This window comes from Morus notabilis, unplaced genomic scaffold (assembly GCF_000414095.1).
Source record: "Morus notabilis unplaced genomic scaffold, ASM41409v2 Scaffold397, whole genome shotgun sequence".
In the NCBI taxonomy this organism is placed as follows: domain Eukaryota; kingdom Viridiplantae; phylum Streptophyta; class Magnoliopsida; order Rosales; family Moraceae; genus Morus; species Morus notabilis.
This window is the reverse complement of record NW_010363944.1, coordinates 108,288-180,376: the sequence shown is the minus strand read 5'-3', so window position 1 is coordinate 180,376 and position 72,089 is coordinate 108,288. Positions and strand designations below refer to the sequence as shown.

Genomic DNA, 72,089 nt, shown 5'->3' with positions numbered 1-72,089 from the left:
TCACGTTTTATTATTCAAAACTCTTCGTTTACTTATTTTGTCTTACTTCCTTTCTTGTATTGTTAAAATTTGTCGATCCTTTTCTAAGGAGGGAATCAACGAAAAGTTTTGTGCGCGAGTAGGAACTTGCATGTTTAAAAGCCTCCTTTTTGGGTTTTGGTCGTTTGTGGGTTTTTTCTTGTTAAAAAGCGCTCTTCTTCTCTTTTTTAGGGTTTTCGATCATTTCTTCCATTGTCATTTCCTCTTTGATGTAGGTAAAATAAATAAATAGAAATGCCTATCTTTTTTTGGGGTTTGGTCATTTGTGGTTATTTTTTTTGTTGCCTTTGATGCAGGTTATTAGTCATTCTTCATTTGGGTGATTCTCTATGCTGGACGATCTTTTTTTTTTGTTGCCTTTGATGCAGGTTTGGATAAATTGTATGGTCTGTCGTTGTTATTGTTGTTGTTGCTGTTGTTTTTTTTTTTTTTTTGTGTTTTTTTAATAGACGATCATGAGTTTTTGATAAAGGTTGTTCCTTTGAAAGTTCGTATGAAGGATTCATCATAAGCTTATGATAATCCTACCATTTGTTCACTTTTCTTGGAAAAGGTTTTCTTTTCATCTCTTTACTCTTACAAAACCTTGTTTTTATTTTATATGCATGTGACAAATTCTAAGCTTTGAAGTAGTTAATTTTGTTTTTGTGTTTTAATTATGTGAAATTATGAGGTTATCACGGCTGGCTCTTGGTATTTTTGCCTAAAAACTCTATGATTCGCTTGTACAACTACTTATGGCAGTTGACTAGATGAAAATGCATGTCACATTCTTCATTTGTGATATTGAGGTATTTGGTAATCTTTTTGTGATGGAATTCCATGCCTTTTTCAAATACATTAATTCTGACAAGATTTTTATAAGAATATACATCTTGGTAAGTTATCCAATACCCCGTAATCTAGATTTTCTTGAAAAATTTGACCATTACTTGACAACATATAATCTATGATAGAGTAGGTGATTTTTGAGTTGCTAAGCAGTTGGCTTTAGATTATCTTAGTTTGTTTATTAGTAGTTTCATTTACAAGTTTCTTAGCCTTTTAAAGATTTGATTTGATTTGTTTATTAGATTTTTTTCCATTTATTCAAATTGTTTGTATAATTTAACTCTTTTAAGGTTTCTAATTGTATGTCGTTGATGCAATTATCCCATTTGACATTTCTTTCTTCTAAAAATCTTTAGAATCCAAAAAGGATATTTAGGTTCTACAAAGAAAAATGTGTTGAATTTTGTGTTGCTAAGGAAAATGAGTTTTATTAAGGAAAGTTATCATATTTTCCTGTAAATAGCTATATGGTCAGCTTCTAAAGTTTTTTCCCCAAATTCTAAACTTATTGAAGTTTCACATTTGTGTCTTTTCTTTTCCTTGCATGTTCAATCTCAGAATCTTCATTATTACTAAAATTCCTAATCCTATTATGGGATTTTAGGTAGTAGTGTGAATGAGGCCACCGCGCAAATACAGGGATGAAGAAGAAATTAGGTCAGAAAATTTCCAATTTATTTGACAATCAATGGGCTAACTTTCACATTCGATTCAATTATAGACACAGAAGCAACACAGGTAAGGTCTTCATGACGAAGTGAGTTTCACCAGATTCTTAAATGAAAATTATTCATTAGATGACTGGGTTTGTTCAACTTTCTATTGCAGCTTGATATTTTCCAGTTTGTGGGAGCACCTTTTGTTGAAAATTGTATGGCAGGTTTCAACAGTTCCGTTTTGTTGAAAATTGTATGACTTTTCTTCTTTCTTCTCTCCTTATCTTATGATTTCTTTTCTAATTTGGGGTTTTGTTTATTTTGGTTGAAAAAATGAAAAGCCTCTTCTTGCCTTCTCGACCAAAGAGTCGTCCTCATTCTTGCTTTCTTCATTTCTTCATTTCTTCATTTTTTTTTAATTTCTTCACCGATATCCTCGTTTCTTTCTTCTCGCTCGCTCTCTGTTTCCCATTTCTATGTTACTTTAACTCTCTGTAAAATTATCAATCATCAAAAAGTGAAGATACAATCACTATATGTCTATTTGTAGTTAACTATTTCTTTCATTCAATAATAAATTAATTGATATATCTTGGTGACTCATAAATTGAGGGGCATGTGATAGATCTATCGTTAATTGTTGGTGGCATTCTCTAATAATTGTTCGTGCATACAACTTATAGATATGTTGTCATCGTTACACCTATAATCAATTAATTTTGTTCTTTGGAGGACATTTTGCACTTTGCAGGTGGTTTTGTATTTTACTTGTTATGTTCCATGTTTATGTATGCAACTAATATAGTTGTTGTCGTTGTTGTTCTTGGGTTTCCCCCACGAATCAAGTTTTCTTCTTTCGAGGTCATCTTGTTGGTTGTTTCCTAATTTAATTTGGTTTAATTTGTTGTCAAAAATTGGCCTCCAAGGAGAGTCTTATGTGTATAGGTATACTTAGAATTTGATGTTGAATCTTTGATTTTAGATAACTAATACAGAGATAGAATTATGCATAAACTGGCAAGAGAGCAAAAGCAAGCGCCAAATCCACACAAGAAAGCATGCACCAGCTGTAATATAGTTTTTCTTTGAGGTTCTCCTATTAATGTTAAAGCTGTAATATATATTTTCTTTGTTTATTTAGGATGCCTCTGTTTCCTTGGTTTGATGGAGGTATTGGTTGTGAAATTAATTAAAAAAGGAAGTGCGAAAGGAAAAAGGAACTACTTCTCTCATTAGATTTTTCTGATTTTGATTATTATTACTTTGACCAATTCGCATTTTTGGTTCCTTCTTCCTTAGCTTCAACTTTTTAGATTTGGATTAGCTACTACAGAACATTTTGCCATCAAAGACAAACTTGGGCGAGGAGATTTTCATTCTGTCTACGAGATAATATCTCTATGCTCTTTTTGTTTGTTTGTTTTGTTTTTGTTCCCTTTTTTTTAATTCTAATGACAACTGAAGACTATAAATAAAGCTCCATCGAAGTTTTTCTGCCCATTTGTTTTAAACTAACTACTTCTTTCTTTTTCTTTTTGTTTTCGTCAATTATTTTCCTTATGTTTATCATGATGAGCTGAGGAAAAGGGATGATGTAGTCTTAATTTTCTTATGCATTCTTGAAAGTATTCTCACATGGGATTGATATTTATTTTTCTATGATTAATTGTGTTTTTAAGGAAGTTCATTTATTTTTTGGCTAATAAGTCATTGACCTTTGGATAGATGCGTATGGGGCATTTGATGTCAAAACTGCTCAGACAATTACACTTAAAGCCGTATTTATACAGGGTTCATGAAGGGTGAGTTCTTGTGTTTTCTCCCCTGTCTTTCTAAAGCCTATCAAAATGGATAAGGGATATGCAGAAAAAAGAAGATAAAAAGATATAGCTCTTAATATGAAAAACATTGGTACTGATTTCTAAAGCCTATCAAAATGGATAAGGGATATGCAGAAAAAAGAAGATAAATGATATAGCTCCCAATGTGAAAAACATTGGTACTGATTTGAATATTGATAATCCAAGAGAGTGCAGAGCGATACATAAAAGAAAAATAGAAATGAGAGAGGAGGGTGGGAGGGACGAGTAGAAAAGGTAAGAAGAACAAATGTTGGTCTAGCTGTAGCTTCTAAAGTTGCTGAGATGAAGAGAGAAATTGGTAGATCTATAATAATAATCTATCTATCACTATATTAGAAGGCACACTTTGTTTACTGTAGCTCATCTCAAGTTTTACTATTCAAACTCTTCGTTTACTTATATTGTCTTCCATTCTTCTGTCTTTGTTACGAAAAGTTTTACACTTTGAGTAGGAATTTGCAAAACATTTTGTTGGCGTTTCACGGCCTTTTTTTGTTTGCTTTTTCTTTGTTTTTCTCTCTCTTCCGATGTTTATTTTTGTCTTTCTTTTTGTCGTTCCTTTTCTTCTTCCTCTCTATCTGCCTCATCCTCTTAGAATTTGTAGGAAAGCCTGATGTGGGTTTGTGACAAGAAGCCTTTAATGAAGGAAAATTGTTGGGGATGTGAGTCTTTGGTCACCTATGACTTTATTTTTTTTAATATGAGGCAGATCATAATCTCTCTGGCTTTTTTATTTTTATTATTTATTTATTTTTGCCCCCTTGCTAATAGCAAGTCATAATTGTTTCACGTGTATATGGATGAGAGCTTCTGAGAGGAGGCCATTAACTTAAGAAATTGTTGTGAGTCTTTGCGCCCCCCATAAAAGCGCATTTCTTCTCTTTTCTGGGTTTTCAATCATTTCTTACATTTTCATTTCCTCTTTGTTGTAGGTAAAATAAAGAAAAAAAAATGCCTCTTTTTTTCTTTTTGAGTTTCGGTCATTTTTGGTTTTTTTTTTGTTGCCTTTGATGCAGGTTAAAAAGCGCTCTTCTTCTCTTTTTTAGAGTTCTTGCTCATTTCTTCCATTTTCATTTCTCCTTGATGTAGGTAAAATAAAGAAGAAAATGCCTTTATTTTTTTTGGATTTCAGTCATTTGTGGGGTTTTTTTTTTTGTTGTTGCCTTTGATGCAGGTTATTAGTTCTTCATTTGGGTGAGTCTCTTTGCTGGACAATCTTTTTTTTTTTCCTTGTTGCCTTTGGTGCATGTTTTGATAAATTGTATGGCCTGTCGTTGTTATTGTTGTTGTTGCTGGTGTTTTTTTTTTTTTTTTTTTGCTTTTGATAGACAATCATGAGTTTTTGCCAAAGTTTTTTCCTTTGGAAGTTCGTATGAGGTATTCATCTTCTTCGCCAGAAGTTTTTTTCTAATATTATTTGCTTTCAAAACTCTACGATTCACTTGTACAACTACTTATGGCAGTTGACTAGATGAAAATTCATGTCACATTCTTCATTTGTGATATTGAGGTAATTGGTAATCTCTTTGTGATGGAATTCCATGACTTTTTCAAATACAACAATTCTGACAAGATTTTTGTAAGAATATACATCCTGGTAAGTTGTCTAATAACCCTTAATCTATATTTTCTTGAAAAAATGACCATTACGTGACAACAGATGATCTATGACAGAGTAGGTGATTTTTGAGTTGTTAAGAAGTTAGCTTTAGATTATATTAGTTTGTCTGTTAGTAGTTTCATTTACAAGTTTTTTAGCCTTTTAAAGTTTTGATTTGTTTCATCTTTCATGTGGTGGGACACTGTATATGTGCCTTTTAAAGTTTTGATGATTCTTCGTAACCGGTAGTGAAATGACAGTTCCTATCGTCGAAATTTCTGTCGGTACTTTTTTCCTGATTTATTTCAACTTTACTTTAGAATGCAATACTTCTGGTTGTGCTGTAAACCATTATGAGCCTATGCCTCTTCACAGTTTCCTATGTACATAAATACGTGAAAAGAAATCCTAGAAAAGAAAGCTCATTGTTAAACTTGTCTTTCTCCCTCTCTGTTTTTAGCTCTTATTAGAGCATCTCCACTAAATTGCTAAATGAACGTGTAATGTTAAATTTTAGCATTTGAATAGAAAAATTACTCTTTAATAGAATGTTATTGTTAGTGTTAAATTTAACGTAGAGGTGAAAGTTTAGACCGAACTAAACGGGTTAGTCCAGAACTTATGTTTTTGGGTCTTACCTAAAAACCTCAAGCTAGGTTGGGTTTAGATTTTTAGATTGGACTAGTTGGTTCGTATTTTTAAAAATGATCCAAATAGAGATGTTTTTTTTTTTTTTTTGCATTTTTATCCCATTTTAGTCTATTGTAAATCAAAGTGAGCTTATTTTTTTTTCAATAAAGTTACAAAACAATAGTTTTGTATGACTGTTTACAATTCATTACTAATATTTTATATATAGTAATATATTAAGTGCTGGCTCTCAATAGGCCCTGTTCATTTCGCTAATTCGAGTTTAGAATTCAAGTTTTGCTACAGTCAAAAGTTCTCACAAACAATCACATCTAACTTTTTTGCTACAGTAAAAAACTCACATAAAATCACATCTCAACTCAAATTAAAAACTCGAATCAGCGAACTAAACGGGCCCACTCAACTCAAGAGTTGCTCAATAGCTTTGGCAACCAATTTACAGAACCAAACATTAGGATTGTAGTGTTGTGTATTAATTATTCTCTTATTGCTCACTTAGTATTTTTCATTCTTTTTTATAAAAATTTATTTCGGATGCTTTTTTTATTTTTGCTTTCTCTCCCATTAAGTTCTCCATTCCTCCCATTCTAGGAATAATGCTCAATCGAGGTAAATTCACTTGTCTTCTTTTCATCTTCTGCGAAGTTGTTTATATTTGTTGGATTACGGGATTCCATGCAATTAGTTGAATGTTTCTAAATTTTATGTAGTCATGCATTTTAGTTCCCATGATGTATTTTTGCTAAGTAGTAATTCTTCATTAGATGTTAAATGGCCTCTGCTTATATTATTGTTGTGTGAGAATGTACTGGTGGGTTGCTCTTTGAACAGATCCCAAATGTTTCATACCTATGGTTGCTCTTTAGTTTTCTTATATAAGTGACTTTGTATAACAGTCCATTCATGCATCTTTCTCCATCTTCATCTTTACAACTTTCATCCCATCTTATGATCTTATTGTATTTTTTCGTTTAGGGAAAGCAAAGAGTTCTTTTCCCCCTTTTCTATTGCAAGAGGAAAACCTAGGTAGGTTCTATATTTACTCTAGCTGTCCTTTCACTATTGGGTTCTCAGATTATACCTCAATCTCTCACTATCTTCTCTGCTAATTGTGGAACCAAAAAGATTGGTATTTGATCTTTAGTTTTGTTTTCCTCTTTTAGATGAATGTTGACTTTTATTTCTAATGATTTTTTTATGATTCTATTTTGTTATTATAAGATTTTCGTCTTCGAGAAACTTACATTATTTTTCCTATCTGTGGACCTCTGTTTATTGTTGCTGCTATAGAAAACAATATTTTAACTTCGACCTTCCTTCACATTTTCTAAAAAATTTGTTCTTCTTTTGTCTTTTTATTGTTCTTCTTTGGAGAACATATATAACTTATCTCATTAAGCTCCATATTAGTGTCTCTACCATCCACTCTCAAACCCGTATTCCCACCTTACTTATGATGTTTGTGGTCAATACTTTGTCGATGTGACTGTACTATAATAAAGGGAAGGAGAAAAGACGGCTTCTATAAAATTTGGCAGCTTAAAATAAAATTATAGCTTGACCAGTTTTATTCATCGGCATCTATTATAATAGTTATACATTCAGGTGGAAGAAAAAAAGAATTACCACCACCAAATCGTCACTTTCTTCTCAAGTGTCATCTTTTTTTTAAGGCAAATGTCAATTTTATTAGGTCAAATCGGCACAAATAAACGGAACTACAAATTTAGGAATAGCCTCATTACTAACAAATCCAACAGGAGAGTGAATAGAAAAAGGAGCTAGAGAATGTCAAGTGTCATCTTTTGACACTCCTTTTTCTTTTTTTACCTTCTCTTTTTTTGGGAAAAAAAGGATTTTCCTTCATAATTCTCCGTCTTTGAAATAATATAATCTTATTGTTGATGGCTGAACATGTCACATGGATTTTCGTATGTTTTAGTTAATTATTTTTATCTTTTATCTTTCTGAATCTATTCTCCTTGTTTTAACCAAACTTATAGCGCTAGACCTTTTTTCATCTAAAATAACCAGTTCTACGATTTTCAACTCCATGTGTTTACATATATGTTCTTACACACACAGATGTATATGTTCTTACATATAAAACCACATTGCTATTATTGTTACTCGTCTATTTTTTGCAACTTGATATACTGCATAATCCTCTTTATATGACTCGGGTGAGTTGTATGTTAAGTGGTCAGGTAGTGTTTGTTGTTGTTCTGTTATAGCAATGGTACAATTGACTTAGAAGGTATGAAGAATATGTCTTTCTCAATTAACAAATGAATGAGTACAAGGTTCCTTTTAAGAAGAGGAATTACACTAAAAAAAAGAAAATAATAAAACAGGATATTGACACTGCCTATTTCTTACAGCATTGACTATCTATATTTACATTAGACACAAATCCTAGCATATCTCTAGGATCACGGCTGAATCAAGGCCAAATCCCTAATTGACTGATCTTCGACACTGCCTCTCAAGCTGGTTTGAAGTTGTCTTCCATACCCAGCTTGCCAATTAGTTTATCAAATTGCTTCTTGTGTAGTCCCTTAGTTAGCACGTCAGGAATTTGTTCTGTTGTTGAAACATATGGCATTCATATTATATTGCAGCATCGAGCTTCTTCTTGATTAAATGTTTATCCACTTCTATATGTTTTGTTCGATCATGTAGAACTGGATTATAAGCTATAGATATAGCAGCCTTGTTGCCACAATAGACCTTTATAGGTGCCAAATGATAAAACTTCAGCTCCTTAAGTATCCTTTTGATCCACACTGCCTCATAGATTCCATGGGCAACAACTTTGAATTCTGCTTATGTACTACTTCTGGCCACCACATTTTATTTTTTACTCCGCCAAGTAACTAAGTTTCCCCCAACAAAAGAACAATAGCCTGAAGTAGATCTTTTATTTGCAACACTTCCTGCCCAGTCTGCATCAATGTAGATTTCAATTTGTAGGTGACCATGTTTCTTGAACAGTAGGGCTCTCCCTGTAGTTCCTTTCAGATATCTTAGGATCCTATTGACAGCCTCAAAATGCTTTGGTCCTGGTGAGTGCATGAACTGACTGCAAAAGCAATACCAGGGCACGTATGAAATAAGTAGATTAACCTGCCTACGAGTCTCTAATATTGTTCCCTATCCTTCACTTCTTCAACCAATTAGGCTCAATAGGAGTTAGCCACCCAGCCACCGAGTAAGCCTTAAGCCTGTTTCTCCAAGTAGGTCAAGTACATATTTCCTCTAGTTGACAAAAATACTTTCTTTGGATCTTGCAAACTCCATTCCAAGGAAGTATTTTAGATTTCCCAGGTCCTTAATTTGGAACTCCTTTGCAAGTCTTTTCTTGAGAGCATCTAATTCTATTTCATCATTAGTTAGGATAATATCATCAACATAAACAACTTTACCAATTTTTGAGTGTTTATAAAATATAGTGTGATCCGCCTGACTTTGAAGGAAGTCATAACTAGTAACAGCCTTTCTAAAGCGTTCAAACCACGCTCTTGGTGACTGTTTAAGTCCATACAGGGACTTCTTTAATCTACAGACTTTAGCATTCTCAAATTTCTTTTCAAATCCCGATGGCAGACTCATGAACACCTCCTCTATAAGGTCACCATTGAAAAAAGCATTCTTGATATCAAGTTGGTGCAGAGGCTAATCGGATATCACTGCAAGAGACAACAAAACTCTGATAGAGTTTATCCTTAGCAACATGAGCAAAGGTTTCCTGGTAATCAATCCCATAAGTCTGGGTAAAGCGTTTAGCCACTAGTCTGGCTTTGTACCTCTCAACACTCCCATCGACTTTACACTTTATAGTAAACATCCATTTACACCCCACTGTTTTCTTATTTCTGGGCAGATCAACTATCTCCCATGTACCACTTCTCCTTAGAGCATTCATCTCCTCCATTAGGGTTGGTTCCAGAGAATTTTGGTGGTTTTGTGATAATTTTTTAATTTGAGGTGATTTAGTGATATTAATTTATTTTAAAGAGATTAACAGGTATTTTAAACTTTGGGAAGTCTTAAAAATGAAGGAGAAACCATGGCAAAATTTTTTAGGGAGTTTGGAATTCATTTGGGGCCAAGAAAGGGCCTTTTGGCCAACTAGGGACATCTGGCACCCGGCCTGTGCTCACATGTGGCGCAGCCTGCACACAGGTTAGACACATGGCGTGTGAGTAGAATTTCACTTGCATCACCATAATTACTGTGTAAACGAAATGTGAATTGATGTGGAAATTTTTTATATTGTATTACATGTTGCACATTTTATGATTATGATCACTTGCAAGCATGTAAAAAAGATATGACAAGTATGAAATTGATTATATTGGTGACCAGTGATGGGATTTTAAGCGTCTAGATGCAAATTGTGAAAGATTAAGTGCTTGGGACACAAAATAGGCATCTAGGATGCCATATGTTTCATTAAACATTTGGGATGCACTATTAGGCATCTGGAAGGCCATGTGACATATAAAGTGTTTGGGACGCCAATTGATTAAGCATATGGAATGCACATTTACCCCATCTAGTAAACTTTAAATAGTGTGCACACTATGTTAAAAATTTGAAGAAGTAAAAAAAAAAGTGAAATAATGAGATGAAAAGTTAAAAGATGAAAAATATGTCAAATAAGCTCGTACATTCATATGCTATTCATGCTAGCATTATTCTACTTATTGGACTTTAGCTCACTCATTTTACGGTGATATAGATGAGGGCATTTTCCAGCACTAGTTGAGGAATGGATGGTTGGTTGGTGTACTTTTGATGCTTGTGGACTTGTGTATATGGACCAGCTGACCTCTCATTTTAAGGCCCTAATATTTCTATAGTTTTGAGAGCTAGTAGTGGCTACGTTTAGTACTCGGCTACATCCATTTTGAGATATATATTATATTATATATATTTGGCCAGTCAAATGGGTTTTATGAGACATGCTATTCAAAAGTTTAAATTTGCCCTCATTTTTATACTTAAGTTAGATAACTAATTAAGAGTAATATATATAGATTTTATCATAAAATTCTCACATAAATATAGTTCAATTTATCAATAGTGACTATCATTACTAATTATATCATTTTATATTGTAAGAATCACAATTGTGTCATCAATCAAGGATTAAAGTGACATTGATCCTTTTTAACCCGCTAGGTATGTATCTCTCTAATTAACCTGTAAATCAATGCAATACGATAATCATGGACATACAACATTATCACACGTGCATATACCCACTAACTATTAAATTGACCATATGCTAAAACGCAATGTTTTATTGTAAAGAAGGATATTATTGGAATATAAAAGTTCAAGTGAACAAATATTAAGGGGCCAAATCCTCTACGGCAGTGCTCACCTCGTTTGGATCTTAACTACCATCACTTTCGTCATGATCGCCATACATTTGATCAAGAATAAGCACCAAACTCATCGCAAACGCACAATCAAACGCGGGCCTAACAACGAGCGAGAAAACGTCTTTTCCAAGCATCACGTGGGTGGTGGGGTCAACCTTTCGCTTGATTCCCGCCGTCGATTCTCTTGACGAGCTCTCTCGTAATGACTTGTAAAATGTACAACATTGTTGGGGGTACGAGCCTTGGATATGGTACTCATCAGTTTCGCCACTATAGACCTCCACAAGCACTTCTGATCGTCCAATTATGGATGATCTATGTGTAAGGAACAATGGTTCTTGATCTTCCTTTTTCTCGCCTAAATAGCCTTCCCACCGTTGATGAAGACTTGGACGCGTTTGGAACTCGTTTTAAAATGATTTTATTTTTTATATGCAAATAAAAATGAAAACGCTTTTAATCTCATACATAAATTATTTTTTAAAATAGTTTAATCACTAGATTATTTTCATTATAAAAACACATTAATGTCTCTCTCTCTTTGGTCGAGAGAGGAGAAAACGAAAATAAAAAATGAAAAACGACTAAAAGTCATTTTTCATTTCTCTCTCGTTTTACACTAAATCAAAAAATCGTTTTCATTTCATTTTTTGTTTTTATTGCGGCAAACACCGTTTTGAAAATATCACATCTAATTTTTTATGCTACAATTAAAAATTTTTAAAAAATGTTACATCTCAACTCGAATTAAAAACTTAAATCCGCGAAGAGGCCAAAATATCTCTTAGGGATAACGCACGATTGTAACTTTGAAATTTGAAAAAGCGTTTTTTCTTTTTCTTTTCTTCTTTTTTTTTTCCTTATTTTCTTCTTCTTCCTTCTACCCTTTCTCTGCTTCGATTTTTCATTTATGCTTCCTTCGTCCTTATATCTTCTTCGATTTTTCAACTTCCTTTCCTTCTAATTTTTGATATTTCCACTTCTTCCTACAGATCTCTTTTCAATAGTTCTTTCAACGAGTTGTTGAAAGTTTACTTATATTTTGTTTTGGTAGTTTCCTTTCATAAGATCAGTTAACAATCAACCACCCATTGCAACACCTAATAGAAATTGATCTTGAATAAAATTGAATTACCGAATCAACACCTTTATCCTAAAGAGAGAAGGCAACAACTTTCGAGAGAGAAAGTGATTATGGAGATCTCCGTCAGTTAACTTTTTCTTTTTCTCTATTTTAGCCGATCAAGACCCAGAGTTTATTGAGCTCTTACATTTTACACTCCGTTTGGTAGAAGAGAAACAAAAGAGAATGTAAAAAAAACACATAAAAAAATGTGAAGTAAAAGAATGAAGTTAATGTGAAGTAAAAGAATGAAGTTTATTTTTTTTATAGTGTTTGGTATAATGAGAGAAAAAAATGTAATAACGTAAATGACTATTTTATTAATTATTTAATATTAATTTAAATTTTAAAATAAAGACACAAAAATAAATTTAGAGCCTGTTTAGTTCATGGATTAGAACTATGATATTAGAATTATTTTCGATTTACATGTGTTTTTTATGAGAGAAAATACTGTAGCGAATCATGAACTATGATTCGAATCAGAGAACGAATTCTCCAACCAAACGGGCTCTTAGCTATCAAGGAGTGGATTTGAGTTTTCCTTCTAATATTGACGAGATAAAAAATAATAGTCCTACTACAATTTTTTTCATCATATTTTCTTTTCTCTCCTCTCTTTCTGTTATTTTTCATCCAATAATCTCTCTACGTACTTCTTTCCTTCCACTTTTTCATCATACCAAACACTCTTAGGGATTGGAGTTTGGGAGGATAACCCATGATCCACATTTGCGACCATAAATTGATACAGAAGAGGAAAGAAAGAAAGATTGTCAATAACGATATGTTTTTATACATCAAAATCACCACTGAAAATCCCAGCAAACCCATATTCGGGACTACTACTACTACAAAGTGGAAAAAGAAATGCTCAGTAAACGAATTGTTCGTTAAGCCATTTAGTTCACTAGTGAAAAAACGTGACTTATTTAAAAAAGAAAACACACGCAACGAAATGGCCATTGAAAAAACATATTCTTTCTTCTAAGGAGAGATGAGCGCGTTTAGAACTCATTTTAAAATAATTTTATTTTTTGTATGAAAATAAAAATATTTTTAATCTCAAATAGAAATTATTTTTGAAAATGCATTTGGTAGTTTTATCAAAAGATTGTTTTTAGTATAAAAAAACTCATTAATGTTTCTATCTCTTTCTCTGCTCAAGAGAGGAGAAAACGAAAATAAAAAATGAAAAGTAACTTTCATTTTTCTCTCATTTTACACTAAACTAAAAAATCATTTTCATTTCCTTTTTTGTTTTTATTGCGCCAAATGCCGTTTTGAAAACGTTTTTATTTTTTTTCTTGAAAAACATGAAAAAGAAAAACGATCAATTCTAAATACAGCCAATGATTTCACAAACATATGTTAGCTAGAAATGTACATAACGAGTAACCTAATTAACAAATGTTTTTATTTGAAATATAAGATAATTTATTCATATGTACATAGGAAGTACTCTCAATCCTGCCTCTGCCTCTATATTAATGTGCAACCATGCAATAAAAATTGAAACTATGTAAGAAAAGATCATTTACGTTTATATTTTGATGTTTTTAAATATTTTTCGCTTATATATTAGTTATTATTTTTGTATTTAGTTTGCAATATATTAAGAATTTAGTTTTTATTATGAAACTTTTGATTTTACTCTAAATTTATAATGAATTTCTACTCTATTTTTAGTTTAAGTTATTATAATTTTAAAATACATAATCATATATGATAAGGAATAGAACGAGTATGAAGAAGGCTCCTCCAATAGAAAATTTCTGACAACGATCCCGCCCTTCTTTAAGCGGGGATGAAGACAGAGATAAAGATGGTTTAGGATAACGAGGATAGGGATGGAAAATCATCATCCACCTAGTGCTGAAACTTTGGACGGGCCGCCCGTGACCACCAAAAATTCTGAAATTTTACCTAATGACAGAGCCTGCCCTGCCCAAATTTTTCGGCTGCCCAATCCGACCCGAATAACTACTTGGATGAGCTTCGGGCCGCCTTTGGCTGCCCGTGTCCGGTTGGGCTGTCCGAGCCCGACTAAGTTGCCCGAATTTTTAAATATTTTTTATATTATATATTTATATATTATTATTATTATATATATATATATTATAATTTGAAATTTAAAATGAACACATGAACTATATAAAAAAATTATTTATTTATTAATTTTAAATTTGTAATTCATAATTGTCTTGTTAAAAACCTTACTAAGAAAACCCAAGTGGGATAAAAACTTGGTAAGGAAAAAGAGTACAATCATTGTGGGACAAATTGCAAATTTGACGAACTTACAAAGTCTATACAAGATTACAGTAACACTATACAAAGTAAATAAATATTTACAAATTATAATAATAGAATTTAATTTGAAGCAGAATGATCGTCTTGAAAATTAAAATTTAGTCTATTAAATTCATCGATTCATTCTTGGCTTGCAGGTGAAATTGTATCGTGTAAACGTTGGTTGGAACGATCCCAATCCTTAAGGCACACCAAAGCTTCAACAATGTCCTATTGCAATGCGTTTCTCCATTCTTCAAGTATTCGGCCGGTTGTACTGAATGCTTATTTGGTTGCAACAGTGGAGACTGGGATCGAAAAAATATCCATTGCTAGTCGAGTTAGGATCGGCCAAGTTAATGCTCGTGCCCTCCACCACTGAACCAAATCAAACATTTCACTATTGTCTACAACTAAGCCCTCACTTAGGTACGCCATTAACTCGTTGAAGCCGCTGTTGTTGCCACCACCCCTTGATGAAGATCCACTCCCAGATTCTTCTTGACCTTGAGTTGTCGTCGTCTTCTTCTTCTTCTCCTTAGACAACCCGAAAATATTCAAGAATGAATGCGGATTGTCGTCTTATTGTTGCGGTTGTTCTACACGAGGTGTGTTTCTAAACCTACTTTCATAAGAGCTATAGAGAGATAATATTTTTTCCTTTATAATAGGAAATTGGTCAGTAGTATCGATATCTAAAAAGTCACCTAAGTTATCTAATCCACTTTCTAAACCATCTAATTTTAATCTATAGTAAAAAATAACACCGACCATACAACATTGGTAATTTAGACCAATATTTTTTAAACTCCTTTTCCATAGAAGCGATAGGAACTCCTAAAACCTCATGTGTTCTAAATTCACTAAATAAAATAGACATTCTTAAAAGTTTTCCTAACGCTAGTGGTGACGTTGGGTAATAAGTTCCACTAAGCTTTAAAGTAACTTCGTGAAATCTACCTAAAAAGTTAAACAAAAGTTCGGCAATTTACCAATCAGTTTCATCTATAAATCATGACCCTAATTTTGCACTAGCATAGTTTGTTATAACATCTTTATAGAAGATGCATTGTTCAAGCATTATATAAGTGGAGTTCTATCTTATGGGCATATCTAATGCTAATGCTTTAGGATTTTGATTACATACTTATAGAAACCTAAGCCAATCTTGTATTCTTTGATTACTACCTTGAATCCAAACAATGTTATCTCTAATTCTTTTAATATGACATGACATTGATTTTAAATCAGATTTTACTATTAAATTAATTATATGACATGCACAACGTTGGTGAAATATATCATTATTACCGAATAAACTTAAATAATTTTTAAAAAGTTCTATTACTTTAGTATTTGCAGTAGCATTATCTAATGTTATGACCATTACTCTATCCCTTAAACTATATTCATCAATGGCAGATAAAATTGTATTATATATTAAATTGGCGGTATGTGATCTTACAACACATTTAAAACCTAATATTCTCTTATCTAAATCAAAACATTTATAATAATGTTCAGTTATAACTAAATAATCTTTGTTGGCAACGGCGGACTAAATATCAGCCGTTAACGTAACGCAACCACTAGTAGAGTGTAAAAGATTGATTAATGCTTCATTTTCTTGTTTATATAATTTTAATGCATCTTTCCTAAGAGTAGTTTTTGAAAAAAATTATGCATTAGGATTATGTACAATTTTAATATAATGCTGCAAATTTCTTTGTTCGGTAAAACTAAGTGGTTGATCTAATGTGGCTACTAATGGTGCCATTTCCATACGATCAACTTGCGGATCGTATTTCCAAGTGGTTAGACTGCCGGTTTGGCAGTCAAACGATAATTGTGTTTGGCAGAGATCAGGTCCGCCTCCTTGCTTTTGAAGACACTTTTCAGAGTGTTTTCTCAAGTGTGTAGTGTCGTGAATAGTGTTACCTTGTAATTTATCACCACAATATTTGCATTGAGCTATGTATTTAATGTTACCGTTATTGTTGACCTCATCGAATGTGTTGAAGTGCTCCCAAACTGTTGAGGTGCGCTTGCATTTCTTCTTAGAACTTGCAACACTTGCACTAGTACTTCCGCTTGCCTCTCCTCCACGCCCACCACCATTACGTCCATGACCTCTAGTACGTCCACCAGGGCTCGGAATTGTAGTTTCCTCAGCAACTCTTTCTGTAATTTGCGATTCCTGCGTTTGAAAAATATTAAGAAATTGCCATTTTTTTGATGTTAAATTGGGCATCAATAGGAATATCACCACCATAACCAGAAGAAGCCATTATGAAAAATAAGAGAGATTGAGAGCGCTTTGAGAGAGATTAAGAGAGACCGAGAGAGATTGAAGCGAGATTAAGAGAGATTTGAGTGATATTAAGAGAGATTTGAGAGAGGATTAGAGTTTTTGGGTGAGAAAAATGGTTGGGGGAGGGAGAGTATTTATAGAAAATTTTTTTGGCTCAAAAAACAAATTTTTTTCCCTCAAAAATTTGGTTCCAACGGTAACACACACTTTCGCCCGGTCGGGTCGGGTTCGGGCAAATTGGGCAACGGTAAGAAAAAGAGCCGTTGGGGTTGGGCAAATCGGGCAACGGTAAGAAAAAAGCCGTTGGGGTCGGGGCGGTGGTCGGGTCGGACAAAAAAGAGCCGTTGTGTTCAAAATTCGAGCAAAAATTGGGCTAATGGTAAAAAAAATTCGGGCACACTCAGGCAAAATTCGGGTAAAATTAGGTTACGCGGGAAAATTCAAAAAAAAAACCGACGGACGGCGGTGTTGACTTCTCTACTAGCGGCGGGCTACCGGGAATGGTGTTTTCTCAGGCTGCCCGAGCCTGAGCCTGGATAAAATGGTTGGACGGACGGTGAATGGTACCTGCCTGCCGTGTCTAAAAATTTTTGGGGTTCGGGCATACCCACCACCCGAAGTTTCAACACTAATCCACCCTCACCCCACTCCATTGTCATTCCTAATCGGCCACAATGGAAGATTCTATTAACCATCTGACAGAAACACGTTCCTAAATCTTAAGGGACTTTCTTTTCTTTACCTCGCTCTAAATTTTCTTTTCTCTTTTGTTTTTTAATGAGCCAAGGTCCATATAAATCCCAACAAAGAGTTTTGCTTACGCTAAAGCAGGTTATACGTTAGTTGGTGAAATTTTCCTTTTCAGACTGTAAGATCTAAATCCAACAATTAAAATTTCATACGTTATTGCGGTATTCTAGTTATGTCCTGAATTAAAATAAACTTTTATTGTAAATAAAATTCTACTCTTGAAAAACTAATAAATAATTTTTGATGAACTTTTCATTCTTAGATTAAGTAGATGTTTGGTTCATGGATTAAAATCATGTGATTAGAATTATTTTTAATTTACGTGTAATTTTTATGAGAGAAAATACTGTAATGAATCATAAATTATAATTCAAATAATGATTTGAATCCTCTAACCAAATATTTCTTAACTTATTAAAAAGGAAAATTAAAAATTTTCAGGTGGTGAAGTGACCACTTTTATCAGTTTCGTAGGTAAGAAGTGAACACGCCTTTGAACATTGAAGAGTTTGTCAAAAGGGGAAAAAAGAAATTAAAAGACGATGAACTACGAAGATTCAAGTTTAGACACTTAAGACAAGTCACGAAAGGACGTTTCCACTCCCACATCTCTATTGCCCGCGATTAAAAACCCAAAATGACTAGCCCGAGACCGGCAGCGGCGGCCATGGTCGTGGCGGCGCCGCCGTTGCCACAAGATTCCTGGGACAGCATGCTGCCGGGCCCACCGAGCCGGAGCAACTTCGGATCGGCCGACCTCAGCCCCTCCGGCCTCCTGGCCTTTGCCTCCGGCAGCTCCATCTCCGTCGTCGATTCCCGCTCAATGCAGCTCGTCTCCACCGTCCCCATGCCTCCTCCCACCACCTCCAATTCCTCCTCTTCTCTCTCCCCCTTCGTCACCGCCCTCCGCTGGACCCCACTCCCCCTCCGCCGCGATCTCCTCTCCACCGAGCCCTCCACCTCCCACCTCCTCCTCGCCGCCGCCGACCGCCAGGGCCGCATCGCCCTCGTCGACTTCCGCCTCCGCTCCCCTGTCCTCTGGCTCGAGTCCGATCCCGTTCGGTTAGGGATTCAGGACCTCTGCTGGGTCCAGGCAAGGTCCGACTCCTTCCTCCTCGCCGCGATCGCCGGTCCGTCTTCTCTCTCTCTTTTCAACACCTCCACCGGCCGATGCTTCTGGAAGTACGACGCCGGACCGGAGTTCCTCTCCTGCATTCGCCGGGATCCCTTCGATTCGCGCCATTTCTGCGTGATCGGACTCAAAGGATTTCTATTGTCCGTCAAGGTGTTGGGGGAGACCGAGAACGACGTCGTTATTAAGGAGTTACAGATTCGGACCGATTGCGCCGAGTTGCTGAAGCTGGAAAGGGACGCGGCGAATGGAGGATCTTCGTCTTCTTCTTCTTCTTCTTCATCATCGTCGCCGGCGTCGGCGGTTTTTCCGCTTTACATTGTGAAATTTGCGTTTTCGCCGCGGTGGAGGCATATCCTGTTCGTGACGTTTCCGAAGGAGCTGGTGGTGTTTGATTTGCGGTACGAAACGGTGCTCTTCTCCACTGCCTTGCCTCGCGGCTGCGGGAAGTTTCTCGACGTGTTGCCGGATCCGAACAATGAGTTTCTCTATTGTGCTCATCTGGACGGGAAGCTCAGTACATGGCGGCGAAAAGAGTAAGCATTCGTTGCATTATGAATGTAGTTAACGTAGTATTGAAGTATAGGAAATGCCGAACTGAATCATTTCACTTACCAAATTTTGCTGATCCAATTGTGAAAACATCGCCTGGTGGAAATCAATTATTTTGGTTCGTTGCTCAGGTGTATGTCTGGCAGTAAAATGTCTCGTGTTTCTGATTCTTAACCTTAAAAATAAAAAAAGTCATAACTAAACTGTTAAACTGGATTTAACATGTAGAGATTCTTTGAAATTAAGGCTCCTGAAAGAAACAAATTGTTAAATTTGAATGTAGGATGGGGATTATTTCTTGGCGGGTATGTTGTATTCGCTAGTTTAATGATGGTTGTTTATGCGATTGGGTTGTTGTACTTGAACCTTTTCTTTTTGAAGAATATGATTCAAGTTGCATATTTTATAGGGGAGAGCAGGCACACATAATGTGTTCGATGGAAGAGTTGATGCCCTCATTAGGCACATCTGTGCCTTCTCCTTCAGTTCTTGCTGCCGTAATCTGCCAGTCGGATTCCCCCTTGGAAAATGTTGGCAAGATTTATTCCAATGTACCTAATTCGCCTTTCCCGGTTGAGGATTTTGATAGTCCTTTTGATTTCTATGATGAGCCACTTCTCGTTTCCAAGACACACTTGATCTCCATTTCTGACGATGGGAAAATATGGAACTGGCTCTTGACCGCTGAAGGGGACGAAGATACTCAGAAGGAAGATATTAGCGTGGGAATGGTTGCTGATGCTAGTGAAATGCCTGTCTCAGGGGCAAATACTGATGGTACAAGCTCTTCAACAGAAGGACTTGCAACGGAAGCAGGCAAGAAGAGAGAGCATGTGACTGGTTGCAGAATTAGTGGTGCAAACTCCACCAGCAAGCAAGCAGATATGTCATTTAAGGTATGCCTGAAAATTACTCTTCATTTTTTTTTTTTTTTCAAATTTGGTTTTCATATGGCTTTGGTTTCTTGTGGGTTTCCTGATGAATATTCGTAGAAAATAGCCCTGAAGTCAATATACATATCTTCTTCAATGTAGAGTGATTGGTTGTTTGTTGTGGTTACATAGAACGTTTTTTAATTCGTACCTGGTTACAGTTTATACTAGAATGATTTGCTTGTCTTTTATTTTATTTTTTAAATGTTTATGTCTAACATCCAGCCGTGGTTTCCTTTGCTTACCTTTTCTTTTTCTCCAGTTTAGGCACTAGAAATGTAAAAACAGTAGATACGATGTCTTCTTTTATTAACTTGTTTGCTCTTGAGCAGAGATACTTTCTAACTATTCATTTTTTCAAAGAAATGATGGTATCTTTCATTAATACTAAATATATATATATATATATATATTGGTGATTTATGTTTGGATAGGGAGACAAACATTTTGTGAATTTTAATATCTGTCTTCATATTTATGTATCTTTAGGTTATTTATGTATGCTTACATGCCAAATAACTGATGCAGATTAGCTTAGTTGGGCAGCTTCAGCTTCTTTCATCACAAGTGACTATGCTAGCTGTACCATCACCTTCTTTAACAGCTACCTTGGCCCGTTAGTTCATCTTCTTGCTAATCTAAAAAATCTATTATCTACTATAGTCCATACATGTTGAATTCTCTTCTTTTTCCTGGGTTGAGTAACAGGATTTTCATATAATTTTGCTGTAAATTGTAATGATATGTTTGTGGAAATTTTCTGGAAGCTGTAATGCTGTGCAACTTGATTAATATAAAGGTGGGGGAAATCATCCCGCTACAGCTGTTCCATTGGTTGCTTTGGGAACTCAAAGCGGTATGATTGATATTGTTGATGTTTCGGCCAATGCCGTTGCTGCAAGTTTCTCTGTTCACAGTGGTATGGTTAGGGGATTACGATGGCTTGGAAATTCGAGGGTAGTTTCATTTTCGTATAGTCAGGTATATTGCTTTTTAGTTTGAATTTTGTCAATTGCTTGAATACACATGCACGCTTGTCATTATACTTGCTAGTGATATCATACCATTTGCGGAATCAGGTAAATGAGAAATCTGGAGGTTATATTAACAAGCTTGTTGTGACCTGTCTTAGAAGTGGCCTTAATAGACCATTCCGAGTACTACAAAAGCCAGAACGTGCACCCATAAGGGCTCTAAGGGCCTCTTCCTCTGGAAGGTAAACTTCAAAACTTTATAGGTATTTTGATTTATTCTCATTAATTTAACACCTTACGCCTCATCTTGAATTCTTCTTCAGAATCATATGGTTCCAGCTGTCAATTTGTTTGAATACTGATGCAACACCATCATAAATTGTTTTTGGCGTATTAATGGGTGCAGCTTTGACATTCTCGATTCTTTATTTATAATGTTTATAATAGTTTTGTTTTATGGATCTTTTTAAATTCTGTTACTTTTGAAATTCTATAGTTTGAGAAAATTGATGCATGTAGCCTTTGCACTCTACAAATAGATTTCCTATTTAAACTCGATGGATACTGTAAATTCTGGTGCTTTTCATATATTCATATATATTATATTGTAGCAACCCATGGGATGTTGGTTGGAATGCTCAAGTCTTTGGTTGCTCCACAATGTCTATGGTTCGAACCACCTCATGGGTATCTACATGGCAAAAGTCATAGTTTCCTGCTTTCTAAAGATTGTAGGGTTTGGCAGAGGGCTCCAGTTTCTAACTTTGGCCTCACGAAGTAGGCTCAAGGGGTTTCTGGGTGTCAAAAAGAAAAAAAAAAAGTGTATATATATATTGTAGCATATATATTTTGTTTAAACAAAGGTCTTAAATGAATCTTGAACTGGACAATGGAATTAAAATTGTACATTTTTCACATGGTATGTAGCTAAGGTAGTAGGGTGGATGAAACCATTTATTATAATTTTCTGTTTTGCCTACAAACATCCAACTGACTGCACCAAAGGGGGAAACAAAAAAAATGAATTAAGATATACTTGGCAGTGTTTGAAAATATTTTTACAGACGGAAATAATTCTCGATAGCAGAAATATTATACATTGGCTTTGAGAGACAGTTCCAGAAAACTCTATAAAATAATTGCCTGTGTAGGCTTGGCAGAAATATCTTGGGTCATTTTCTTGTGCATTCCTTATATTTTCCCTGACTAGTAAATGGTTACATGGATGGGTTGTTGTAGTATTGCTTTCAACTTCCATCTAGTAATCCTTCCCCTCTTCTTGCAAAATCTTACTAGAACTTCAGTTATTTACAGGTCTTGAACTACACAATGATTCATTGTAACATGTCAAAGGGGTATTTAATATGTATTTGTATGAATGAATAATAAGTATGTTATTAACAATTTTGCAGGTACCTGTTAGTTTTGTTTCGCGATGCACCAGTAGAAGTTTGGGCAATGACTAAAAGTCCTATTATGGTAAATCTGTTGATACTTTTGTCATCTTCCCTTTTATTCCACTTCAATATACTATATTCTTGGTATTTATTATGCTTATGTCTCATGTAGCTTAGATCATTAGCACTTCCATTTACGGTATTGGAATGGACCCTTCCAACAGTTCCACGGCCTGGTCAAAATGGACCTGCTAGGCCATCATTGTCATCCTCCAAAGATCATCCATCTGGGGAAGCAGATCGGGCATCTTCAACAGACTCCAGTGAGCTTGTTACTTGATATGCTCACATATTATCCAGAAGCATTACTTTTCTGTGTTGTTAATAGTTCTACTAGGCACTCTATTTGTTGAAGTATTTAAGAAGTGTTTCTGAATACAGAGACCTCGGATGGATCTCAAGATGAAAGTTCTGAGAGCTTTGCATTTGCACTTGTAAATGGTGCTCTTGGTGTTTTTGAGGTTCAAGGACGAAGAATCCGTGATTTCAGGTATTACTTTGTATCAATATAAACTTGGTGTATTGTTGTTGTGATTGTCTGGCGTGACAAAAAGATGTAGAAAAAGGGCAATGATCAACCACGGTCCATAGAAGGTTGTGTCTTATGCTGAAAGATTAAGATCAACCTCAAAAGACTACCCTCTTTCATAAAATAATTTGAAGGAATTAAATAAAAGGGTACCAGATGTGAGTGAAAGAAGGGTTGAAATGGCAACTCCGAGTTGGCCTAACAGCCACTCATACTTCTCAGCCACCTGTGGATTGGCAATGACGTAGTCATCACCTAAAACCGCATGCTCGTTAAACTTTCCTGGGTATGCTGATAGCTTTACTGCCAACCAAACCACATAGTGGTGGGACTAAAAGGGCAAAGTGAACAATTTATGTCCCAAAAAATAAGTGCAAGATTCTCGGATGATATTTTCTTAAACTATAAGTACCATTTTAATATTGTCCAAATAACGAGTTATCAGGCTCCTTCCAAATCTCACTGTCGGTAAATTAGGAAACTATGAGCTGTGGAATAGTTGTATGGCTATATGACCGGATATTAGGAGATGGAGAATCTGGATTTTAGGAGAGGATATTTGACTTTGTATTGTTTCCTTATTTACAGACTTTGTTTCTCTGTTTTAGGGATTAGATTAGACCTCACTAAGTCTATATAATCCCTGTACAATTTCTCTGAAACTATGAAGGAATAAAAGAATTTTTCTATCCTCCATTGCTTACATGGTATCAGAGCCACGTCTCTTTCTTGAAAAATCAACTTTCCAATCCTTCATCCGCAGCCTTTCAATTCCCTCTTTTCTCTTATTTCCGCAGTCTAAATGGATTATAGACTAGCAATGACTGGCCAAAAAAGAGACTCTGCAGCGGGTGATAGTCCAAGTGCAGTGAGTTCTGGTGTGTTAGGCCTCTGGTGAGGAAAGTGTATGCGAGAAGGGCCAAGAAGGGAAAGGGGGTGGGCCCAGAACTAAATGAAGTGGGCCAGCCAAGGGACGTTGGAAGCCCACCTGGGGAACCGGGAATGGACGGTTAGTGCCTGAGTGATATTAGGGGAGTATGGTGGCAGAGGGAAGGGATCGTGAATTATGTGCATGAGTTGCTGCCTGGGAGTCTGGGGATTACTCGAAAATTCACCATTATCTTATTTTCTTGCATTATGTTTTTCTTCTTCTTTCTTCATTAAATTCCAGGGCCTTCCATGAGCCTTGAGTTGTAATGATCAATTTCATGCAATAAAAATACGTTGAGTTGGATCCAGGATTATCAATTTGTTGACAGACTCTTAGCTAAACTCCTAGGACCCTATCATTTGGTATCAGAGCAGATGATCCACGGCTCATACTTTGCCGGCGGTGAGTAACCCAGGTCACGTCTCTAGCTTGGAAGGAAGCCTCGAGTCGATCAGAGAAAACCGTTCAACTGATGGGGGCGATCGTGGACCACGTACCTCAGTTGCAGGAGGATGTCTTAGCCTTAGGAGCCCAGATTGGCGATGTTCAAGGGGCCCTCCACCGACTGGAGACCTTGATCGGTCGCCGACTGGAGGCCCAACCACCAGTACCCCTGCGACGGGAGCAGGGACGAGACTGGGACCGACAGGGTCTGGCCGATTCGCCAGACAGGGTCTGGCCGATTCGCCAGACAGGGGCTGCGGAAGGATGGACCATCGGGGAAGACAACTTGAACTTCCGATCTTCCAAGGGGAAGATCCGTACGACTGGGTATTTCGGGCGGAGCGCTATTTCGCCATTAATGGCGTCGAGGAGGAGGAGAAGGTTCTGGCGGCCTCGGTATGCATGGAAGGCAGGGCTCTCGGATGGTTTCAGTGGCTGGATTCACAAGACCCGTTCACCGACTGGCGAGATTTGAAGGCAGCGATTCTCCACCGATTCAGCCGCGCGAAGGACGGCGACCCGACGGAGCGGCTGATGGCGTTGCGGCAGGATAGCTCGGTGATGGAATTCCGCGACTGGTTTGAAGCTCTGGTTGCTCCCATGCGAGGTATTCCTGAACCAATCTTTAGGGGGGCTTTCCTTAATGGGCTTCGTGAGGATGTAAGGGTTGAGGTTAAGTTACATCGGCCCAATAACCTCCAGGAGGCGATGGATCTGGCCCAACAAATTGAGGAACGGAATGAGGCCATAGAGAGGCTTCGGAAGGGGAGACTGGGCCGAGGATGGAGGTCGGAGGGGTTGGGTGTTAATGATCGAGCGTATTCCTCATTAGGGTTTTCTGGGAACTCCCTTCAGTCCAACCAGGGGAAGGAGCAGAGTCCTTCCCAAAAGGCTCGGGGGTGGCCACCGCAAGCCGCAGGATTGTCAGAGGGAGGGGGGCAGGCTTCAAGCGCCTTACTGAGGAGGAGATCCAACGGTAGAGGGCTAAGGGGCTGTGTTTTCGGTGTGACGAGAAATTCGGTCTGGGTCACTGATGTAAGAATCGGCAATTACAGGTGCTATTGTTGGCGGAGGAGGAAGAGGAAGGAGACGAGGAGTTGGTGGTGGAGGAGGAGCCTACAACCGAGGAGATAGAGGGTGTGGCGGGTCTCTCGCTGAACTCTCTAATGGGGATTTCGTCCTCCAATACCATGAAGTTGGTGGGAACTCTGGGGGACCGAGAGGTAGTGGTGTTAGTTGACAGCGGAGCTTCCCACAATTTTTTGTCACAGAAAGTCGTGAGGGAGATGCGGATTCCGTTGACAGCCACGGGGGGTTATGGCATCCAGGTAGGAAATGGTGCCTGCTTCCGCTAGCAGGGGGTGTGTAAGGGGGTGGAACTGAGAATCTAGGGACCCGTTTGAGTTGGGGTGCGCTGAGGTGGTACTTGGGGTGTCTTGGCTGCGAACGCTGGGGGAAGTAAGGGTTGATTGGTAGAAGTTCACGATGAAGTTCAGAACGGAAGAAGTATGGACCTGCCTGAAGGGGGACCCGACCCTGAGCTTGGAACAAGTATGCCTTCGCACCCATAGAGAAGTGGTTGGGGCTTTGTTGGAAATTTATTCGCTAGAAGGAGAGGATAGGGGCAATCCAGGGGACAGTGAGCCTGACTCTGTTCAGGGGGTCTTGGCTCGGTTCCCTGAGGTGTTCAAGACACCTGAAGGGTTGCCACCTACGCGCGGGAGGGATCACCATATCACCCTCAAACCGGGAGCAGAACCGCCTAACATTAGGCTGTACCGCTATCCACAAGCGCAGAAGAGTGAGATTGAGAGGCTGGTCACAGAGATGTTGGCCTCGGGGATTATTCGGCCAAGTAGTAGCCCTTTCTCAAGCCCGGTTCTGTTAGTCAGGAAAAAGGACGGGAGTTGGCGCTTTTGCGTCGACTACCAAGCTCTCAACCAGCTCACGGTGCCGGACAAGTTTCCAATCCCCATTATCAACGAGCTGCTGGATGAATTGCATGGGGCTGCCGTGTTTTCTAAGTTGGACCTAAGGGCCGGATACCACCAAATTCGGGTTAGGGAGTTCGATGTGGAGAAAACTGCATTACGCACGCACGAAGGGCATTATGAATTTCTGGTCATGCCGTTTGGCCTGACTAACGCTCCTGCCACATTCCAGGCCCTCATGAACAGGGTCTTTCAGCCATACTTGCGCCGGTTTGTTTTGGTCTTTTTCAACGATATTCTAGTCTATAGCCGAACGTGGGAAGACCATCATGAGCATCTCACCACGGTCTTGGAGGTTCTGAGGAGGGAACGGTTGTTTGCCAACTGTAAGAAATGTTCATTCGGGTAGCAGCGGTTAGAATACTTAGGCCATGTCATCTCAGCAGCCGGGGTAGCAGTTGATCCGGCCAAGGTGAAAGCTATATTGTCGTGGCCCACACCAAAAAATGTCCGCGGGGTTCGGGGATTTCTGGGGTTGGCGGGTTATTATAGGCGCTTCGTTCAAAATTTTGGGCATTTGGCACGACCGTTGACCGACCTACTCAAGCGGGGGGAGTTCAAATGGACTGAGGACGCCACCGCCGCTTTCGAGGCACTCCACAAGCAATGACTACCCTCCCCGTTTTGGCAATGCCAGATTTCGCGAAGCCATTCGTGGTCGAAACGGACGCCTCGGGCACTGTCTTAGGGGCGGTGTTGATGCAACAGGGCAGGCCTATTGCCTAGTTCAGTAAGGAACTATCGGGCACCACACAGTTTCGTTCTGTGTATGAATGCGAACTCATGGCAGTGGTCTTGGCGGTACAGAAATAGCGCCATTATTTGCTCGGGAGACACTTCGTGGTGTGAACCGATCAGCAGAGCCTGTGGTTCCTGATGGACCAGCGGCTTTTACCCCCGGAGCACCTTCGCTGGGCCATTAAGCTTTTCGGATACGACTTTGAGTTGCAATACAAGCAGGGAGCATCGAATCGCGTAGCGGATGCCTTGTCCCGGCGCGAGGAAGACACATAGTTGGGTTTAGTTGCATTGTCCGTTCCCCAGTTCCTGAATTGGGACGAGATTCGGCAGGACCAGCGTCTTGATGGGGACTGTGCGGCATTGATCAGAAAGTTGGAATAGGGTGAGGGGGTGGCACCTGGATTTTCACTCCATGAGGGCCTGTTGTGCTATCGCGGCAGGGTAGTATTACCGCAACATTCCCCTTGGATAGGTCGGATGCTTCATGAGGTCCACGACTCGACCTTGGGTGGACACTCCGGGTTTCTGCGCACTTATAAGCGAGTGGCTAGTAACCTGTTTTGGTGAGGAATGAAGAGGGACATACGCCAGTACGTGGCTGACTGCCCCATTTGTCAGCGTTCCAAGTCGGATGCGCTGGTCCCCGCAGGCCTGCTACAGCCACTGCCTATTCCATAGAGGATATGAGAGGATATCTCCATGGACTTCTTATGTGGTCTGCCACGGTCGCAGGGGGCTAATACCATCTTGGTCGTCGTGGATAGGCTGTCCAAATATGCCCATTTCCTGCCATTGTCTCATCCATTCACAGCCAAGAAAGTGGCTGAGTTGTTTCTGCGTGAGGTGGTGCAGCTCCATGATCTATTGTCACTAATCGAGACCCGCTTTTCATGAGCCTTTTCTGGCGCGAACTGTTCCGTATGCAGGGCACAAAACTGAGCCGCAGTTCGGCTTATCACCCCGAGTCGGATGGGCAAACAGAGGTCGTAAACAGGTGCCTGGAAGTGTATCTCTGTTGCTTCGCAAGTGACACGCCTCGTTTGTGGTCGCAGTACTTGCCGTGGGTTGAATTCTGGTTCAACACCAATTTTAATGCATCTGCCAAGCATTCTCCCTTTCAGGTGGTCTACGGCTGTGATCCTCCCACAATTCACCGGTTTCAAGACTCCTCTTCAGCTGTGGAAGATGTCAACCAGCAGCTTCAGCAGCGGAATGAGCTCTTGGATGTCCTAAAAGGGCATCTCGTGGTGGCAAAGCAGCGTATGAAGAAGTTTGCCGATGTGCATCACAGGGAACTCTCCTTTGGACCTGGAGACTGAGTCCTTCTGAAACTCAAGCCTTATCGCCTCAAATCCTTGGCACGGAAGCCGAATGAGAAGCTCGCCCCTTAGTTTTATGGACCCTTTGAGGTTTTGGAGAAGATCGGAGAAGTTGCCTATCACCTCTCGCTACCGGCGGACGCGAGGATACATCCTGTTTTTTCACGTATCCCAGCTTAAGCCATTCAAGGGCATGGACTCAACGTGTCAGCCTCTTCCGCCTCAACTTTCAGACGAGCTGGAACTACAAGCCGAGCCTTCGAATGTCGTCCGGGGTCGGTGGTCACCCTTCGGCGGGAAGCTTGTGGCTGAAATTTTGGTGCAATGGAAGGGCTTGCAGGATTGGGAGGCCACATGGGAGCTCTTGGACGTGTTTCAGGCGCAGTTCCCTGACTTCAACCTTGGGGACAAGGTCGTCTTCGGGGGGGAGTGATGTTAGGCCTCTGGTGAGGAAAGTGTATGTGAGAAGGGCCAAGAAGGGAAAGGTGGTGGGCCCAGAACTAAATGAAGTGGGCCAGCCAAGGGACGTTGGAAGCCCACCTGGGGAACCGGGAATGGACGGTTAGTGCCTGAGGGATATTAGGGGAGTATGGTGGCAGAGGGAAGGGATTGTGAATTCTGTGCATGAGTTGCTGCCTGGGAGTCTGGGGATTACTCGAAAGTCCACCATTATCTTATTTTCCTGCATTATGTTTTTATTCTTCTTTCTTCGTTAAATTCCAGGGCCTTCCATGAGCCTTGAGTTGTAATGATCAATTTCATGCAATAAAAATACGTTGAGTTGGATCTGGGATTATCAATTTGTTGACAGACTCTTAGCTAAACTCCTAGGACCCTATCACGGTGCCTCATCAGAGAATGTGCAATCGGGTTCAAGAGGGCTAGCAGTTAGTGGAGGAGCAAAGAATAGTGTTGACGATTTCTTTAGTTCAAGCATGTCCTTCCAATTGACCACCCATAAACTAAATGGCCGGAACTACTTGGAGTGGGCTCAATCGGTGAAGCTTGCTATTGATGGTAGAGGGAACTTTGGCCATTTGACCGGGGAAATCACAAGACTGGCTGCAGGTGACCGAAACATGGTAGCGTGGAGATCTGAGAACTCTCTTGTCCCAGCTTGGTTGATTAACTCGATGGAACCAGCCATTGGAAAGCCACATATGTTTCTGCCAACAGCCAAGGATGTCTGGGAGGCTGTACGTGAGATGTACTCGGATATTGAGAACTCATCTCAGATTTTTGAGTTGAAGACTAAGCTATGGAAGGCTAAACAAGGAGATAGAAATGTTACAGTGTTCTACAATGAACTTGTAACCTTGTGGCAGGAGTTAGACCTATGCTATGAAGACGAATGGGAGTGCCCAAATGACAGCATCCGGCACAAAAAAGGGAAGAGAATGACCGTGTTTATGTCTTTCTTACAGGGTTAAATTAAGATTTAGATGAGGTTAGAGGCCGGATTTTGGGGAGAAAGCCGTTGCCATCCATTCGAGAAGTTTTCTCAGAAGTTAGAAGAGAGGAAAAGAGGCGGAAAGTGATGATTGGGAAAATTGAATCGGAGGCAGAAGGTTCTGCACTTCTGTCCAAAGGGGCCACGGCTAAAGGAGAGGAAAAGAATAGCAAAACGAAGCCTTGGTGTGATCATTGTAAATGACATGGCATACTCGGGAGACATGCTGAAAAATTCATGGTAAACCAAACAATTGGAAGAAAAAAACACCTGGAGATAACCGTGCCTCTCAAGCTAATGTTTCTGAATCAAGGACCGAACCGAAGCTACCTTTGGAATGCCGTCGTTTCTCAAAATCTCAATAATTCAAATCCTTCTTGTTCTCTGGTTCAGAAAGGTAATCCCTTGTTTTTCACGTATCCCAGCTTAAGCCATTCAGGGGCATGGATGCGACATGTCAGCCTCTTCTGCCTCAACTTCCGGATGAGCTGGAACTACAAGTCGAGCCTTGGAAAGTCGTCAAGGGTCGGTGGTCACCCTTAGGTGGGAAGCGTGTGGCTGAAATTTTGGTGCAGTGGAAGGGCTTGTAGGATTGGGAGGCCACATGGGAGCTCTTGGACGTGTTTCAGGCGCAGTTCCCTGACTTCAACCTTGGGGACAAGGTCGTCTTCGGGGGGGAGTGATGTTAGGCCTCTGGTGAGGAAAGTGTATGTGAGAAGGGCCAAGAAGGGAAAGGTGGTGGGCCCAGAACTAAATGAAGTGGGCCAGCCAAGGGACGTTGGAAGCCCACCTGGGGAACCGGGAATGGACGGTTAGTGCCTGAGGGATATTAGGGGAGTATGGTGGCAGAGGGAAGGGATTGTGAATTCTGTGCATGAGTTGCTGCCTGGGAGTCTGGGGATTACTCGAAAGTCCACCATTATCTTATTTTCCTGCATTATGTTTTTATTCTTCTTTCTTCGTTAAATTCCAGGGCCTTCCATGAGCCTTGAGTTGTAATGATCAATTTCATGCAATAAAAATACGTTGAGTTGGATCTGGGATTATCAATTTGTTGACAGACTCTTAGCTAAACTCCTAGGACCCTATCACGGTGCCTCATCAGAGAATGTGCAATCGGGTTCAAGAGGGCTAGCAGTTAGTGGAGGAGCAAAGAATAGTGTTGACGATTTCTTTAGTTCAAGCATGTCCTTCCAATTGACCACCCATAAACTAAATGGCCGGAACTACTTGGAGTGGGCTCAATCGGTGAAGCTTGCTATTGATGGTAGAGGGAACTTTGGCCATTTGACCGGGGAAATCACAAGACTGGCTGCAGGTGACCGAAACATGGTAGCGTGGAGATCTGAGAACTCTCTTGTCCCAGCTTGGTTGATTAACTCGATGGAACCAGCCATTGGAAAGCCACATATGTTTCTGCCAACAGCCAAGGATGTCTGGGAGGCTGTACGTGAGATGTACTCGGATATTGAGAACTCATCTCAGATTTTTGAGTTGAAGACTAAGCTATGGAAGGCTAAACAAGGAGATAGAAATGTTACAGTGTTCTACAATGAACTTGTAACCTTGTGGCAGGAGTTAGACCTATGCTATGAAGACGAATGGGAGTGCCCAAATGACAGCATCCGGCACAAAAAAGGGAAGAGAATGACCGTGTTTATGTCTTTCTTACAGGGTTAAATTAAGATTTAGATGAGGTTAGAGGCCGGATTTTGGGGAGAAAGCCGTTGCCATCCATTCGAGAAGTTTTCTCAGAAGTTAGAAGAGAGGAAAAGAGGCGGAAAGTGATGATTGGGAAAATTGAATCGGAGGCAGAAGGTTCTGCACTTCTGTCCAAAGGGGCCACGGCTAAAGGAGAGGAAAAGAATAGCAAAACGAAGCCTTGGTGTGATCATTGTAAATGACATGGCATACTCGGGAGACATGCTGAAAAATTCATGGTAAACCAAACAATTGGAAGAAAAAAACACCTGGAGATAACCGTGCCTCTCAAGCTAATGTTTCTGAATCAAGGACCGAACCGAAGCTACCTTTGGAATGCCGTCGTTTCTCAAAATCTCAATAATTCAAATCCTTCTTGTTCTCTGGTTCAGAAAGGTAATCATCTCATAGCGTCTTGTTTCAGTGTCAATTCAAAAGATTCTTGGATAATCAATTCTGGAGCAACGGATCATATGACCGGATCATCAGAATTTTTTTCTTCATATAACCCTTGTGCAGGAAATCAAAAAGTCAAAATAGCATATGGTTCTTTCTCAGCAGTAGCCGGGAAAGGATCAATTGTTATTTCTCCTTCTTTGACACTCCATAATGTTTCTTCATGTCCCCAAGTTATCATGTCATTTGTTGTCGATCAGTAAAATAACCGTTGATCAAAAGTGTTAGGCTAATTTTTCCTCTTCCGGTTGTCAATTTCAGGATTTGATCACGGGGAAGACGATTGACAATGCTAAGCAAGTTGAAGGTCTATATCTCCTTGAAGATGGATATGACTTGAATAGGCAATCCCAGAGAACTTGTCTCAATTCCTAATGAGAATAAAATTATGTTATGGCATTTTAGGTTAAGACATCCAAGTTTTTATTATTTGAGACATTTATTTCCAAAGTTGTTTTTGAATAAAAATCCATCTTCATTTCAATGTGAAATTTGTGAACTTGCCAAGCATCATCGCACTTACTTTCCGGCACAACCCTATAAGGCCACAAAACCGTTTTCTGTAATTCATAGGGATGTGTGGGAACCTTCAAGAATAAAAACAATCACTGGAAAAAGATGGTTCATCACATTCATTGATGACCATACTCGGATCACATGGGTGTTTTTACTCCATGAAAAATCGGAAGCTGAAAATGTGTTTAAAAACTTTTATAAAATGATTCAAACACAGTTTCAAACTCAGATTTAAGTTTTCAGAAGTGACAATGGCAAAGAGTATTTCAATGAGATTCTAGTGGATTTTTTCGGGCAAAATGTTATTGTTCACCAAAGCTCATGCAACAACACTCCACAACAAAATGGAGTTGTTGAGAGGAAAAATAAACACCATCTAGAGGTAACAAGGTCTTTAATGCTTTCTAATAATGTTCCTAAATATTTATGGGGTGAAGCTGTTCTCACATCTACATATCAGATTAATAGAATGCCTTCGAAAATTTAAAATTTCAAACCCCTTTAAATTGTTTTAAGGAACATTTTCTTCCTCTCGGCTCTCCCATGATCTTCCCCTTAAAGTCTTTGATTGTACTGCATTTGTACACATTCATGACGTCAATTGCGGAAAACTTGATCCAAGAGCAAGAAAATGTGTTTTTGTTGGTTATCCTTCGACTAAAAAAGGGTACAAATGTTTTGATCCAATATCCAAAATTTTTTTTATCTCCATGGATGGCACCTTCTTTGAAGACAAATCCTTTTTTAAAACTCATCTTCAGGGGGGAGACATTTAGTGAAGATTCTTCGTCTTTTAATTTGTTATTGGAAGATTTTTTACCCGATAAAAAAGAAAAAAACGATGAATCTGAGACCATGGTAAACATTAAAAATGAAGATACCTCAAATAATGGGAATCAACCTTCTGTGCCATTACAATATCAAACTCAAGAAGGAAGCGAGATATGTGCGAAACAAGATGGACTTCGCTTTAAAGGGAAAGTCTATTTGAGGAAATATCTAGGACAACAGAAAATGACCGACAACTTGGAGCATGGCCAGAATCTAACCTAGGAACAAATCCAAAGGGTGAAAATCAGTCAGGTAAGTCTAGTCCTATTCTTATTGAGTCTGAGTCTTCTGAACCGAGTTCTATTCTAGAGTCAAAAGAAAATTTGAATCTTCCCATTGCTCTTAGAAAAGACACTAGGATGTGTACTAAACATCCATTGTATACATTTTTATCCTATGAGAGTCTGTCTCCATCATTTCGGGCATTTACCTCAAAATTGTCTTGTGTTGCAATTCCAAAGAATATACAGGATGCTCTAGAAGTTTTTGAGTGGAGGGTGGCAGTCCTTGAGGAGATGAGAGCTCTTGAGAAGAATAAAACTTGGGAGAAAGTGGATCGTCCAGAAGGGAAAATACCAGTTGGGTGTAAATGGGTGTTCATCGTGAAGTTAGGGTTGGCAATTCGTGTTTGTGTGTCGTGTTCGGGCCGACACGATTATAGTAAACACGAACACGACACGATTAATAAACGTGTCAGAAACCCAAACACGAACACGAAACGCTAATAACACGGTTAACACGACACGATACACGAACACGATTACTAAACGGGCTGTGGTGGGTCGACACAAAAAAACACGTTTATGACCCGTTTATGACCCAACTAGCAAAAATAGTGTAATTTTATATTGCATTCAGAACTAATATTAATTGACTACTGTTGCAAATAATTTTGACTATGCTTGCAAGTGCACAAGTCGTACAAGTAATAAGGTGGTCCGAAGACCGATATCGTCCCACGAGGATTGACATTAAGAATGTAAACTAACTATTGTGAATATCATATCTTAACTTTATCTAAGCGATCAAATTTAGATGTGATGAACTCAAAGAAAAACTAAAATAAAGGAAAACTAAATCAAAAGGAAAGATGGTAGTAATTAATAACACATGCTGAAATTAAAACGGAAAATCAATATAATGAAAATGCTAGGGTCTTGACTTCACTCTATTGTGATTATGTTTCTCCGTAGTAATGTGCCTAACCTAACTCAACGTTCTCAAGAACCTAGAGTGCTGTGTATCCTTATACCCTCTCTCGAGTGCCGCATAAAGAATGTGTAGGTGATCTCAAGCCTATATCTCTATACAACTATTCATCCCTACCTTCATTAAGTTCCACTCTAGAAACAATTCCTGGAATTCCACTTCTCAATTTCACAACCTAAAATTGTTTCGGTTACCTAGGCAATGTTTATCTCTCGATCTCACACCAACCTAAGTTGTTCTATCCGTTTCTTGATTGCTTGAACGTTCCCCTCTCGAGTATTAATCCTCACAATAAAAATCTGCCCAATTCAAAATCTCATAAAGCATAGCAATATGTAAATCATAGATTTAGCAGCAATAATTCAAAATAGAACACGAAAGAAACGAAGAGCTTTAATTAAATGCACATTAAAACGTCGAAACAATAATCACAAATAGAGATTCATCTAAACCCTAACAAATAAGAAAATTAGCCACACATCATGTGGTTCACAATCTCAAAATAATATTCAAAACTCAGAAAAATACAAGAAGAAAGATAAGAAGAGAATGAAGAACGCTTGGAATTCTTGAAGAATCGCTGCAATTTCCCTCGAATCCTCTCCGATTCAGTTTTTCTTCTTTTGCAAACCCTTTTTCTCCTCCTCCCCTTTAGCTTTCGGCCTCTCCTCCCTATATTCCATGTCCAACCCATCCCCAAGAAGCTAATTCTCACTTTCCATAAAAGTTCCTGTCTCAAACTAGGGCAAAACGCGTATTTCTAATAAAATCGGGTAAATCAGGCGACATATCCCCTAGAATAGGCGACATATCGCCTAAAGGAGGCGACATATCTCCAGAAAGGAGGCGACATATCGCATCCCTCTCTGGTCCTTCGCACAGGTTTGCTCGATTTTGCTCCTTTTCGAGTTGCATCGCCATCTGAAGGCGCCATATCGCCTCGTTCTCTGTCTTTTTGATCCAAAATGCCTCAAAACTCAGCGATTTCACCCTTTCCTACACACTCAAGGGAAAGTCATCAAATCCACATAACAACTTGAGAAAAAACACGCCAAAACTAGCTAAAGGAGTAACGAATGAGTGCATAAATTACGCACTCATCACACCCCCAAACTTGAACGGCTGCTTGTCCTCAAGCAGAAAAAACCTAATATAAAACAAAACACACAAAGGGAAATGGACAAAAGAACACAAAACGACACAACCTAAAATAACAAACTAAAAAAAAAACAAAAGAAATAGAAATGAACCGACTGAGAGTGTAAACATAGAGCTCAGGCATATAATCTCAAGTTACCAAATACCTCTGCACCCACCCAACATGTGAATCTGGAAAAGGACTAGAATTTCAACCTTCAATACTCAACTTCTAACACTGTCATCTCCGTGTAAGTGTGTGCAAATCATCTCTACAAGACCTAAACACAAATGTGGCTCATGTATATCAAGACAAATCGCATGATAAACATTAAAACAGAACGACCATAGGCTCACCCGTCTGACTCATCTCCACTAATGTAGGTCAAATGTCATGGAGATCAAGAGGACTTTACTCGGCTTGTAACCTTAGGCTGGGGTGAAGGATAGATGAGAATTGGAGAAAGAAAATCAGACTCACCCTAAACAAGCGCGGTGGCAATAATAGACTCCTCCGTTCACCGAACCGAAACCAATGCCCTTTACTTCTAGATTCGCCTCTTCACCTTCGAATGTAACGTCCATAAACACTATCCCCCACTATGATTGATCCCCAAACATGAATTCTTTTTTTTTTGTTTTTTTTTTTAAACACAAAGTCAAATTCGCATTTAGAACGGCGAGGGATGAATATAAAGGTTCAAGGACGGTCTCAGAAAACTCCTCACTTAACGACTCTCGCTGGCCAGGCGTTCGACGCTCGGTGAAAGGGTCACGCGTGATGCCAAGGTGAGTGGGTAAAGGTAATGTTTGATACATTGTAAGGCTCGGGTTATCAGGCAGTAAAACAAATGAATACTGGTATTTTTTTTCTTTTTTTTTTTTCGGCTCAAAGAGGGACTATAGATAATATGTTGCTCGGGTTAGCTTTTTGGCTCAAACGGTCCAAAGAGGGCCTCTATCCTATCAACACAACAAAGACTTGGGATTTCGCCTCGACAAGTCCTTTGCGTAAGTTCTAGCGTTCTCATTGATAAAAAGTCTCAAAATTGCACACAAAGCTACACATCGAATAAGGAAAGGTAGATAGACATGTGCTCAGAAATAGAGATAACAACATCAAAAGCAAGCATGATAGATCAAGCACACAGTCAAAGATATAGAGACACATACTGAATGAAAGAAGAGGGCTTAGCATGAAGTCATCATCGAAGCCCAAAGTCATATGTAATACAACACTCAGATCGGTACAAATATCAAAATAAATTGAAATTTAACTACCCTACAAAAAGAACATCAATAGGTAGAGATGATAACAAAAGAAAAGAAATTGATACTCTCCCCCAAACTTAAAAGGAACAGTGTCTCCACTGTTCGACGTTAAAACTCAAAGGGCAAAGGAAAGAAAAACAATACCTCACGGCCGGTCTAAGTGTTATCGGTCATACCTCATCCAGCATCATCAATTCCACCGTCGGGTTCGCCATCTGAGGTTCCCGGAGACTAATATGGCTGTCAAAATCCTTCAGGCGACATATCGCCTATTGACAGGCGACATATCGCCTGTCATTCTGTCTCCCTCTCCTGATTTGCTTTTTTTTTTAATACAATGAAACCCATTTGACACAGAATCAACGAAAAATCATATGTGGGTTGCCTCCCACGAAGCGCTTGATTTAACGTCCCTAGTTGGACATGAACACGACTTCATCCTCCTGGTTCTAGCTCGATGGTACAGAATGAAAACACTCGCTTGATCTTAAATGTTCCAGATAATCTTGACTCCACCTTTTCAGGGGAGAGCTTCAACTGAGAGTTGAAAAGAAGGACGCGTTGGCCCGGAGTGAGATCTTGCCACGAGGTTCGTTGGTCGTGCTTCTTCTTGGCCACCACCATTTCATTGTTCATCGGGGTGGCAATGGCTTCAGCCCTCTTAACAATATACTCCCCCGCATCATCTTTCTTGGGACAATGTTCATTGCTCAATTTTTTTATGGTTAGGGAATTGGTAGGACCATTCCCCAAAGAATCTTTCGGCATAACTTCTTGAGTGAACTCCTTGATACAAGATTTCAATTCCTCCACTTGGTTGCATGTCGGCTTTTCTTGCGGGACCTCTTGGGATTTAAGATGTTGAAGATGGCTTTCTCCTCATTGACCCTTAGAGTCAAGTTCCCACTGTGCACATCTATTAAAGCCCTTCCGGTAGCTAGGAAAGGCCTTCCAAGAATAATGGGGATTTCCTGATCTTCTTCTATGTCCAAAACTACAAAATCAACCGGGAAGATGAACTTATCCACCTTTACCAATACGTCTTCAATAATTCTCCATAGGTAGGTAATGGACCTATCCGCCATTTGCAAGGAGATGGTTGTAGGGGTGACCTCTCCAAGCCCAAGCTTTCGAAGCACAGACAAAGGCATGAGGTTTATGCTAGCTCCTAGGTCGCAAAGAGCTCTCTCAAAAGTTGACCCCCCAATTGTACATGGGATGGTAAAACTTCCCGGATCCTTCAATTTCTCTGGTAGTTGTCTCTTTATGATAGCGCTACATTCTTCTGTAAGCTTCACTGTCTCATAGTCCTCGAGTTTGCGCTTCTTGGACATAACTTTCTTTATGAATTTGGCATAGTTTGACATTTGCTCTAGAGTGTCCACGAAGGGGATGTTGATGTGGATCCTCTTGAAGATATTGAGAAATTTCTCAAATTGCTCGTCAAGCGCCTTCTTCTGGAACCGTTGAGAGAATGGCAATGGGGGAGTGATACGAGGTGGGTTATCCGGAAAAGTGATCGAACCCGGTCTAACCACCGGTGCTTCCTTCTTCGCCTTCAGATTTTTCTCTTTTAACTTGTCCTTACCATCATCGTTACTCTTGATAGGCTCCTCATCAATCATGGCGTTTTGAACACTCGGGCTTTCAAGCTCTTTACCACTCCTCAATGTGATGGCCTTGCACTCCTTTGGGTTCTTTTCGGTGTCGCTTAGGAAGGACCTTGATGATTGCCCTTTTATAGCATTAGCTAATTGACCAACTTGTGTTTCTAGTGCCTTCATAGTGCCTCCCAAATTGGTGCAGTGAGTTTCAATGTTGTTGAGACGAGCGTCATGTTGATCAAGACGAGCCTTAGAGTCCACAATATACGTCTTCAAAAGCTCTTCAAGTGATGAGGAAGGCTTTTCCATTGTCGGTTTACTCGACTCCAGTGTTGGTTGTAAAACATTCCGGTTGTTGGCATAAGAGAAATTCTCATGGTTTCTGAGCCCGGGATGATAGTATGTCGGTAAGTTGTTGTTGGGCCTAAAATTGTAGCTACAGTTGACGAAGTGACATTGCTCATCATATGAATCACTTGAGCTTGAAGTTTGTGCCATCTTTATCTTTTCTTGATTACCATTGGCATTGGCTGCGGTAAGTCCCTAGATTTGATTAGTCAAGAGCGCCATTTGAGCCATGAGAGATGTCGTTTGATCCACATCATAAATTCCTGCGGCTTTCTTCATAGTGGACCGCTCATTTTGCCATTGACAACTATTCATTACCATGTCCTCAAAGAGATTGAGTGCATCCCCGAGTGTCTTTGACAAGATGGTCCTACCAGCCGCTGCATCAATATGAGCCTTAGTTTGCCCAGTAAGCCCATTGTAGAAAAGTTGAACTTGGAACCAATCCTCAATACCGTGTTGAGGACACTTGCGGAGCATCTCTTTAAACTGTTCCCACGCCTCATATAATTGTTCATACTCAAACTGCCGAAATTGAGTAATCTCGGCCCTCAGTTGAGACGTTTTGGAGGGCGGAAAGAATTTGATGAGGAACTTTTAGGCCATGTCCTCCCATGTGGCTACACTCCCTGATGGTAAAGATTGAAGCGATGACCGAGCCCGGTCTCGCAAGGAGAATGGGAAGAGTTTCAAACGGATGATCTCGGCACTCACTCCATTAATCTTCACTGTGTCACAAATCTCCAGAAAAGTGGCCAAATGGATATTGGGATCCTCGTGCGGCAAGCCTCCATATTGGTTCTGCTGGACCATGCTGACGAGGGCCGGCTTGAGCTCGAAGTTGTTGGCATTGACTTGTTGACGTTGGATGCCCGAATAATTCTCGTTCACTATGGGCTTGAAATAATCTCGCAACGTCCGTTGCTGGTCTGCTTGGTTTTGTTCCTCGGCCATGTTCTTAGCCCTAGCTCGTCGTTCTCTCCTTAATGCTCGAACAGTTCGTTCGATTTCTGAATCCAAAGGCAAGAGTTCCGAGCCACGTGCTTTTTGCATGCACCTACGAACACAACAAAAGATAAATAGATAAATATATACAAATAAAAAACAAACTTAGATTAAAACAAGATATTTCTTCACTATAGTAATATAATTCTTAGCCGTTCAATCCCCGGCAACGGCGCCAAAAACTTGTTGCAAATAATTTGACTATGCTTGTAAGTGCACAAGTTGTATAAGTAATAAAGTGGTCCGAAGACCGATATCGTTCCACGAGGATTGACATTAAGAATGTAAACTAACTATTGTGAATATCATATCTTAACTTTATCTAAGCGATCAAATTTGGATGTGATGAACTCAAAGAAAAACTAAAATAAAGGAAAACTAAATCAAAAGGAAAGATGGTAGTAATTAATAATACGTGCTGAAATTAAAACAGAAAATCAATATAATGAAAATACTAGGGTCTTGACTTCACTCTATTGCGATTATGTTTCTCCGTAGTAATGTGCCTAAACTAACTCAACGTTCTCAAGAACCTAGAGTGCTGTGTATCCTTATACCCTCTCTCGAGTGCCGCATAAAGAATGTGTAGGTGATATTAAGCCTATATCTCTATACAACTATTCATCCCTACCTTCACTAAGTTCCACTCTAGAAACAATTCCTGGAATTCCACTTCTCAATTTCACAACCTAAAATTGTTTCGGTTACCTAGGCAATGTTTATCTCTCGATCTCACACCAACCTAAGTTGTTCTATCCGTTTCTTGATTGCTTGAACGTTCCCCTCTCGAGTATTAATCCTCACAATAAAAATCTGCCCAATTCAAAATCTCATAAAGCATAGCAATATGTAAATCATAGATTTAGCAGCAATAATTCAAAATAGAACACGAAAGAAACAAAGAGCTTTAATTAAATGCACATTAAAACGTCGAAACAATAATCACAAATAGAGATTCATCTAAACCCTAACAAATAAGAAAATTAGCCACACATCATGTGGTTCACAATCTCAAAATAGTATTCAAAACTCAGAAAAATACAAGAAGAAAGATAGGAAGAGAATGAAGAACGCTTGGAATTCTTGAAGAATCGTTGCAATTTCCCTCGAATCCTCTCCGATTCAGTTTTTCTTCTTTTGCAAACCCTTTTTCTCCTCCTCCCCTTCAGTTTTCGGCCTCGCCTCCTTATATTCCACGTCCAACCCATCCCTAAGAAGCTAATTCTCACTTTCCATAAAAGTCCCTGCCTTAAATTAGGGCAAAACGCGTGTTTATAATAAAATTGGGTAAATCAGGCGACATATCCCCTAGAATAGGCGACATATCGCCTAAAGGAGGCGACATATCCCCACAAAGGAGGCGACATATCGCATCCCTCTCTGGTCCTTCGCACATGTTTGCTCGATTTTGCTCCTTTTCGAGTCGCATCGCCATCTGAAGGCGCCATATCGCCTTGTTTTCTATCTTTTTGATCCAAAATGTCTCAAAACTCAGCGATTTCACCCTTTCCTACACACGCAAGGGAAAGTCATCAAATCCACATAACAACTTGAGGAAAAACACGCCAAAACTAGCTAAAGGAGTAACGAATGAGTGCATAAAATTACGCACTCATCAACTACTTAATATCACTTATAGTTAAAATCTGGAGAGCATATAATAAGAAAAACATAAATCCTCAAATTCTCCATAATAGCCAACACACATAAAAATATTCAAATATCAAACACACACACACACGCATACACGGGAGACATGTTGAAAACTGCATGGAAAGCCTCCAAACTGGAAGAAAAAGGGAGATAACTGAAGCAAAACAGAATTGGAATTTTCTGATATCTCATTAGAAACAATTCGGGTACATATATATACACAAGGATCCGTTGAGATTGATCCTGATTTCTAGGAGCTAAATCTAATATTAAAGGTAAGTCAGTTACAGCTATACACAATAGAATAATATCTCTAGTAACTATAGATCCACAAAATCAGGAAACTAACTAATGCCCTATACTGCTAGTTTGAATTCCTACACTCCCCCTCAAATTGGGTGGTATATACTCATCAAACCAAGTTTAGAACTTAGCTCAATAAAGTTTGGATGAAAGAGCGCCTTTGTGAGGATGTCCGCTGCTTGATGCCTAGATGGTACATGTTTTAGTGATACAACATTGCTCTCTATCTTCTCGCTGATGAAGTGTCTGTCGATCTCAACATGCTTCGTTCTATCATGATGGATAGGGTTTTTGGCAATAGCTATAGCTAATTGGTTGTCGCACATCATATCTATAGGACCTGAAATGCCAACTTTAAGTTCATCTAGCAGCCGTTTTAACCAGATTCCTTCACAAATACCTTGAGCCAAGGCCCAAAATTCTGCCCCAGCACTACTGCGTGCCACCACCTGTTGTTTCTTACTTCGCCATGTCACCAGATTTCCCCATACATAGGAGCAATACCCTGAGGTTGATTTTCGGTCAATGGGGGATCCAGCCCAATCTGCATCCGTGTAAACCTCTAGGGAGTGATTAAGAGTCTTTTTGAACATGAGTCCCTTTCCTGGATCCCTTTTGAGGTATCTAAGAATCCGGTCCACTGCCTCCATGTGTGTGACCGAAGGATTGCTTAGGAACTGACTAACACGGCTCACTGCAAAGCTTATATCTGGACGTGTATGAGTCAAGTAGATCAGCTTGCCGACTAAGCGTTGATATTGTTCTTTATCTACCGCCATCTCTTCAGTTCGAGGCATCAACTTCGTGTTAGGATCCATCGGAGTGTCCACCGGTCTACACCCACTCATACCGGTTTCCTTTAAGAGGTCCAATACATACTTTCGCTGGGAAACTGAAATTCCAGTCCATGATCTAGCCACTTCCATTCCCAAAAAATACCTTAGATGACCCAAGTCCTTGATTTCAAACTCTTTGGATAACAGAAGCTTAAGTCTCCTTATTTCCTCTTCATGATTACCAGTTAGAACTATATCATCCACATACACTATTAACACAGTAATCTTACCATTGTAAGTAGCCATCTTGTTTTAGTACCCTCGTGAATTTGTCGAACCATGCTCGAGGTGATTGCTTGAGCCCGTATAGTGACCTTCGTAGCCTACAAACTCTGCCTCGCATATGATCGGTTTCGAACCCAGGAGGTATATCCATATATACTTCTTCGACTAAGTCACCATTCAAAAAGGAGTTGGAATAAAGGCCAATCTTGGTTCATGGCAATGGATAACAAAACACGCACTGTATTGAGCTTGGCTACAGGCGCAAATGTCTCTTGATAGTCAATTCCATACGATTGAGTGTAGCCCTTGGCTACCAAACAGGCTTTGAATCGTTCAATACTTCCATAAGCTTTTTGCTTCACTGAGAAAATCCACTTGCACCCAACTGTTCGCTTCCCAGGTGGTAGAGTTGTTAGGGTCCATGTGCCGTTTTTTTCGAGAGCGTGAAATTCTTCTAGAGTGGCAGCTCTCCATTCTGGAACCTTTAATGCATCATGAACTGTTCTGGGAATCTGGATGTTGTCTAGAGTAGTCACAAATGCCCTGAATCTCTGGGACAGTTTAGAGTATGTCATATAGTTGCGGATGGGATGTTGTGTACATGAGCGAACTCCCTTTCTCTGAGCAATCGGTAGGTCCGAGTCTGGGTCATATCCTGCCACTTTCTCAACACTATATTCTGTGTTAGATTCAGCCTTACCCTGCGTTATTTCTGGATTTCTTGAGCTCGGATTAGACGGCTAGTTTTGCTGATTTTGAACAGGCTGTTGAAGTTGTTGTCTCCTAGTATAGACCCTTACTGCCTCATTAGGAAGAAGGAGATGCTTTGGGTACATTACTGACTCATGGGACTCATGGGATGGTGACTCAACTGTGTTTGGAGAGCTCGGTGAAGTCTGTGGAGTAGAAGCTAATGGAGGTTGCGGGTTAGGTAAAGTGGGAGCAGAATTGCATAGAGTTGGACTTGTTACCGAGTCAATGAGAGAAGTCCAGTTCCAATTTTGTGATTCATGTGTGTTTGTCTCCCCCTGAATTACAGAATTAGGATAGAAAGGCTTATCTTCAAAGAAAGTGATATCCATGGTATGATAGACCTTTTTGGTGATAGGAGAAAAATATTTATATCCCTTTTTGTTTGGGGAGTATCCAATGAAGATGCATTTGAGTGCGCTTTCATCCAGTTTGCCCCGGCTATGAGGGTAGACATGAATAAATGTTGTGCATCCGAATATTTTAAGGGGAATTTGAGAGAGTAAATGTGAGTGTGGATAGGAATCAAGAAAAGTGTTCACTGGAGATTTGAAATAGAGAATACGTGAGGGCATCCGATTGATGAGATAGGTGGCTGTAAGAACAGCCTCACCCCAGAATTTCTTAGGTACATTAGACTGGAAGAGTAATGAGCGAGCAACTTCAAGCACATGACGATTTTTGCGTTCTGCCCACACCATTCTGTTGGGGTGTGTCCACACATGAGCTTTGATGAACAATGCCATATGATTGGAGATAAGGACTAAGGACGGAGTTGAAAAAGTCACAGGCATTGTCAGTTTTGAGGACTTGAATGGTGGCCTGAAATTGAGTGCGAATCATGACATGAAAATGTTTGAAGATTTGACTGGTTTCAGATTTATCTTTCATGAGGAAAGTCCAGCTTAACCAGGTATGATCATCAACTAGCAATAGGAACCACCGAGCTCCAGAAATATTGAGAATTCTGGTTGGTCCCCAGATATCACCATGGATAAGTGAAAACGGGTGAGTTGGTGTGTATGGTCGTGGGATATATGTACTTCGGGTGTGCTTTGATAATTGGCAAACATCACATTGAAATAACTTTGCATCTTTATTAATGAACAATGATGGAAATAGGCGTTTCAAATACAAGAAATTTGGATGACCTAGACGGTAGTGCCACAACATTATTGCACTGTTTTTATTAGACTGACTTATTGACTCATGACTCTGAATGGACCAACACTGAGGTTTGACACTATTCTTATTATGACTTTGATCTGGGCCAGAAGAGGTGTCTACTTTGAGGAGATATAAGCCTGCGCAAAGTTCAGCATTGCCAATCGTCTTTTCTAAACCCAAGTCCTTAAAAACACAAGATTTGGCAAAAAATTTAGTCTCACAGTTAAGATCACGGTTTAGTTTGCTGACAGAGAGTAGGTTACAATCAAGGTCAGGTACAAATAACACTGAATGTAGAGTGATATTGCTCGAGAGATATATGGTTCCTATTCCACCATCTCTCGAGCGTGAGCCATTGGCAATACGCACTGTCTGATAACCCGGACATGGAGTATAAGTTGAGAAAAGTAATCTATCACCTGTCATGTGATCTGATGCGCCTGAATCTACTATCCAAGAGGTTGAGGGTGACTGGGCAACATGAAGGGCCTGATTTCCACTGCTGTTCACAGATCTACTCCCTGTCCCTGTTGCCACTGAGCCGGCTGACAGATTTGCTTTGCTGATCAGGTGCTGAAGAAGTTCCAGCTGGTCCTTTGTGAAGGAGACTTGGTTCTGGGTTTTAGTTCCTTCTATTGAGACTGTATTTCCTCGATTCTCACGGTCACCAGTAGCCTTATTTGGCTTCCAGTCTGGTGGCTTTCCATGTAACTTCCAGCAGGTTTCGCTGACATGGCCGGTCTTCTTACAGTGGTCGCACCAGGGGCGTCCCCTCCGTGGCCGATTGTCACCAGGAGTCTGAGATGTTCCGCGAGCAGCACAGGCTGTTGGTTCGACCATGGACGGGTGGTCTCTGGCAGCAGCAAGGGCTGAGCCATCAGTGGATGTAGGTGTGTTTGAATGTCCCATCATGACTCGTTTGCGGCTTTCCTCTCGACGTACCTCGAAAAAGGCCTCGCGGAGACTGGGCAAGGGCTTGGTTCCGAGTATTCGACCTCGCACCTCATCAAGAGACTTATCAAGACCCATCAGAAATTTGAAGATGCGTTTGGTCTCTACTATTCTATTGAAATAGGTTATGTCATCAGGGCACTTCCATTCATGAGATTCAAAGAGGTCCAATTGTTGCCAATACCTCGTCAGAGTGGTGAAGAAGGTGGTGACTGTATTTTCTCCTTGCCGTAGGTCATGTAGGATACTCTCCACATGGAAGAGTTCTGCAGTGTTCTCACTGCTAGAGAACGTATCACGAGCTGCGTCCCATATTTCTTGGGCTGAAGAGAAAAGGAGGAAGTTTACTCCTATTTCAGTAGTCATTGAACTAATTAACCAGGACATGACAAGGTTGTTTTCTGCCCTCCAATTTTTGAATTTAGAATTACTGGAATCTGGTTGGACAGCCACACCTGTAAGATAATCATCACGGCCTTGTCCACTGATAAACATCATCATGGAGTGAGACCATTGGAGATAGTTGTGGCCATTGAGTTTGTGGTTGATGATAGGGGTAATACTGTTTTCGGGAGTGATCTGAGGATTGATAGGAGTATTGGGAGATGAAGTGGTAGATGAGGATGAGTCTCTGGAAGTCTGCTCAGAGTCGGCCATGGTGGACGAGATTTCCGAGAGAGAGAGAGTAGGGGCTCGATTTTCACAGAGGTGAAAAATACGGGAATAGAGGAAGGGCTAGGGCCGGCGGCCAGAGAGATGGAAAGGCTAAGGCCGGCGGCTAGAGAGATGAAAATTAGGGTTCAGAAACCTGTATCTCTGATACCACGAAGCAGAACAGAATTGAAATTTTCTGATATCTCATTAGAAACAATTCGGGTACATATATATACACAAGGATCCGTTGAGATTGATCCTGATTTCTAGGAGCTAAATCTAATATTAAAGGTAAGTCAATTACAGCTATACACAATAGAATAATATCTCTAGTAACTATAGATCCACAAAATCAGGAAACTAACTAATGCCCTATACGGCTAGTTTGAATTCCTACAATATATGTTTCAAAACATGACCAATTACCAAATATCCAAAGAAGTTTGAAAACATAACCAAGTACATCTAAATAAGTTTGAAAACATAACCAAACATTTGAATGTTGAAGTACATAAAACATAAAATAAATATAAGAAAATGTCTTCTTTGAGGTTGAATGCCCAACTACGCTCCAAAATTAGTTTCTAGTTGCTTTAACCTATTAATAGATGTCTTTGTTTTAGTGATACAACATTGCTCTCTATCTTCTCGCTGATGAAGTGTCTGTCGATCTCAACATGCTTCGTTCTATCATGATGGATAGGGTTTTTGGCAATAGCTATAGCTAATTGGTTGTCGCACATCATATCTATAGGACCTGAAATGCCAACTTTAAGTTCATCTAGCAGCCGTTTTAACCAGATTCCTTCACAAATACCTTGAGTGTCAGTCCGTTAACGACCCAATTAATAATCGTGCGCTCCAAACTCATTTATCTCGTGTCGTTTTCGTATCATTTCATCGTGTCATGTCTAAAATTGCCGGCTCTACGTGAAGTATAATTCTGATGGATCTCTCGAGAGATACAAAGCTCGGTTGGTTGCCAAGGGGTTTACACAAACCTATGGCATTGATTACTCATAAACTTTTTCACCGATGGCTAAGTTGAATACAATAAGAGTGTTAATTTTTGTTGCAGTTAATCTAGATTGGTCTCTTTATCAGCTAGATGTCAAGAATGCCTTTCTTGATGGAGACTTAGAAGAAGTATACATAGAGGCTCCCCCAGGGTTTAGTGACAGCTTCAGGAAGAAGATTTGCAGATTGGAGAAGTCCTTATATGGACTTAAACAATCTCTGAGGGCCTGGTTCGACAAATTTGCAAGATTTGTAAAGTCTCAAGGGTTCTTAAAGGGGCAGTTAGATAACACTCTGTTCATAAAGATTTCTGCATAAAGTAGAATTGCTGTCTTGATTGTGTATGTGGACGATATCGTTCTCACTGGTGATGACATTGAGGAAATGGACAAATTGAGAAAAAATCTTTCAACCGAATTTGAGATTAAAGATCTAGGTTCTCTTAGATACTTTCTTGGAATGGAAATTGCTAGATAAAAAAGGGCATAGTAATTTCTCAAAGAAAGTATATTCTAGATCTCTTAGAAGAAACCGGCATGAGTGGATGCAAGCCTTCAGATACTCCTATGGAGCCTAACTCAAAACTTGGAGAGACCAGGGAAGGAGTTCCGGTTCATACAGGTCGATATCAACGCCTAGTGGGAAAGCTGATCTATTTATCCCATACACGACCAGATATCTCTTTTGCCGTTAGCATGGTTAGCCAGTTTATGCATGCTCCCTATGAAGAACACTTGGAAGCTATTTACAAAATTCTGAGGTACTTAAAAGGAACTCCTGGAAAAGGATTATTTTTCCAGAAAAGTGATCAACGAAGAATTGAAGTCTATACTGATGCAGACTGGGCAGGTTCCGTGACTGACAAAAGATCCACTTCCCGATATTGCACTTTTCTATGGGGAAATTTGGTAACATGGAGAAGCAAAAAACAGAATGTGGCAGCCAGAAGTAGTGCAGAAGCAGAATACAGGGCAATGGCTCAAGGAATTTGTGAGATACTTTGGCTAAAGAAGGTGCTGGAAGACCTCCATGAACCTGTACAACTACCCATGAAACTATTCTGCGATAATAAGGCGGCTATAAGTATTGCTAATAACCCAGTTCAACATGATCATATGAAGTATGTAGAAATTGACAGACACTTCATAAAGGAGAAACTTGAAGATGGAGTCATTTGTGTATCATTCTTACCAACCACTCAACAAATTGCAGACGCCTTCACTAAAGGGTTACAGAGACAGTCATTTGATTCATGTGTAAGCAAGTTGGGCATGATCAACATCTATGCACCAACTTGAGGGGGAGTGTTAGTAAATTAGGAAACTATGAGTTGTGGAATAGTTGTATGGCTGTATGACCAGATATTAGGAGATAGAGAATCCGGATATTAGGAGAGGATATTTGACTTTGTATTGTTTCCTTATTTACAGACTTTGTTTCTCTGTTTTAGGGATTAGATTAGACCTCACTAAGTCTATATAATCCCTGTACAATTTCTCTAAAACTATGAAGGAGTAAAAGAATTTTTCTATCCTCCATTGCTTACACTTACGTTAAAATAAAGGGTACTGGGATGATAAATTCTTTTTCTTACTTCTGTTAGTACTTTTTTCAGTGCTTAAGGATTTTAAGTCGAGTAGATATGAATTGAGCTTTTAGTCTCTGTAAATTACCTCTGTTGTTTATGCACTGGAAGAAACCAAGTTTTGTTCTGGTCAGTTTTCTCATAAGTTTTACTTTTGCTTATTTCTAGACCAAAATGGCCCTCTTCTTCATTTGTCTCGTCAGATGGGCTAATAACAGCCATGGCGTACCGCTTGCCTCATGTGGTTTGTACCATTGTTATTTATTTATTTTTGATTTTATTTTTTTCACGTCCTAATTTTTAGTTTGTGTCATATCACTGTGAAATGATGTTTTATTATCTTTCAGGTTATGGGAGACAGGTCGGGAAACATTCGCTGGTGGGATGTGACAACTGGACATTCGTCCTCCTTTAGCACTCACAGAGAAGGGATTCGGCGAATTAAATTCTCCCCTGTTGTTCCTGGTGACCGGAGTAGAGGGCGTATTGCTGTGCTGTTTTATGACAATACGTTTTCCATTTATGGATAAGTGAAAACGGGTGAGTTGGTGTGTATGGTCGTGGGATATATGTACTTCGGGTGTGCTTTGATAGTTGGCAAACATCACATTGAAATAACTTGGCATCTTTATTAATGAACAATGATGAAAATAGGCGTTTCAAATACAAGAAATTTGGATGACCTAGACGGTAGTGCCACAACATTATTGCACTGTTTTTATTGGACTGACTTATTGACTCATGACTCTGAATGGACCAACACTAAGGTTTGACCCTATTCTTATTATGACTCTGATCTGGGGCAGAAGAGGTGTCTACTTTGAGGAGATATAAGCCTGCGCAAAGTTCAGCATTGCCAATCGTCTTCTCCGAACCCAAGTCCTGAAAAACACAAGATTTGACAAAAAATTTAGTCTCACAGTTAAGATCACGGTTTTGTTTGCTGACAGATAGTAGGTTACAATCAAGGTCAGGTACAAATAGCACTGAATGTAGAGTAATATTGCTCGAGAGATATATGGTTCCTATTCCACCAACTCTCGAGCGTGAGCCATTGGCAATACGCATTGTCTGATAACCCAGACATGGAGTATAAGTTGAGAAAAGTGATCTATCACCTGTCATGTGATCTGATGCGCCTGAATCTACTATCCAAGAGGTTGCGGGTGGCTGGGCAACATGAAGGGCTTGATTTCCACTGCTGTTCACAGATCCAGTCCCTGTTGCCACCGAGCCGGCTGACAGATTTGCTTTGCTGATCAGGTGCTGAAGAAGTTCCAGCTGGTCCTTTGTGAAGGAGACTTGGTTCTGGGTTTTAGTTCCTTCTATTGAGACTGTATTTCCCCGACTTTCACGGTCACCAGTGGCCCTATTTGGCTTCCAGTCTGGTGGCTTTCCATGTAACTTCCAACAGGTTTCTTTGACATGGCCGGTCTTCTTACAGTGGTCGCATCAGGGGTGTCCCCTCTGTGGCCGATTGTCACCAGGGGTCTGAGATGTTCCGCGAGCAGCACAGGCTGCTAGTTCGACCATGGACGGGTGGTCTCTGGCAGTAGCAAGGGCTGAGCCATCAGTGGACGTAGGTGTGCTCAAATGTCCCATCATGACTCATTTGCGGCTTTCCTCTCGACCTACCTCGAAAAAGGTCTCGCGGAGATTGGGCAAGGGCTTGGTTCCGAGTATTCGACCTCGCACCTCATCAAGAGACTTATCAAGACCCATTAGAAATTTGAAGATGCGTTTGGTCTCTACTATTCCCTTGAAATAGGTTCTGTCATCAGGGCACTTCCATTCATGAGATTCAAATAGGTCCAATTGTTGCCAATACCTCGTCAGAGTGGTGAAGAAAATGGTGACTGTATTCTCTCCTTGTCGCAGGTCATGTAGGATACTCTCCACGTGAAAGAGTTCTGCAGTGTTTTCACTGCTGGAGAACGTATCACGAGCTGCGTCCCATATTTCTTGGGCTGAAGAGAAAAGGAGGAAGTTTACTCCTATTTCAGTAGTCATTGAACTAATTAACCAGGACATGACAAGGTTGTTTTCTGCCCTCCAATTTTTGAATTTAGAATTACTGGAATCTGGTTGGACAGCCACACCTGTAAGATAATCATCACGGCCTTGTCCACTGATAAACATCATCATGGAGTGAGACCATTGGAGATAGTTGTGGCCATTGAGTTTGTGGTTGATGATAGGGGTAATACTGTTTTCGGGAGTGATCTGAGGATTGATAGGAGTATTGGGAGATGAAGTGGTAGATGAGGATGAGTCTCTGGAAGTCTGCTCAGAGTCGGCCATGGTGGACGAGATTTCCGAGAGAGAGAGAGTAGGGGCTCGATTTTCACAGAGGTGAAAAATACGGGAATAGAGGAAGGGCTAGGGCCGGCGGCCAGAGAGATGGAAAGGCTAAGGCCGGCGGCTAGAGAGATGAAAATTAGGGTTCAGAAACCTGTATCTCTGATACCACGAAGCAGAACAGAATTGAAATTTTCTGATATCTCATTAGAAACAATTCGGGTACATATATATACACAAGGATCCGTTGAGATTGATCCTGATTTCTAGGAGCTAAATCTAATATTAAAGGTAAGTCAATTACAGCTATACACAATAGAATAATATCTCTAGTAACTATAGATCCACAAAATCAGGAAACTAACTAATGCCCTATACGGCTAGTTTGAATTCCTACAATATATGTTTCAAAACATGACCAATTACCAAATATCCAAAGAAGTTTGAAAACATAACCAAGTACATCTAAATAAGTTTGAAAACATAACCAAACATTTGAATGTTGAAGTACATAAAACATAAAATAAATATAAGAAAATGTCTTCTTTGAGGTTGAATGCCCAACTACGCTCCAAAATTAGTTTCTAGTTGCTTTAACCTATTAATAGATGTCTTTTTATAAATGTCATAAGGTTGAATGTCTTTTTTAATTTTTTATAAATTTTTTTTTGTATATGGGTTATAAATGGGCGGGCCGTGCCGTGTCGTGTTAGCCCATATAACTAAACGGGTTAAACATGTTAAACGGGCTGGCACGAATCCAGTTTATTTATTTTCGTGTTATTCGTGTCAGTCCGTTAACGACCCAATTAATAATCGTGCGCTCCAAACTCATTTATCTCGTGTCGTTTTCGTATCATTTCATCGTGTCATGTCTAAAATTGCCGGCTCTACGTGAAGTATAATTCTGATGGATCTCTCGAGAGATACAAAGCTCGGTTGGTTGCCAAGGGGTTTACACAAACCTATGGCATTGATTACTCATAAACTTTTTCACCGATGGCTAAGTTGAATACAATAAGAGTGTTAATTTTTGTTGCAGTTAATCTAGATTGGTCTCTTTATCAGCTAGATGTCAAGAATGCCTTTCTTGATGGAGACTTAGAAGAAGTATACATAGAGGCTCCCCCAGGGTTTAGTGACAGCTTCAGGAAGAAGATTTGCAGATTGGAGAAGTCCTTATATGGACTTAAACAATCTCTGAGGGCCTGGTTCGACAAATTTGCAAGATTTGTAAAGTCTCAAGGGTTCTTAAAGGGGCAGTTAGATAACACTCTGTTCATAAAGATTTCTGCATAAAGTAGAATTGCTGTCTTGATTGTGTATGTGGACGATATCGTTCTCACTGGTGATGACATTGAGGAAATGGACAAATTGAGAAAAAATCTTTCAACCGAATTTGAGATTAAAGATCTAGGTTCTCTTAGATACTTTCTTGGAATGGAAATTGCTAGATAAAAAAGGGCATAGTAATTTCTCAAAGAAAGTATATTCTAGATCTCTTAGAAGAAACCGGCATGAGTGGATGCAAGCCTTCAGATACTCCTATGGAGCCTAACTCAAAACTTGGAGAGACCAGGGAAGGAGTTCCGGTTCATACAGGTCGATATCAACGCCTAGTGGGAAAGCTGATCTATTTATCCCATACACGACCAGATATCTCTTTTGCCGTTAGCATGGTTAGCCAGTTTATGCATGCTCCCTATGAAGAACACTTGGAAGCTATTTACAAAATTCTGAGGTACTTAAAAGGAACTCCTGGAAAAGGATTATTTTTCCAGAAAAGTGATCAACGAAGAATTGAAGTCTATACTGATGCAGACTGGGCAGGTTCCGTGACTGACAAAAGATCCACTTCCCGATATTGCACTTTTCTATGGGGAAATTTGGTAACATGGAGAAGCAAAAAACAGAATGTGGCAGCCAGAAGTAGTGCAGAAGCAGAATACAGGGCAATGGCTCAAGGAATTTGTGAGATACTTTGGCTAAAGAAGGTGCTGGAAGACCTCCATGAACCTGTACAACTACCCATGAAACTATTCTGCGATAATAAGGCGGCTATAAGTATTGCTAATAACCCAGTTCAACATGATCATATGAAGTATGTAGAAATTGACAGACACTTCATAAAGGAGAAACTTGAAGATGGAGTCATTTGTGTATCATTCTTACCAACCACTCAACAAATTGCAGACGCCTTCACTAAAGGGTTACAGAGACAGTCATTTGATTCATGTGTAAGCAAGTTGGGCATGATCAACATCTATGCACCAACTTGAGGGGGAGTGTTAGTAAATTAGGAAACTATGAGTTGTGGAATAGTTGTATGGCTGTATGACCAGATATTAGGAGATAGAGAATCCGGATATTAGGAGAGGATATTTGACTTTGTATTGTTTCCTTATTTACAGACTTTGTTTCTCTGTTTTAGGGATTAGATTAGACCTCACTAAGTCTATATAATCCCTGTACAATTTCTCTAAAACTATGAAGGAGTAAAAGAATTTTTCTATCCTCCATTGCTTACACTTACGTTAAAATAAAGGGTACTGGGATGATAAATTCTTTTTCTTACTTCTGTTAGTACTTTTTTCAGTGCTTAAGGATTTTAAGTCGAGTAGATATGAATTGAGCTTTTAGTCTCTGTAAATTACCTCTGTTGTTTATGCACTGGAAGAAACCAAGTTTTGTTCTGGTCAGTTTTCTCATAAGTTTTACTTTTGCTTATTTCTAGACCAAAATGGCCCTCTTCTTCATTTGTCTCGTCAGATGGGCTAATAACAGCCATGGCGTACCGCTTGCCTCATGTGGTTTGTACCATTGTTATTTATTTATTTTTGATTTTATTTTTTTCACGTCCTAATTTTTAGTTTGTGTCATATCACTGTGAAATGATGTTTTATTATCTTTCAGGTTATGGGAGACAGGTCGGGAAACATTCGCTGGTGGGATGTGACAACTGGACATTCGTCCTCCTTTAGCACTCACAGAGAAGGGATTCGGCGAATTAAATTCTCCCCTGTTGTTCCTGGTGACCGGAGTAGAGGGCGTATTGCTGTGCTGTTTTATGACAATACGTTTTCCATTTTCGATCTTGTAAGTGGTTAATACACAAATTATCAACTTTATCTTCCTTCATTCCACTTTTTCTTTCTTTCTTTAGGCAACAAAGAGTATGCTCTGTGATGTGGCATTGTTTTCTTTTAGATATTTGTTTTCCCCTGAGATTTAGTCACTGGTTAAATGGTCAGGAAATCGCTTATTGATTTATGACTCTTTCTAGGTCCCTAAACAGTCATTAATTGGAATTTGGCATGCACGTACCATCCATCTTTTTTAGTTTTCCTGTTAAAACATAGTCAGCTATTTACACGGTTATTTATTTATTTTGCACCACTGGTGATTCTTTTTTGCCCTCTCCCTTGCTCTCTAATTACTGCTCTCTCTCTTGTTTTCCAATTGCAGGATTCGCCGGATCCAATGGCCAATTCGCTTTTAGAGCCACAGTTTCCTGGAACTCTTGTGCTGGAACTTGATTGGGTACCTTCGCGAACTGATAAAAATGATCCATTGGTACTGTGCATCGCTGGAGCTGATAGTAGCTTTCGTCTTTTAGAGGTTAAAGTGTAAGTTCCAGATGTCATTTTGAGTACTGATAATTTGAAATGAAAAAGCTAGCTGCTTGAACTTGAATATGTTAGTGAATTGTTTTATCTAAATAGTGAAAGCTTGTATTAGAATAATGATAGGCTTTCATGGGAACTAGGCGTGATAAACAGCTGTAGTGTATAGTTCAATGCGTGTCTCCACTTTTTCTCGCTGATTTCCAATTATTCAGAGAGGTCTGTTGAAGTGCTACTTCATTTCAGCCCAATCCTTGGTGAATTGTTTGATTAACCATTTTTGCTTATTTACATTGAGGTATGAAACAAATAGTCTGGATCTGATTGTTCTTGAAATTTCATAATTTCACCAACTGATTAGTTCTCGATACATATACATTGTTCCAGTGATGGAGCCAGGATTCATTGGTGAGGAGCCATTTTTTTTTTATCAAGATTATACTGACATGTATATATATGTAACAGTTTTTATTTATTAAATGTAGAGAACTTTTAATTTAAGGGGGGTCAAAGTCTAATTTATACACATACCTACTATATTAAAATTAAAACCACTATATTAAAAAGAAAAAAAAAAAAAAAAAGCTAGGGGGGGCCATGGCCCCCCGCCACCCCCCCCCGGTCATTGCATTTTTCTAACTCAGGAAGTACAAGTTTGAATTCAGTTGATAACCTTGATCCAATACTGTCATCTTTTGTGCAGTTGCTTTATAACTTTGTCCTTCATTTCGTGCAGAACTGACAAAAAACCTGGTTACACATCCCAGTTGAGACCTACAAAAGAACGGTTCCGGCCAATGCCTTTATGTTCTCCCATACTACTTCCTACACCACATGCCCTGGTAACAGTAATTCCAATTTTCCTTTTTAAATTCAATGTACAAAGACATGTGCTTCACATTATGTTAATCTGATCGAGTTGTTGATGATTGATTATGCTCCTATATGTGTGATTGTTCCATGTAAGTAATACGTAGCGCTAATTTGAAGTGGTGTTAGACTAGTAGTTTTCTGTATGTAAAGGAACAATATGGAGAAAATAGGATAGTATATGCATCTCAACACAGATAGAAACAACTTGAAAATGCTGATTTTCTTCCTTGATCACCAACTAGTTCTATTTAGTCTTGATCGTTAGAGAAGTATTTAGACACAGAAGTCCACGTTGATTAATCACATTTACCTTGCTAATGCTGCTCTGTTTTCCAATGGCCTTCAAAATTTAGATGACTAATCTTCCATGCCATACCCACTGGATGTTATATTTTTTTCCTCCTCATACAGGCATTACGAATGATCTTGCAATTAGGTGTAAGGCCCTCTTGGTTTAATACCTTCAGTACAACTTTAGAAAAGAGGCCTCACCTAATTCCTGGAACTCCTAAATCCAGTGGGGACCTTCGAAATTACATGATTGATTTACCACCTATTGGAGACCCTGTGGTGCCAGAGTTGCTACTTAAAATATTAGAACCCTATCGTAAAGAAGGTGAGTCTGATCATATCTATGATCCTTCCAATTATGAAGGAGCTCAGCTCTAGTGTTTGATTTATGTCTTTCTGTTGCCTGTTCTGAATTTCGAATTGTTCAAGGATGCATACTTGATGATGAGAGAGCAAAATTATATGCTAAGCTGGTGAACAAAGGTTGTGCCATGAGGTTTGCTTTTGCTGCTGCTGTCTTTGGTGAATCCTCTGAAGCACTTTTTTGGCTACAACTGTCTCGTGCTCTCAACCATTTGATGAGGAAGTTAGTAAATAGGCCTCCACAAAAGTCTGCGGAATCGGCAGCTGATTCAGAGCTTGATGATAGATCAATCTTGAGTAGGATAACATCAAAAGGGAAATCAGTGCCTGGGACAGGAAAAAAGGATCCATTGGTAAATCACATAACTGTTAGAGTTTGCAAACTGCTTCTAGGTTTAACATGTTAGATACCTACTAATGTCATATCCTCTATAATAACTTGTGCTTTCTGGTTAGCAGAATCAAGGTGGCTTCAGTTTGATGGCTTTTGAACAAGAAGAGCTGTGGGCAAATGCCAATGAGCGTATCCCTTGGCATGAGAAATTGGAGGGAGAAGAGGATGTTCAGAATCGTGTGCATGAGTAAGTGCTTCCTGTTGCTCTTATTTGTGCATGCAAAGATTTTTTGGCGTGTGATGCTGTCTTGTTTATTTGGTGTTACGTAGATGTAATTGTCAATTTCCTAGAACTAGTTTCATATTTATAAACTGAAACTTATGGCGCTGAGGATGGAACGTTTATGATCGGTTTCTTTACTGCTTACGATCAGGGTCCCTGGCAAGCCCCCATCAGACTAGAAATAGAGATCCTGACAGCCACTGATAGTCTCTTTTACAAAGCACCTTAACTTAGCAATCCCTTAAATACCTCAAGAACCCACTAAAATTTAAGATTGTAATAAGTTCAATGCTCGACTTTTCTGTTATAAGATCTGCACCTTTTTATAATGGTGTTGTGCCTTGATGATCTAGGCTCGTGTCGGTCGGGAATCTTGAAGCTGCAGTTAGTTTATTGCTTTCAACTAATCCTGAGAGCAAATACTTTTACGTGAATGCTCTACGTGCAGTCGCTCTTTCTTCTGCCGTGTCAAGTTCTCTTCTCGAACTTGCAGTGAAGGTGAGTTGTCTATTGGAACTAATGTTTCCTGAGATCATACCGTCTTCATACTAAGAAGGTTTACTTTTCTGAGAATTTTTTATGCTTAATGCTATATTTCCATTTAGGTTGTGGCAGCCAACATGGTCCAGACTGATAGGTCATTGTCTGGCACTCATCTTCTCTGTGCTGTTGGAAGGTATCAAGAAGCTTGTTCTCAGGTTAGGCTCTTTGAGATGAAAAATACAATTTTCTTTACGTATTTTGTGAATTTCCGTTATCGAAGTATATGCCTTTTGCTGTCCAAATAAATTTCTTGTTCAATTACTTATCAATTGTATATTATAATCTGTTACTAGCAACTGGCACTTTTATACATGAACAGCAGGATTTTTTTAGGGATTTGGCTACTTAATTAATTAAGTGCAAGCTTTCAGAACATAAATTATTAATTCTCGAGTTATGCTCTTTCTAACAATAGAAGTACTAGTTTTGCTGGACTAGCTATAACATCCATCTCTTATGCAGCTACAAGATGCTGGGTGCTGGACTGATGCTGCGACTTTAGCTGCTACGCATTTGAAGGGATCCGATTATGCAAGGTTTTTTCCTCATATTTTCTTTCTTAGTTGTTTCTGTTCTCTACCTGGTGGTAGCTTCTTTTCTTTACATGCGTGCTTCTCTTATTTCTTTCTTCGAAATTTTTATCTCATTATAGATCTTTCACGTTATGTTCTCATAGGGTATTGCTAAGATGGGCTGACCATGTCCTTCACAACGAACACAACTTATGGAGGTATCACTAATTTGTATTTCTTACTAGATTCTTGAATCATCCTGCGTGTTCTGAGCTTAGCAATGTTCTATGCAGGGCTCTGATTTTGTATGTTGCGGCTGGGGCACTGCAAGAGGCACTGGCTGCGCTTCGTGAAGCCCAACAACCCGACACAGCCGCCATGTTCATCCTTGCTTGCCGTGAAATCCATTCTGAAATCATCTCTGATTTGGGACACTCGGATGATGAATCTAGTTCTTCTACCAAGGAAAAGCTGCTCAAGTTGCCTGGCTTAGATCCAGAAAATGAAGACGTTATTGCAGTTGGTGAATATTACGGAGAATATCAAAGAAAATTGGTACATCTGTGCATGGACTCACAACCGTATTCCGACTAATGTCATGTTAGGTTGTTTGTGCTTAATCCTAAGCATTAGTGTTCGAGGTTTTTTGCAATGAAATCCAGCAAATTCACCCGGGCTAGTACGAACAGCCATTTGAAGTGATTATTTGCAATTGCGAAAGCACTAGGTAGAAGGCAACGGATTGATAAGAGGATGTTCTTCCACAACTACAACTAAGAGTGAGACGAAGGCGAAAGATACAATATAGAGCAATCTCGCAAAATATCAAATTCGACTGCTTGCGAAAGAGCCTAGGCATTACTGAAAAGCTGTTTGTAGCTCATATAGGAAAATTTTGTCAGAACAAATCTTCATATATTGAGTTCCATTGGAAAGAAATGATGATCCATCTTCGTAGCTTCACAGGATGCACTTGGGATGTTGGGAAGTGTCGATTGTAGTAAACTAATTGGTCTTTATGTCGGTTCTGGTGACATTTGTTGTATGATTATCACATATTCTTTACATAAATTTGTGCAAAAGGAACGAATTACAAAGTCAGTATTGATTCATGTCCGTTAATTGTCAAAGGACTAAATAAGTAAATATCATGACACTCATTTACTGAATCAAAACAGGTTTTTTCCTTTTCTTGCCAACTATGAAGTGCGATTAAGAACACCAAAAGTAACAAAGGAATCATGCCTTGTCCACCTATGCCCTTAAGTTATGATAAAGCAGGTGTGTCTCTGAACAAACGCTTAAAACATTGTCAAGACACGATAATTTTCCTTCTTTTTCTCCCCTTTATCATGAGAACAAAGGTTCGACATACATTATTTCCCATCTCAGATATCCGCACCTGAAAGCAAAGCTCATACGAGGAAAGCTCTAGCTCTGCTAAAGGTAGAACAATGACATATTTTGTCTACCTATCTCTTCCTTGCTCAAAGTATAATGGTGTGGATCTGCAACTATTCCTTGGAGTCTTTCGCTTCCACAGAGAGTACTTCTCTCAGTTCAGTTGTGTTTCTGAGTTTTGCAGAACCGACATTAAACTACCTCTCAAGGGTCCATTGGTATAATGGTCCAAGAGGCCAGAGATTAGCATTCTGCCTACCAATTATTAGATGACAAAGGTTCAATTAGATCAATTAGATCTCATTGTTTTCACCATCATGACCACTCAGTGGAAGAATCTCTGCCGACATCGAGCAGATCCAAGCTCCTCATACTCAGCCTTGGTGACGCACATTGCTTCAAAATCTGGGCTTGATGCAAGAAGTGATCCACCTCGCCAGACACCAAGTATAGGGCTGCACAAAACATTTTTTTTTTTTCACTAATATGGAAAGATAGCAATCTTCAGAACAACAAAATGAACTATAAGAGGAAGCTTTACTCTTCTTGAGCAGTGATCTTCACTCGATAGTCATCAGGAACAAGAGGACGAAGCTCCTTCTCTCTACAAGAGATCAATTCAAGGTTAAAAGTAAGAAAAGGCCGATTCAGTAGTGCTAATCAAAATTAAGAGGAAAGGAGAGAGAGCAGAGCATACAGCCTCCGAGCGAATCGAGGGAATAATGTACTCCCGCCAGTTAAAATAATGCTGCTCAAGAAGGGAAAAAAAAAAGGGAAATTCAGTACGAGCTAAGTACAAGATTCAGAAACATAATTGTGAAATATTACGCAAAGAGGCAACCTTTCATATAGTAGGGGGTGAAGATAAGGATGGCAGGAATTGACAGCTCGAACAATGCACTCAGCAAGTCCAGCTTGGTTCATTCCTGCAAGAAAGAACATATTCAAGGTTAGCATTTTCACTGATCAGAAAGTTTTGAAGAATTTTCAATAGTTTTTCTACGGCGTAGGGGTTCATCAACTGACCCAAATCAGCAGGATGAAAGATCATTTCTGGGACAAGGAAACGCTCATTTGTCAAGTCAAATTCCTAAGCAAAACAATTAAAACAACACAGAAAGGAATAAGTAAAGACACTTCCAAGAACACGATACTCTGTTGAAGGAAATGTGTGTGAAAGACGCTACATTTTTAGTCAAATCAGTTTTCTTCCTGTCCTCCAACTTCTCCGTAACATGAGGGTGATCCGACCCCAAATTCGCTGTCTGATCTCCATCTCCATCTGTCAAGGAAAGATATCTCTGCGCTTCATCTGGGTCCTTAACAAAACCCCTCGTATGAGTCACACCATCAGGAAGCACATAAGTGCACCTCAAGAGATTTTCTTTCCCAGGTTTCCTTCACAATAGCCCATTTAACACAGTCAAAACCAAGAAAATTCATTTGAATTACTTGAAGAAATGAAAAGAAAACAAAAACCACAGATCACAGAGAAAAGGAAAAGCACATAAGTGTTCCTCAACAGGTTGTCTTTCCTGGTACTACTTTAAAACCCCATTATAGCTACAGTCGAAACAAAATCCCATTAACTGTACTTGAAAAACTAAAAGAAAAAAGAAAAGAACGAAAAACCCCAGATCACATTAAGAAGAAGAAAAAATAGAGATAGCATAAGTCACTTGAAAAAATAAGTTCACCTCAAGATGTCATCTTTTTTACAGGTTTCCTTCATAGCCCATTTCATTTACAAGTAAAAACCAACAAACAAATTTACTTATTCAAAATAATTCAAAAAAAAAAAAAAAAACTGAATTCACTTGAATTACTTGAAAAATAACAAGAAAAAAAAGCATAGATGAAAACAGAGGTAAGATAGCAAATGAGTTCCCCTCGAGATGTCACCCTTTTCCAGGTTTTATTCATAGCCCATTTCATTTACAAGTGAAAAACCAACTACATTATTTATCAAAAAAAAAAAAAAAAATCAACTAAGGCCTCATTCGAAAGTTAGATGTGACTTTTTGTGAATGCTTTTAATAATAGCAAAATTGAAATTGAAAACTCAAATCGGTAAAATGAACGAGGCCTAAATTCACTTAAATTTCTTGAAAAATAACAAACAAGAAAAAAAACCACAGATTACATAAAAAAAACAAATAAAAGATAGCAAATAAGTTCCTCGAGATGTCACCTTTTTCCAGATTTCCTTCATATAGCCCATCTGACATTTTAGTTAAAATCAACCAAAAACTCAACTAAATTCACTCGAATTATTAAAAAAAACAAACAAACAAAAAATCCCATATCACAGAATGACATAAAATCCCAAACCTGGCGATCTGGAGGTCGCGAGAAACATCAAGCGAGACAAAACACAGCTTCTCCTTGACATCATCCATCACGAAAGTCTCGTCCATCACATTAACCGACCGATAAGAAACCAACTCTTTCAGATAATTGGTCAAAGCCTTTCCCCCCAAATCGATTCTCTTCGCAGCATAGTTGAGCGTGAAGTTCTGGAACACAGGAGCGGCGTGGGTGAAGGAGAAGCCGCAGTCGACGACGAGGCTGCACTGGGCCTTGGAGGCGAGGCCCATGGGCCGGCGGCTGGCCTCGTAGAGGTGGGCCAGGGAAGGGGAGTCGGCGACGTAGAGGGCGGCGAAGCCCAAGTCCTCGAAGACGAGCTCGTCGGTGGCGCGCTGAATGGAGGGGAGGGCGAAGAGGGGCTCGGTAAGGAGGAGGGCGGAGTGGGCCGGGCCGGTGTTGGGGCGGTGGAAGAGGGAGGAGAGGAGGTGGGCCCAGATGTCGCGCTGGAGGTCGGGGTTGATGAGGTAGCCGCGGTCGATGGGGCGGCGGACGGCGGCAGAGGTGAGGTCGATGGGATCGGAGACGGCGGCGGTGGTGGTGGAAGGGTGGAGCCATTTTTTAGAGGAGAGAGGGCGGTAGAGGCAGTTGGGGATGATGGCTGTGGGGTCCATTTCGCCGCCGAGACCGGCCTTGATTAGGCCACCGCCATTGTCGAGGACCACCACCGTCGAGGGCTGCATTTTGATTTTGTTTTGCTTTGGTTTGGTTCCCGCTGAATGTTGCAGGTTCCGGAGTTATTTGGGTCGCGTGTTTTATATCTGGGGTTTCGGAATTTTTGTTAGGGAGTTTCTCCGATTCCCTCCTCTCTTTTTTTTTTTTTTTTAGCCGATTTGGTCTAAATCACACTAAGTTAAAATGAATAGACAAATTTAAATATAAATTTAATGACTATAAAAAAATAAATATTAGTGTTCATAAAAAAGATAAAACACTAGGGAAAGTTATTTTTTAGTCTCCATTAAATTTTACTTTTCGACGGGTTCATTTATGATTTTAAAGACTAAAGAGTTATGCTATACTTTTTTAAACAATATTTTTTGCTTCACAGAAAACGTAAGGAAAATTTTCCTAGTATTCTTTATTTTTCAATCGTCAGATCTGTATCAAAATTTATGTGTTCTGCATATTTTTTTAATATAGTGTGATTTTAACCAGATCTAACGACCGAAAAAGTAAGAAATAAAAAGTTAAATTTTAAAAAAAATTCACTATAGTATTTTCTCTCATAAAATTCAAACTATCCGATTTAAACTCACCTTTTAAATGCGATTTATAGCAGGCGTGGCTATTTCTTCTTCTTGTTTTTCTAGATAATTTGCTTTTTACCTATTGTCTATCTGCATGTTAGTCTTAGTGTTTATGCCTTTTAAAAAGAAATGTAAAATTTTTATTTAGACAATTTGAGTAGTAAATAAATATTTATTTATTTTATATATCAAGTATTGTCCTTTTTACGTTCATTTTAGTTGAATGTATGATAAACAAACTGAAAATCTGAGACTGTTGTTCTAAATATTTAGATGCCCATTTGTTTCATACGTTTAAACTCATGATTTTGATTATGCTACAGTGTTTTCTTCTCACAATAAATTTATTTCAAATGCCATAATCAAGAATCACTGGTTTAAATGCATGAACCAAACGGGCCCTAGGTTGTGTATAAAATGTAAAGAATATGCAGAAGACATGAATCTAAACATGATAGTTTAAATTATATGATCTGCAGTCGATGAAATTAAGTTGGACACTTTATTTATGTTAAGATTATTGTGTTGTTTACTTTCCAACGGAGACGACTTGTCTTGATTGTCAGAGTAGAGACATAGATATAGTTCAATTAGTAGAATATAGATTGGATCGGATCAAAGTTGAATTGTTATTAATTAATAACTCCGTTTAAATAAAACAATTCAGTTTCGATAATTTATATGTAATCTATCCATGAATAATAAACCCGTATGTAAGTGTTGTATCTTTTGATGTACCAAAGAGTGATATCCTAACATTGTTAAAGGTATGCATACTAGTACGTCGAAGATATGATTCATAAATAGAGAATTCATAGCTATTATAAACAGTCAATGATATCCTCTTATGATACTATCCAGGGATTGGAAAATGAGAGTGGTCAACAATTAGACTATTTTGTTTTATCTAAGAACATTTCCAATACAAATTGTATATTTAGCATTAAGAAGTATGATATGGTATGTCATTTTCATTTTTGCTCCAATGCATAATGCTCTTTGAAATGATAAATCTAATTTTTCCACAATCATTGAGCTTTGAAAATTGTAAAAGTGGGCTTTTATTTTTAAAATAATTAAAAATGTAAAAGTTGCAATGATTACATGAAAAAGTAAATATTTTAACCAATAGCAATTAAATACTAAATTTTTCATATGCTTTACTTGGTGAGAAATTTATCACAAAGTATATAATATGAGAAATTTGACACAATAAATAACATTGCATTGGAGAGTATTTTTTGCACTCAAATGCTAATTTTACAATTTGCATATCAATTATAACTTTGCATTGGAGATGCTTTAAAGGCTTATTATTTGTATTGGTACGAATAATGGTTATTCTTATAGAGTGATAATAGAATATAAGATAAATATAATCAAGAAAGTAAAACGGAACTTGACCATAAGTCGATTATGAATATCCTATGAGGATGATACACAATATAATAAAGTCAAATTGGAGCTTTATAAATATACTATATAGATTGAGAGTATATCGCTAGGCTTTTAATAGAATAGTACTATAGTTTGAAATCATGAGATGAACTTGTTGGTAAACAATAACTGTTGTGATTATATAGATGCTCGATATATATGCCCATTGGGTCCCTTTGTTAGCTTATATTTTTTTTTAATATGACACAACATATTTCCTATACATTAGTAACTTATATTATTTCTGCAATAGGTTCAAAATCGAATTATAAGATCGATGATTAATTCATGAGTAATTTATTAATTGAATTAATTTTTTAATTAATTATAGATAAATTAGTTTAATCAATGTTTATGATTTCATTTAATATGGAAATACTATTATATGACTATTTTAATTAGATAACTTTTATATTAGGTTATTTGAATTAAAACTAAGACTCTTTGCATATTTCACGTATTGAATAAATGAGATAAACATAAAAATTAGTACAAGATCGATTTACCCACCTGTTGACCAGTACGTTGGGACCGGTCTACTTAACTTTTGATTTGCAATTGGAATTAATTGATAGGATTAATTTATGAGAATTATGGTGACATATGATTCTTCTATGCGAATTGATGTTGGTAAACTAATTGATACGAAATTGAGATAATTGAGGATCTAGAATTCAAGATTATGGTTTAATTATGAGAATTATAAGATAGAGAATGATTAAATCAATAGTCATCTATATTTGCTACGTCGGAAGAAGCCATCTTTTACGTCATGCAACACCTGCGCAAATGGGTAACACATGGCAAGAAGCTATAGACAATAAAGATAAGACTAATAGAAAAATCCTTGGCAACTAATTGCTTTAATATGCTAATCTGCACTTCTTTATCAAAAATTGTTAAAATGGTAACAAAGAAACAGAGAAAGGAAACAGCGAGAGAAAATTCTGAGCGTTGGTCAATTTTACAACGTATATATACCTTTCTATTTATACACAAATGCAGGAGGAAACAAACGAACATAATGAATTGTCAAACAAAAGTATTAACCTCATGCAAAGCTCCAAATTGATGAAATACAAAGCACCTTGCGTCTTTGTTATGCCATGATATTTCGAATTAAAGAGTTCGATAAAATGTTCAACTCTGTTAAAAGGATAGGAGGTGTTCACAGTAGCAACACCAAGAACAAATTATTCATATCCGCACTGTCAAAATTTGATTTTCCTCGCAAAAGACCTTCGGATTTTGATACTTTAAGGCAAGTGCCCTCTCTCAGCATCAGAATTCCAGTACTGTAAAGGGCCAAATCATCATTCAATATGAAAGGTTCCAATAAAAGGTTCGAGCGGAAAGAAACAATGCTCGAAACCGAACCTTTATGGTAAGAGATGCCAACTTATCGTCTCACACTAACTTTTCTGGCTTCAATATCCTTAAGCCTAAGTGTTATAGCTCTCTTGTGTGCCTCAAGCCCTTCAACTTCAGCCATTGTTACCACAAGAGGGCCAAGTTTTCTCAAACCCTCCTTGGTCAAAGATTGGACTATCATGTACTTGAGGAAGGAATCCAGAGATATACCACAGTACATCCCGGCATAACCATATATAGGTGGAAAGGACATGGTTTGTCTCGCTTGCATAGTCTCCCACACTCTGAGTTTCCATTCCCGTGTAATCTGTCAAACAGTCAGAAGTGATTTATACTCCAATCACGTCTTTACGCGAATTGGCTAATGACATTCATCAATGATCGTGCAGATAATTCAGCAAAAATTTCAAGGTTCTTATTCATAAATTTAACAGACGGACATCGAGATGTTAATTAATATTCATAACCAGTAAGTCAAATACAGTGCTAAAAACGGATTTTCTTCGCTTTATCTGCCCTATGCACATTCAACAATATGTGAACCCTAAGTATACTTTAAAAAGGAAAAAAGAAGGAAGGAAAGAAACCTAACCATATTCATTAACCAATGTGACATTTAACACGACAATGTGTTACGACCCATCTGCCTAACCCAGGCCCAAGTACTGGCAGGCCTTACACGGGGCCCAAACCATGGCAGGTCTATCGAAGGAGGAAGGAGTTGGTTACAAACGGTTACGGGGTCGACAAATGAGGAGGTGACGCGTGGCAAGCTAGATGTTGTAGCTGGGGGATTTAGGAGCTGGTGGGCGGCGTTAGTGGGTGTGCATAAATTATCAGAAAATCTGGCTGGGCAAGAGGATCATCCTCTTGATCGGGTTTGAGCCTGGGGGTGTTTATTCTACCATTAAACATCATTCTATCCTTAGAGTTTGCTACTGTAATTCCGTTTGGATACTAGAACAATACAGTATAGAGTTTTGGATTTTATTGTAACTTTTGATTTCGTCCCTTGAATACAATTTTCAGTATAATACTCCTTCTATACTATGTTCTCCTGTTTTGTCCTTGTTGCTGAATTCTTAACTCTAACACAATGGTGCTCAGAATTTAGGCTGCTAGCACTACTCGTAGAACTTCTTGACATTTGAAATGTTAGTTCACGATCGCAAAAGCATTGGCCAAAGATTAGCAGCAACAAACTAACACTTTCACATCCATTCCATCAGAGAAGTGCATGGATGTTTCATTATATGATACTAGAACACAAAATTCTAGCTAAGCATCAAATTAGCTGGTGCAAAGCAGCAACTCTTTGTTTTAAACACAGCTTATCAGTGGACAGTTGACCAATTATGACTAATCAATAAGGAAATTTTCCAAGGAAAAAGAATAAACAATAAAGAAAAGTACTGGCTTTCCCAATGAAACCCTACCATTTATCTGCATCCTTACGCTGACAATTAGATGCTCGGGTGTATAAGTTTGAAAAAGAGACAGCCTGAGACACTCATTAACATGTCAAGTTTCAGAAGCGATGTAAAGAAACCTTCAAACCATAAGAGAAATATAATTTCATGGCAAACAATAACATACATATCCAAATATGTAGAGAGCGAGAAAGAGTTCAATAAGATGAATACAAGTCGCCCTAAAGATGATGAAAAATAAAAATCATGTTCTACGTCTACAAATTTCATTTTCTTTTATGGGCAGATCACTGGTTTTCAAATCATACACAAGTGTTTCACGTTGCTGATTTTAAAATAAAATGCAAGTTGAAATACATGCGATGTAGCGATTACACAACTCAATCTCAAAAAACCAATGCTGAAATTTCAATGATACTACTTGAAAACAATGCTAGGTACAAAAAAGTATAATTAGAAATATCGGATGTGCATACTACAATTGAAATACTACAAAAACTGGATGGTCGAAGTTCAGAAACTTTGCTATTGTTTCTTATGAATCATGTAGCAACAAGACCTCTAAGCATAATCTAATATGCAGCGACCGAAAAAAAAAAAGAAGTATCAAGCATCTTCTTGAACATACAAATATACAAACCTCAACCATGTCACGGGCAAAAATAGTGAAACTATGGCTTAGTGCTTTTGAGGCAAATTCTCCCCTTGGTCGGCTATCACATTGCTTCTTAATTAATCTTCTATAGCTTTAACATCCAGATCATCTCCAGCGAGTACAAGAACAACCTGACTATCAGGTCCATGCTCAGCCTGAAATGATGCATCTCTATTAGATATGGGGTAGGACCAAACACAACTGTAAATAGGAAGTCACTCGTGTGCATGTATATGGAAAATACAAATGTATGCATGTTTTCAGAAGAAGGGAGGAGGGAGTTAAAAGGAAAATCACAATAAATGAAAAGGAGTACAAAATATCTATGAGCATACACAGCATCCATGTATTTCTTGTGATTCTTGTTAAGATAAAAATCTAGAACTCGTCCCAAACCCGTTCAACAATTTAACATCAGAACTGTGGCATGGAGCAAAGTATAATTGAATCATTCTCAAGGCCCATGTGTTTCTTGTGATTGTGGTTTTTCTGGCTGAGGACTTTGCATATGCTTAAACCACTAAATGAATGGAATTCTTTTCTAATTAGAACTATACATCTGTCTCATAAAATTGCAATTTACAGAATGGACCCGGTATACTTGTGTTGAAGATATGAATATTCAGTATCAATTATACCGAATATGGAAGATATTGGGCTGATCATAGGAGATTAAGTCAAAGAGCCTAATTGAAGAAGATTAGGAAAGTAGTGATTAGGATTGATTTTAGACAGCAATTAACATTCCATATTTACTAGTCTTTCCTAGAATAGTTTCCTTTGTAATTAGTATTTAAGGATGTGTTGTACACCTACTGAAAATACAATTTCATTATTCTTTCTTCTCTATATTTCTCTAGATGGTATCAGAGCATTGATCCTTTTTTGCTCAACCCTAGCCGTCCTCTTACAACCCTAGCAGTCCTTTGAACCCTAGTTGTTCCAGCCTTCCCTCCATCATGTCTGAAACAATGTCAGAGTCCACAAATACCACTGTAAACTAGTCAAAACCCACTGAAACTGATGCGTCCAGGCCTCATGTCTCTGCCTATGATTCCCATTCTGTCCAGATTACTACAATACGATTGAATGGGGAAAACTTTCTGCGTTGGTCACAATCTGTGCGCATGTATATCCGCGGGAGAGGGAAGATCGGCTACTTGACCGGAGAAAAGAAGGAACCAGCCCTGGAAGATGCTTCTCATCCAACTTGGGACGCTGAAAACTCTATGGTGATGATGTGGTTGGTGAATTCCATGGAGGAAGAGATAAGCTCCAACTACATGTGTTATCACACCGCTAAGGAGCTTTGGGACAATGTAAACCAAATGTACTTAGACTTGGGAAATCAGTCCCAAGTGTATGAATTAACACTAAAACTCGTAGAAATCCGCCAAGGTGAGGGAAGTGTCACAAAATACTTTAACTCGTTGAAACTTTTGTGGCAGGATCTAGACCTATTTAGTGATTATGAGTGGAAATCTCCTGAGGACTGCAACCACTATAAGAAAACCTTGGAGGATAATCGTATCTTCAAGTTCCTTATTGGACTCAATGTTAAGTTTGATGAGGTTAGAGGGCGAATAATAGGCAGACAGCCCCTTCCATCTCTTGGAGAAGTTTTTTCTGAGGTTCGTAGAGAGGAAAGCCGTAGATTTGTCATGCTTGGTAAGAAAATACTAGGCCATAATGTCGAAAACTCTGCTCTTGCCTCTGCCACTGCCGAGGCACATGCTGGACGCCTTAATTCGCGGAAAACTGAGGAGAAACCTCGCGTGTGGTGTGATTACTGCAACAAGCCACGCCATACACGTGAAACATACTGGAAGCTTCATGGGAAACCAGAAAACTGGAAAGGGAAACATGAAGGCAGATTCAATTCCTCACCTGCTGTACATGAAGCCGCGGCTGTCCCATTTAGCAAGGAGCAGGTTGATCACATTCTTAAACTGCTGAAATCCAACTCGGGATTATCGGGTACTCCTAGTGCTTCTCTTGCTAAACAGGTAGAGACACAATTGCCTTATCTTGCTGTTTTTCTGACTCTGCTCCCTGGATAATAGATTCAGGAGCTTCTGACCATATGACCAGTTTTTCTCACTTATTTGACACTTATACTCCTTGTTCTGACCATGAAAAAATTCGTATAACAGATGGATCTTTTTCTCCCATTGCCGGCAACGGTTTGATAAAATTATCTAGTTCCTTAACACTTAAATCTGTTCTTCATGTACCTAAACTTGCATGTAACCTTCTATCAGTGAGCAAGTTGTCTAAGGATTCTAATTGTCATCTCACTTTCTTTGAATCTCATTGTGCGTTTCAGGAGAGGAACTCGGGGAGAATGATTGGCAGTGCTAAGGTGATAGATGGCTTTTACTATTTAGAAGATGGAAACTCCAAGAATAAAAAAGCTTAAGGCTTAAGTAGTATTAGTTCTATCTCTGTTAAGGATCAAATAATGCTTTGGCACTACAGACTAGGACATCCTAGTTTTTCCTATCTAAAAACATTATTTCCTATGTTATTTCGTGGTGTGGATTATTCCAAACTTTATTGTGAGAATTGCATCTTATCAAAAAGTCAGAGGACTAATTTTTCCTCAAAACCTTATCAATCCTCAAAACCATTTTATTTAATTCACAGTGATGTTTAGGGTCTTTCAAGGATCAAAACCCTTTCTGGTAAAAAATGGTTTGTAACTTTTATTGACGATCACACTCGTTTATGCTGGATCTATTTAATGAGTGAAAAATCTGAAGTTAAAAATTTGTTCAAAAATTTTTATACAATGGTTGAAACTCAATTTCAAACTAAAATAGAAATTTTGCATACTGATAATGGCACCGAATATTTTAATGAAGTCCTTGGAAATTTTTTAAAGGAAAAAGGGATTCATCATCAATCCACTTGTGTTGATACACCTCAGCAAAATGGTATTGCTGAGCGAAAAAATAAACATTTACTAGAAGTTTCTCGTGCCATTATGTTTTCTATGAATATTCCTAAATACCTTTGGGGTGATGCAGTTTTAACTGCAGCCTACTTAATTAACAGGACGCCTTCTCGAATTTTAAACTATAACACTCCTCTTGAAAGTTTGAAATTTTTTTTTTCATCTACTCGTATTCAGTCGGATCTACCCCTTAAAATTTTTGGATGTACCGCTTATGTTCATTTACCTAGTAAAGGGAGGTCTAAACTTGATCTAAGGGCTGAAAAATGTGTTTTTATAGGCTATGCTCCAAATAAAAGGGGATATAAATGTTTCAATCCTAATACTCGGAAAATTTTTGTTACTATGGATGTTTCATTCCTTGAACACCAACCATACTTTCAAAAACAATTTTTTTCAGGGGGAGAAACTAGTAAAGAAGAAAATTGCTAGGATGTTATTCCTTCCTCTACCCCTTTACCTAAAATTGTTGATACAACACCTAATGATAAAGATAATGTTCTTGGTAATAATACTCCTACATCTATTTTGCCAAGCATTGTTGATACTTCGACAGGGGGAGAAATACTACCGGCTGTTCCTAAGAAGAGCAACTTAGAGCTTTAGGTTTACTCAAGGAGGAAGACTCGGAAGAACAGTAAAGAGCCTACTATTCCCTTGGTACAAGCTCAATCTGATTTCTCGAGATCCGAACCTACAAATACTCCAGGTATTCTTGATACTGCTTCTTCTTTAGAACTAACTAATGTGACCGTTTCTATTGAGTCTTCTGTACAAAAACCTTATGACCTTGATATTCCTATAGCCTTTAGAAAAAAGAAACGTTCCTGCACCAATTACCCAATAGCCAATTATTTGTCCTATGACAGACTTTCTCCTAAACATAAGGCCTATACATCTAAAGTCTCTAACTTATTTGTCCCGA

At 38.9% G+C, this 72,089-nt stretch overlaps 2 protein-coding genes, 1 long non-coding RNA gene and 1 other non-coding gene across 5 annotated transcripts in view; 3 read left to right on the top strand and 1 right to left on the bottom strand.

Moving 5' to 3' along the window:
• Positions 1–1,947, top strand: part of LOC112092961 — a 4,399-nt gene extending 2,452 nt beyond the window's left edge. For both annotated transcript variants that reach the window (XR_002902840.1, XR_002902839.1), the window contains 3 exons: positions 336–407; positions 1,475–1,608; positions 1,699–1,947. This is a non-coding gene — a long non-coding RNA (uncharacterized LOC112092961). The remainder of the gene's footprint in view (positions 1–335; positions 408–1,474; positions 1,609–1,698) is intronic.
• A 16,122-nt stretch (positions 1,948–18,069) lies between these two features.
• On the top strand, positions 18,070–58,909 carry LOC21399677 (WD repeat-containing protein 11). Its single transcript, XM_024170315.1, has 20 exons — positions 18,070–19,176; positions 19,602–20,088; positions 20,653–20,740; positions 20,924–21,105; positions 21,204–21,340; positions 22,511–22,577; positions 22,668–22,818; positions 22,937–23,045; positions 49,349–49,424; positions 54,392–54,574; positions 54,944–55,104; positions 55,838–55,943; positions 56,386–56,590; positions 56,695–56,981; positions 57,088–57,209; positions 57,599–57,743; positions 57,851–57,943; positions 58,251–58,324; positions 58,465–58,518; positions 58,594–58,909. The coding sequence occupies exons 1-20, from the start codon at positions 18,146–18,148 to the stop codon at positions 58,892–58,894; spliced, it is 4,059 nt and encodes a 1,352-aa protein (XP_024026083.1). The 5' UTR covers positions 18,070–18,145; the 3' UTR covers positions 58,895–58,909.
• On the top strand, positions 39,486–39,592 carry LOC112092963. Its single transcript, XR_002902841.1, has one exon. It is a non-coding gene; the product is annotated as a small nucleolar RNA R71 (small nucleolar RNA).
• Positions 58,910–60,009: 1,100 nt separating the features above from the next.
• On the bottom strand, positions 60,010–62,865 carry LOC21399676 (actin-related protein 6). The gene is made up of 7 exons (XM_024170314.1): positions 62,033–62,865; positions 60,889–61,099; positions 60,728–60,791; positions 60,543–60,627; positions 60,399–60,449; positions 60,243–60,305; positions 60,010–60,156 (listed from the first exon to the last, which is right to left on the bottom strand). The coding sequence occupies exons 1-7, from the start codon at positions 62,746–62,748 to the stop codon at positions 60,027–60,029; spliced, it is 1,320 nt and encodes a 439-aa protein (XP_024026082.1). The 5' UTR covers positions 62,749–62,865; the 3' UTR covers positions 60,010–60,026.
• Positions 62,866–72,089: the final 9,224 nt, after the last annotated feature.

Excerpts from the sequence above, each read along its gene's own strand:
- LOC21399677 (XM_024170315.1), top strand. The coding sequence starts at position 18,146 with ATGACTAGCCCGAGACCGGCAGCGGCGGCCATGGTCGTGGCGGCGCCG. Across the intron at positions 20,089-20,652 it reads AAGCAGATATGTCATTTAAG|ATTAGCTTAGTTGGGCAGCT; the intron begins GTATGCCTGAAA and ends TAACTGATGCAG. Across the intron at positions 56,982-57,087 it reads CAGGAAAAAAGGATCCATTG|AATCAAGGTGGCTTCAGTTT; the intron begins GTAAATCACATA and ends TCTGGTTAGCAG.
- LOC21399676 (XM_024170314.1), bottom strand. The coding sequence starts at position 62,748 with ATGCAGCCCTCGACGGTGGTGGTCCTCGACAATGGCGGTGGCCTAATC. Across the intron at positions 60,792-60,888 it reads AAACTGATTTGACTAAAAAT|GAATTTGACTTGACAAATGA; the intron begins GTAGCGTCTTTC and ends TGTTTTGCTTAG. Across the intron at positions 60,157-60,242 it reads AAGATCACTGCTCAAGAAGA|CCCTATACTTGGTGTCTGGC; the intron begins GTAAAGCTTCCT and ends TGTTTTGTGCAG.